At 51.8% G+C, this 70,462-nt stretch overlaps 3 protein-coding genes and 1 long non-coding RNA gene across 5 annotated transcripts in view; 2 read left to right on the forward strand and 2 right to left on the reverse strand.

Moving 5' to 3' along the window:
* Positions 1-23,611: 23,611 nt before the first annotated feature.
* LOC113621788 (uncharacterized) lies at positions 23,612-32,213 on the reverse strand. Its single transcript, XR_003433310.1, has 2 exons — positions 30,190-32,213; positions 23,612-27,558 (listed from the first exon to the last, which is right to left on the reverse strand). It is a non-coding gene; the product is annotated as an uncharacterized LOC113621788 (long non-coding RNA).
* Positions 32,214-32,332: 119 nt separating this feature from the next.
* POU3F1 (POU class 3 homeobox 1) lies at positions 32,333-35,290 on the forward strand. The gene has a single exon (XM_027109027.1). It carries the CDS (start codon positions 32,401-32,403, stop codon positions 33,742-33,744), a length of 1,344 nt encoding a protein of 447 aa, XP_026964828.1. The 5' UTR covers positions 32,333-32,400; the 3' UTR covers positions 33,745-35,290.
* A 17,334-nt stretch (positions 35,291-52,624) lies between these two features.
* Positions 52,625-63,958, reverse strand: UTP11 (UTP11 small subunit processome component). Its single transcript, XM_027109032.1, has 8 exons — positions 63,802-63,958; positions 59,199-59,260; positions 57,878-57,980; positions 57,258-57,371; positions 56,662-56,755; positions 56,435-56,565; positions 54,140-54,250; positions 52,625-53,409 (listed from the first exon to the last, which is right to left on the reverse strand). The coding sequence occupies exons 1-8, from the start codon at positions 63,862-63,864 to the stop codon at positions 53,326-53,328; spliced, it is 762 nt and encodes a 253-aa protein (XP_026964833.1). The 5' UTR covers positions 63,865-63,958; the 3' UTR covers positions 52,625-53,325.
* A 5,399-nt stretch (positions 63,959-69,357) lies between these two features.
* The window catches only part of FHL3 (four and a half LIM domains 3), a 7,502-nt gene continuing 6,397 nt past the window's right edge, over positions 69,358-70,462 (forward strand). Inside the window, exon 1 of one of the 2 annotated variants that reach the window (XM_027109030.1) lies at positions 69,358-69,547. The gene's annotated coding sequence lies outside the window, so the exon portion shown is untranslated. The remainder of the gene's footprint in view (positions 69,548-70,462) is intronic. The other variant, XM_027109031.1, reaches the window with a different exon arrangement.

The following is a 70,462-nucleotide window of genomic DNA, read 5'->3' on the forward strand; positions in this document are numbered from 1 at the left end:
GAAGGAGCACACTGGCCTGCTACCGAATCTCCGCATGACAGTGCGTAAGTGAGTTTGCCAAGTGTCTTCTAGTTCTAAGAATATAAATTCCCACCCAGGTGGCAGTCCTGTAATCTAACCAACATACTCATAGCCTTAGGCGCGGCTCTACCAGGGAACGGGGAGGTGGCCAGTCTTGGCAGACCCTCAGCTCCAGGACACGGCTGATGCTGGATTTCCGACGCTTCCTGGGTCTGATCAGTCCCGCAGGTCCATCACCACCCGGCGCAGCTGGGAACAGAGCAGCAAGCCCAGGGTAGGGGTCCAGCCTGCATGGAGGCCCTGTTCCCCAGGCCTGTTTGGTGCTTATTCAGCCTGAGTTATTCTCTGAAGGGGGCATGGCTTCTGCAGGATGATAATGCAGTGTGGCATCCCATTAGCCAGCACCTGCCCTCCCTGCCCACCTTCCTCCCACAGCCCTCACGCACATCAATGTTTAACTGAATTGCCAATGTCGTAGTGCCAGTCACATCTGTTTCAGGGTCTGGGGATGACGTGAGCAGGGCCCGCCAGCCTCCCATGACAGGCGGCACCACCCACACAGGAGCCTTGCCACCCCAGACAAGCCCTGCTGCCCAGGCACGGCTCTAGATCGGCACATTCGGATCCCCCAGGTTTGCACATTTAAAAAGAAATTGAAGGAAAAGTCTACTTGTAGGACAGAAAAGGGCGGGAGGAGAGCATGTGGCGAGGGGATTCCACAGGGACAGAGTGGGAAGGGAACCTGGGGAGGGGCGCTCTGGCAGTGACCAAGGCAGGGCTTGCCAGCTGACGTCTTCCAGCCGTAGACCCCCTAGGCTCCAAGGGCAGCCCGTGCAAGGTTAATAATTTACTTATGCTCTCTTTCCCACTGGTGTCCCAACCAAAGCCATCCAACCAGGGAGTCCAAGAGGAGAGCATCCACAGGGAGTCGGAACTCTAAGGCTGAAAGGGAAGTCAGCCTAAAGAGACAGACTTAAACTAGGTCAATCCAGTTCAGGCTGGTCCCAACTGGCTGCAACTCGATCTAACTGATTCCAGCTGGCTCGAATCAAACCAGACTTGTTGGGGCCAGCTCAGAATGTGTGGAGCTGGCCAAGACTGGATGAAGCTGAATCAAACTTGTTGGGACCTGCTCAACCCACTGGAGCCATTGGAAGGCCAACAATACAACACCTGTCCTTCATGCTAGCCTTTGCCGGGTATATCTTTATCTATCCCTTCCTCTTAAAACTTTCTGGATCCTTTTGTTTTCAGTATGTATTTTGTAAACAATTTTTTAGTCCACATCACATCACATTCGAAGGATACGTAACACCTACGTCATCCCTGCCGCTAAGGTGATTACATGGGTAAGTGCAAGAGCTGTCAACTACCTGGGTTCAGGTCCCCACACCTGGCTGGGAGATCTTGAGTTAAGTTACCTAATCTTGCTTACTCGTATCTGTAAAAAAAAAGTCATCTCATTATAGGACTTGCCTCACAGAGGATAGTTTTGAAAATTGAGACTATGTATATATATTAGCAATATGCCTGGCACATAATAACCACTTAATACATTTTATTCCTATACTATTATTATTCCTTGGCTCTCACATCATATAACACAGCCTCAGATGACCAGGACTCAGACTCCTGCACTACCTCTTCCTTAGTGTGTGAACCTGAATAATTCACTTAACTTCTTTTTTTTTTTTTTTTTGCGGTACGCGGGCCTCTCACTGTTGTGGCCTCTCCCGTTGTGGAGCACAGGCTCCGTACGCGCAGGCTCAGCGGCCATGGCTCACGGGCCCAGCCGCTCCACGGCATGTGGGATCTTCCCAGACCGGGGCACGAACCCGCGTCCCCCGCATCGGCAGGCAGACTCTCAACCACTGCGCCACCAGGGAAGCCCCACTTAACTTCTTTTATGCCTCAATTTTCCCAGCTGAAAATGAGGGTACTAATGCCTGCCCCAAGGGTTGTTTTGAGGATTAAATAAAATGAACCACATAAAGACTTAGCACCATGCCTGGGACATGGTAAACAGTATTCCATACATGTTAGCTATGATTATATTAATGACTAACACTTAAATAATGTTAATTCTGTGCTAAATGTTTTATGTATATGAGCTCAATTAATCTCATGACAACGCTGAGAGGTAAGTGCTACTATTATTCCCATTTTCAGGAGAAGAAACTGAGGCTCAGAACATATTACAGTGCCTGGTGATTCTGAAGTATTTTAGGGAGGAAAGGAAATTGTACATTTGTCGATGTGGAGGGCAGTGAGCAGAGGACAAGTCTTAGGAGGCAGGCAGTGATTAAAACGAGGTTGGGCTTTGAAGGCAAGCAAACCTGGACTCAAGTCCCCAGCTCAAACACTCTCTAGGCCTCAGTTTCCTCATCTATCAAATGGGAATAACAATCCTTATCTCATGGAATTGTGAGGATTAAATGAGATATCAAGTATAGCTTGGACAGAGTAGGTGCTCGAAAAATGTAAGCTTCCTCTCTTTTCTTCCTCCCAAGGACATTAGGCGTTCAAAGTGGTGTGCATCTACTATTCACAATAGCCAAGACATGGAAACAACCTAAATGTCCATTAACAGAGGAATGGATAAAGAAGATGTGGTACATATATACAATGGAATACTACCCAGCCACAAAAAATAACTAAATAATGCCATTTGCAACAACATGCATGCAACTGGAGATTATCATACTAAGTGAAGTAAGTCAGAAAGAGAAAGACAAATACCATACGATATCACTTATATGTGGAATCTAAAATACGGCACAAATGAACTTATCTACAAAACAGAAACAGACTCACTGACATAGAGAACTGACCTATGGCTGCCAAGGGGGCGAGGGGAGGGATGGACTGGGAGTTTGGAGTTAGTAGATGCAAACTACTACATATAGAATGGATAAACAACAAGGTCCTACTATACAGCACAGAGAAACATATTCAGTATCCTGGGATAAGCCGTAAGGGAAAAGAATATAAAAAAGAATGTATATATGTGTATAACTGAGTCACTTTGCTGTACAGCAGAAATTAACATAACATTGTAAATCAACTATACTTCAATAAAAAAGAAAAATGAAAACACACAGTGGTGTGCGTCTGCACAGTGACATTTATCTGGAGTGATCTTTGGAGGACATCTGCTTATGTGTACTGTCCATCTCTAATGTGGCATCTGTGCAGAGGCCACACTGCCCCCCACCCCGCACACTGAACACCTGCCAGCAGAGTGACATGGTTCCTCACTCTCCCATCTCCTTGCCCAGGTTTCTGCTGGAATCAAGCAGAGTTGTACTGGAGGAACCAGCCAGACAGATGTAACAAGCTGCACCTCAGACCAAACGTATCTGTTGAGTGAATACCAGTGAGGAAGGGGAGGGATGCGTGGGGGTATGAGTATCCTTGGAGGTATGCTACCGTAGGGCTGGGTCCAGGATGTCTGGCCCTGAACCCAGCAGGGCATACTTGATCCTGCATCTATGAAATCTTCCCCCTGTGACCACCTTGGGCTGAGCCCCTTCCTGGATAATCCCCCTCTCTGCTCCCCACCTGGACAGACGGGGCAACAGTATCTCCTGATCCTGCTGATGAGGAGGACGACAGTAATGATGATGATTTATAATACCATGTGCCAGACTTTATAAGATATATTATTACATCCTCAATTATTACAAGCCCCATTCTGAGAGACTGGGATTTCTATCTCTATTTGACTAAAATCCTTACAGGTTAAGTAACCAACCAAGGGGACACAGCTGGTCAGCAAGGGAGTTAGAGATTTGAGTCCACACTGCGTCATTCCACAGAGGGTATTTTCCGCCTCCATCTTGATGGACTCAGAAGTTCCTTTTCCCACTCCCTTCCTTTTGCAAAGGTTAATGCCCTCTGTGTGGTAGACTGGGCCCTGGGCGAGATATAAAGAAGAAAACATGCTCAGTAACCTCAGGGAGCTCAAAGTGAATAAATCAGAATCACCGCAAGGTCTGACTGAGGAGGGATGGGCTTCACATGAGGTATCAGTCACTACATCGGTAATGGAATGGGCTTGGAGCCCAACGTGAGTATGCAGCACGACGGGCCTGTTAGTGGGGTTTGCTAGGCTGTGCTACAGTAACAGCAACCACTACAGCAGAAATGTCAGTGACTTAACACATGCAAGTTTATTTCTGCTCATGCAAAGTCCACTGTGGGCCCAGCATCTCTTCATGTCCGCTCCCTCTCCAGTGGTGACTCAAGGATCCAGGCTTCCTGTGTCCAATACCATCTGGAACACATGGCTTCCAAGTCACCATGGCCAGGAAAAAGAAATGTCACTCACTGGCTCTTAAATGTTTCATTCCAGAGTGTCACATATAACTTCAACTCACAGACCACTGACCAGATTGGTCACGTGGCCCTGCACGGACACAAGGAAGTTGGGAAATATGGGGAGGACGTGAATTCAGTAAGAAGTAAATGTCTCTGCCATAGAGGGAAGTTATTCATCCAGGTGGGCTGCATCATTAAAGGTCTAATATCCAACCTGAAGGAGCTGATGGTTCTATTCAGCAATACCACTCTCGAACTGTAACTAGAGTGCCGTTCTCCAATTTTAGGCGTTGTATTTTCAGAGCCTCCCAGACACATGGGATTCCCAATAAGAGAAGAGACCAAGTTGAAAAGGGGATTTGGAGTCTACTCTGTGAGTAAGAGTTGAAAAGATGTTTGGCCTGGAAGAGGTTAGGCCTCTGATTTCTAATTTCAGATTCCTTAAGGACCGTCATGGGACAAAAAGAAGGAAACTGCTCTGTGGAGCTCCTTGATGCAAAGCCCAGACCAATGGCAGTTACACAGACAATTCCAAGGGGGACAGTCAGAGCGGGGCACTTTTGAAAAGACTGCCGCAGGAGAGAGTGAATTCCCTGTTGCAGAAATATGCAAGCAGAGTCCAGAAAACCATTTGGTTTGGATGCTGTGGAAGAATTCAGGTATTTGAAGGAGTTGAAATAAACATACAATAGGAGTCCTTACAGATAGAGTTCAGACAGCAGAGGTAGAGAACACAGCTCATTCAGACTCAGCTTGGTGTCATGAGGCATCAGGAAGGACGCCAGCCCTTAGAGCCCCTATTAGGTTAGGCTAGACTTCGCCACAGTAACAGCAACAACAACAAAAAGCAAAAGTTTCATGGTTTAACAAATACAGGTTTATTTCTCTGGGGCAGGATGGACTGTCCAGACCTGTCCTCCCTGGGCTCCTTCTCCCCACTGCTTCTCCGGTAAGAAGCTCTGCCGTCTGGGTGCCTCCCACTCTCAGGGACACTTATGAAGGACACCCAACGCGAAAACAAATAAAAGGAAATCACCGCATCAGAGCTATAAGTAATAATCAATAATTCAAAGCCTTGATAAAGTCTTGCTGGAGAGCGCTTCAGAGAGAAGGCACGGGCTGAGTTTCATGGTTAATTCAATGTCAATTAGCTGATTGCTAACTTCCCTCCAGCGAAATCGCATGCAGTGCAGGGGAGAGAAATCAAACGTGCTCTGGCTTTAACAAGTCTGGTGTTTCAATCCTTCATCTCTGGCCGCAGGCTCAGAACCAGTGCCAACAGACATTCCTTCACAGCTTTATCAACTATTTCTGCATGTCACTGTTTTCTCAGCTGCCCTTAACTGTCCCAGGACTATCTCTGAGAACCATGGCTACTTGAAATCCAAAGTCACGAGACCAGCTTTCTGCTTCCTGGAAGGTATAGGACCCACAGCTCCTGAAACTCAGTTTCCCCCTGATGATCTCTTCCTCCAAGGGATACTGTGATCAGTCAATGGGACAAAGCGTGTAAAGTGAACAGCAGAGAGATTGGTATACAGTAGGTGCTCAATTTGGGTAGTTTCTTCTGCCCTTGCAAATCCTTAGATGGCTACTTTGCTTGCCTTCAAGCCCCTGTAGAGGCCACGCCTCCTTCAGCACCATGGCCAGAGTCTCTGCCCAGAGGCTGAAGATGGGAGAAGAGGATTGGGAAGAGGAGATGCTGCTGGGCTCAGAGCTGGGGGTTAAGTGTGGAAATCAGTGTGAAGGGATCCTGAGGACCAACGAAGCCCACTGCTTCCCTTTGCATAGGAGGAAACAGGCCGGAGAGGGCAAAGGACTTCACCAGAATCACAAAGATGCTGGGTCTCCAAGCTCATCATCTCCGTATCTCATGCTGTCCCACAGGAGGAGAGGTTGGGATTCTGGGTCCCCTTCTCCTTCCTGGGAACCCCTAGGGTGTTCAAGACACAAGAGGAGAGTTACTGGTGTAGAGGGAGACCTCAGGAAGAGGCTGCCTGGAGGAATAGATGGCTGCAGGAGACCTGGGCTCTCCCTGGGGGTTCAGCCCTAGTCCAGAGTCCCTGGAAAGTGTCCTTTGCTATCTCTCCTCCCCACTGTTCTGAGCTGGGGCTTGAGTCAATCATTCACATGCCTAGCACAGTGCACAGCAGTAGGAGGGTGGGGAGAGGCTCCCTACACACATGCAGCACCTTCTCTTGGCAGGCAGACACACACATCTCTCACAAGTGTGTAGCATGATGTGATGGCTAATTTTCTGTGTCAACTTGACTGGGCTAAGGGGTGCCCAGATAGCTGGGAAAACATTATTTCTAGGTATGTCTCCGAGGGCGTTTCCAGAAGAGATTAGCATCTGAATCGGTAGACAAAGTAAAGAGGATCACCCTCACCAAGGTGGGGAGGCAACTCCCAATCCTGAATAGAACAGAAAGGCAGAGGAAGGGTGAATTCTTTCCCCGCTTAAGCTGAGACATCCATCTTCTCTTGCCCTCAGACATCAGTGCTTCTACTTCCCAGGCCTTCAGACTTGGCCTGGGACTTAACACCAATGGCTCTCCCAGTTCTCAGGCCTCCAGGTTTGAACTAGAACTACACCACTGGCTTTCCTGGGCCTCCAGCTTGCAGATGGCAGATGGTGGAACTTCTCAACCTCCACAGTCATGTGGGCCAATCTCTCATAATAAATCTCTCTCTCTCTCTCTCTCTGTATATACAGATATAGATATAGATATAGACATAGACGTAGACATAGATATACCTGTATCTATCCTATCGTCCTGTTTTTCTGGAGAACCCTGACCAATAAACACACCCATAGCTTGTGGACTGTGCCCGGGTGTGCAATGACCACAGATATTTTGTCTTGTGCAAGACTGAGGATGTTCCTTCCATGACCCGCTGGTCCCCTCCCCTTTCCCTGGGAGTTGAGGAAGGCAATTCTCTCCAGTCTCCTCTATCACAGGCCACTCTTGGGCTGAAGACTGACGCTGGGCCCAGCAAGCTGACTTGTGAGCCCTCCTCATTAGAGATCTGTACGGTGTTTGTTTTTAAAAGAAGAGTGACGAACTACAATTTCTGGTCTCTGTTAGGCAGTGTAGCTTGACAGTGAAAACCTACGATCATAGACACGTGGGTTTGAATCCCAGCTCCACCACGTCCTAGCCATGAGACACTGAAAAAGCTATTTAACCTCTCAGAGCCCCGGTTTCTTCATTTATAAAATGAGCATAATGATAGTACCACACTTATAAATAGTTGAGGGGATTAAATGAGACAACTCGTGCAAGTGCTTCACACGGTGCCCAGTACAGAATAAGTGCTTCATAAATAGCAGTGATCTTCCTTCAGTAAAAGTTTCTTTTGGAAAAATTCCAAGCCTCAAGGGCATCCCAGAAGTCTGTCCACAGCAGAATGAAAGTACTCAAGGGTATCCTGGGCCCCTCAGACCTCCCACCCCAGACAGTGTGAGGCTCAGTCTGGGGCAGGCGGTCAGGGATTCCCTCCCCACTGCCTCTCTCCTGGACAGCATCTTTCGCAGAGGCAGTGTTTCTCCGTGCCTACAGCGTGCACCAGGCATCCGGTCCTCCACGGCACCAGTCCTTGCTGCCCTGCAATATCACCACCTCCTCCCCTTGCATCGTCAGCCCTAGAGGAGGTAAGGGCTTCAGACTACTGCCAGCCTCAAGGGCCTCAGCATCTCCTGTCGCTTCCTAAACCCCAGCCATGCCTTGCAAGCAGCCCGTCCACTGCAGTCTCTGTGTGTAAAGCATCTGAGGTGAATTCTGTGTCCTGCCAGGACCCTAACCAAACACTCCTCAACCCACCCAAACAAAGGGGATGCTCTTTGGCATTCTTGGTGTCTCTCACCTTCTCTCTCCTACAAGTTCTCCTGAACACAGCGGGGGAAACACTGAGATTGCTTCTGTCACTTTCCTTAGTGGAGACCACCCCAGGGTGCTGGGGGTGGGGGAGGGGTACCTGCTGTTACACACACACACACACAGAACCAACAGCCCCTCTCATCTTCCTCACAGGTCGGGGAGAACTCAGGACAGGTTGGAGCTCAGCATCAGAAGAGCAGGTTGTAGCACCCCTTTGCCACAAAGAAGCTAAGGAATTTGATAACCTCTATTTCCTCCCATATAACATAAAGAAACTCACCCTTCTTCCCAAGCTGTTAGAGGATCTGGTGGGTTGAGGGATGCGGATGTGGTCTGTAAACTATAACCATGACATAGGGGTGAGAAATTATTACTGAGTTCCCACAGGAGCCTCCAGGGCTCCTGCCCACTCCAAGCTGCAAGGCACGTCGGAGAAAGGATGGCAGGCCTACAGGACAGCCAACATCTGGTGCCCAGGGCTGCTCCCTGCCCCACGAACAAGGAGGGGCCGCTTCTTTCCCAAGGACATCAATATCCCAAGTGATATTGACATTGAGGTTGGAGCAGGAACTGGGCTGAAAATGGGAATGAGGCAGTGACTGAAATTCGAGCTGGGGTTAGAGTTAGGATGGGGGCTCAGGCTGGGGTTGGTGGTAAAGTTGGGGTTGAGGTCTGGTATTGAGGCTGAGGTCAGGTTGGATCTGTGTTTGAGTTGGGGCTGAGATTGAAGCTGATTTCAAGATGGATGTAGGGCTGAGGTTAAGACTACATCATGCGGTTGAGGCTACGATGGGCTAGAGTTGAGGCTGAGGTTAGAGCTGCGAAGGGGGTTGAGCTTGGGGTTGAGGTTGGCGTTGGAGATGGGTTAGAGGTTGAGGCCGGGGTTGGACTCTGAGTTGGGTCTGGGACTGAAGGCAGAAGGCGGGTGGAAGCTGAGTCTTCCCTGAGTTGGGGTTTGGGCGTGAGGTTCTGGAACCCTCCCTGCCCGTGCAGACCCCACTAGGCTTTGGGAAACTAACTAACCTGCCCAGTGGAGGTGTTGACATAGCGACATCTCCTCCTTTGCCTCTCTGGGGTGACTTTATCCGTTCATCTATTATTTCATTCATCCATTCAGTAACAAATTTATTGCTCACCTATTATATGCTGAATACTGTACCCAATGCTGGAAATGCACACCAAGCAGATGTGGCTACCTCCATCGAGCTTATGTTTTAAAAGGGAGGAAAGCCAATAACCCAACAGTCACAGAACTGAAAGCCTAATTACAGGAGTGCAAAGGGCTGTGAATGAAAGGCCCAGGGAGCCATGTGATAGCACAGCAGATGAAGGGTCATGGAAGGCCACTGGATGTGATGAAAGCTCCCAAAGTGGTTCAGAGTTCATATGGGGGAAACAGATAACAGAGGGATTGACTCCAGCTAGAAACCAAGGAATGCTTCCTAGAAGTGGTGGCACTGTGCTAAGTTCTCCGTAGTCTCCTCCACCCCTGAAGCTGGGAGGCAGCGGGTGCAATGGATTTGGAGTCAGATAAATCTGACTGGGCCCTAACCAGACTATCAAGGTAGAAACCAGCTGAGCTGTGTACCTTGCGCAAGTAACTTACCCTCTCTGAGCCTCCATCCCATTCTTTAAGATGGAGATGGTAATTCCTACTTTGTGGGGCTTATGTGAGGATTCACGATGAGGTGTGTAAGGATCCTGGCATACATGAAGTGCTCAGTTCATGTTAGCGCCTCTCCCTTCTCCAGGGCGAGGGGAAGAGCAGGAGGTTGCCACAAGTAGCCGACACCCCGCAGGCGACCGCTTGGGGTCCAGGTCTTCAGGATCCAGCTGTCACCCCTGCAGGCCCAGGCACGATTTTTCCCTGGAGTTCACACTCCCCAGAAGGGAGGCATGATTTACACAGCCATCGGGACAACTCCAAATTGGACTAAAACCTAATGACTGGAAACGAGACGAGTAATGAAATTCTACGCAGAAAATTTACAGGGGAGATTTATTAGGTGGGTTTTATTTACGATGCTGAGCACTTAGGGCTATGGGGTGGGCTGTGGCATTGGACAAATAAATTCAGTCCACACACTCCCAACCCAGATCTCACCTGCCCTGGCACTACCTCCACTCAGTCATCCTAGACTCTGGATAGGTAGGAGACCCCTGCGGCATCTCCTGTGCCCACTGAACTCACAACACCACCCCCCGCCAGGCTTTGCCTTCTTCGCCACCTCATCCCTGTATTTCCAGCCTCTCCAGACCATGCATTTCTCCCTATCTTTGGGAAGACAGCTGTATCGCCCTTGGGCTGGCTTTGCCTGGAGGCTGGACCTCAGGAACACAGAGGGCAGTGGCTGGAAAGCAAGAGCGCCAGGAATGGCCAGTCCAGTGGTTAGCATCTAATGAACCTGACCTTGGAATAAGTGTTCCCTGAGGCAGAAAAGGAAGCCGAAACCCGAAGAGAAGGATGGTGCTATTCCAGAACAGCAGTGCCCTTAGGCAGGACCTTCTTGTGGTCAGAACAAGGGAGCTGCTGGTAGGAGCCTGGAAGGGAAATCCAGGCAATTCTGTGCTGCACCAGGGTCTCCAAGAAGCCAAGGACCTAGACAAGGGCTGCAAGACTGTTTTTAGCTACAGAAAGTGGAGCCCCCTCCTGCTCCCTCACCGCAGAGCTGTCCCTCTCCCAGGACATAGGGATCGGCTACTGGCCCTCATTGTGCTCTGCATGCCTCCTCCCCCATCACTCTCACTTGTCCCTTCTTTCTTCCACCTACTTCTTTTGGCTCCAATAACTCTTTGACCTATTTTTTTCCTTCAGTCACCTCATTCCAAGCACACTGACTTCTTTGTTGTTGCTCAAACATTGCCCAGCAAGTTCCTGCCTCAGGACCTTTGCACTGCCTGGAATGCTCTACCCCCAGTGAACAGCATGGCTTGCTCCCTCACTTCCTTAAAAGTCACCTTCTCAGAAAAGTCGGACAGGTTCCTGACCCATCAAAATGTCAACCTCCCCCTGGACTCTTCCTATCCCCCTTCTCTGCTTTATTTTTTCTCCTTAGCCTGCATCACTAAATACTTTATATTTTATTTCCTTATCTTGTTTATCGTATGTCTCCCCCACTAGAACATAAGCTCCAAGAGAACAAAGGTTTTGTTTTGTTTTGTTTTGTTTTTCTGTTTTGCTCGCCACTGTAATCCACAGCTCCGTGCACAGGGTCTGGCAGATGGAAGGCACTAGAACAAACTTTGCTGGCTGATGGAGCCTGGTCTCAAATAACCACACTGCCCCTTAGGGAGCAGCATACATAGCAGTATGTACCATGTGCCAGGCACTGTGTCAGAGGCTCCCGTGATCACCTCCGTGAGGGGCTCATTCAGCAAATGACCTCAGTACTTGCTTCTGTGCCAGGTACTGGGGCACCAGATGAATCAGACCCAGGCTCTGCACTCCAGTAGCTTCCAGCGTGGGGGGCAGGAAAGACCCAGACTCGGGAAGAGTAGTTTTGTGTGTTCAGTGCACAGGCCCTGGGAGACGGATGAAAAGGACGTCAGCCAGGGAAGCCTGGAGTGCCAGCGCAGCGAGAAAGATTCCAGCAGGGGGCACCCTACAAGCGGCCCTCGCAGCCACGCAGAGGTAACATAGGAACCAGCAGCACAGGCCACGGGCCAGGTGTGGGTTCCAGCTTTGTCATGTACCCACCTCAGATGTTCCTCAGCCGCTCTGTGCCTCAGTTATTTACCTCATCCGTAAAATGGAAATAACATAGTGCCTACCCTCAATTTAAACAGCATCATCAGGGCTTCCCTGGTGGCGCAGTGGTTAAGAATCCGCCTGCCAATGCAAGGAACACGGGTTCGAGCCCTGATCCAGGAAGATCCCACATGCCGCAGAACAACTAAGCCTGTGCGCCACAACTACTGAGCCTGCGCTCTGGAGCCCACGAGCCACAACTACTGAGCCCACGTGCCACATCTACTGCAGCCCGCACACGTGGAGCCCATGCTCTGCAACAAGAGAAGCCATCACACTGAGAAGCCCTCACACCACAACAAAGAGTAGCCTGCGCTTGCCACAACTAGAGAAAGCCTGCACACAGCAACGAAGACCCAACACAGCCAAAAATAAATAAATAAATTTATTTATTTTTAAAAATAAATAAACAAATTTATTTATTTAAAAAAATAAATAGGGCTTCCCTGGTGACACAGCGATTAAGGATCTGCCTGCCAATGCAGAGGACACAGGTTCAAGCCCTGGCCCAAGAAGACCCCACACGCCGCAGGGCAACTAAGCCCGTGCACCACAACTACTGAGCCTGTGATCTGGAGCCCGCGGGCCACAGCTACGGGGCCCGCATGCCACAACTACTGAAGCCCGTGCGCCTAGAGCCCATGCTCCACAACAAGAGAAGCCACAATGAGAAGCCCGCGTACTGCAACAAAGAGTAGCCCCTGCTCACCGCAACTAGAGAAAACCCGCGCACAGCAACAAAGACCCAACACAGCCAAAAATTAAAAAATAAATAAATTTAAAAATAAATTTTAAAAAATAAATAAAATAAAAAGCACCATCAAAATTTATATTTACAGAATATAAATACAGAATACCCGCCCTCCCTACTCAGCCATAAAAAATGAATGAAATCTTGCCATTTTCAGCAACATGGATGGACTTGGAGGGTATTATGCTGAGCGAAATAAGTCAGACAGAGAAAGACAAATACCATATGATATCACTTATATGTGGAATCTAAAAAATACAACGAACTAGTGAATATGACAAAAAAGAAGCAGACTCACAGATACAGAGAACAAACTAGTGGTTACCAGTGGGGAGAGGGAAGGGGGACAGGGCAATATAGGGGTAGGGGATTAAGAGGTACAAACTATTATGTATTAAATAAGCTACAAGGATATACTGTACAACACAGGGAAGATAGCCAATATTTTATAATAACTATAAACGAAGCATAACTTTTAAAAATTGTGAATCACTATATTGTACACCTACAACTTATATAATATTATACATCAACTATACTTCAATAAATTAAAAAAAGAAAAAATATATATAGTGCCTACTCACTGGATAGCTGTGAAGATGAAATGAAGTGAATTTGCAAAGCTCTTCACACAGACGGAGAACATAATGAATAAGCACACTGTAAACGTTAGCCATTATTATTACTGCTTTTATTTATTGTTATTGAAAATTAACAGGCAAAGGGGAAGAGAAAAGAATTCCAAGGAGCAGGCTGGGCAGTGGCTAAAGGCAGAAGTACAGGCATGTTCAAGGTTAGAGCAGAGCCTTCCATACCCATCGCAGAGCTGTGCTTAGTAAATGTCTAACAACTGGCTCTGGGGGTGGGGAACCCTGATTTGCAGCATTTGCCGATTTCTGTGGGGTAAATACTCCCACCTCATTTCAAACTACCTATGTGACGTCACTGAATGAGAAGTTGAAAGAGAAGCACAGTTGGCACCTGCAGGCCCATATGCATGATCTCCAGCCTGCAGCTTGGCTCAGAGGATATGGCTTCTACCCACCCCGATCCTTGACAGGGCTGGCTCTGTCTGTCCCCTGTCCTTGGCCCTCAAGTTGGGCTCTAGAAGGGAAAAGGCTAGGCATGGGGTGGGGGCCAGGGAGAGACCTGCTAGGACGTGGCCTGAGGTCCATGTGTGGCCAGACCTCAGAGATCCTTGTCCCTGGGAATCTTGGGAGCCAATGTCTCACACCCACCCACACATACACACACACACCCACACATACACAAACACACACACACACACACACACACATTTACACACCACTGAATTCTCAGCCCTGAGCCCTGGGGCCACTTGGGTATGGGTATCTCTGCCTCTAGGGAGGCCAAGGTGATTTGAGCCCTTGGTATCCTAGGTGAAGTGAGGGACAGGGCCCTTCCCAGAGGCACATGTTCCAACCTCCCACATGAATTCCCTTCAGAGGCCCTGGTCCCCTCCTGCCGGTTCAGATGGGGGAAGTTCTAGAAACCAACTGCAGAGACTTGGGGCTGGGCCAGCCCCCGCAGATCGGCTCTACTGGTGGGGAGGGGCCCTCAAAGCTCCAGGGTTTGCCACCTTGCTCCCTCCCTCCCACCCACCCTCCCCAGCAGGTTATCAGCGTGAAAACAGGAAGGCTGGCAGTGCTATTAATAATACATGAAGCTGCTCTGCCCTGATCAGGCAGGCAGAAGCACAGAGGCAGCTCCAGCCCCAGGGAGGGAGAAAGCCAGGCTGCTGGGGGCCTACCTGGCTGAGTGGCGGGCAGGAGTGGAGGGGGGCCCTCTCTTCCTTCTCCCATTTGTTTTGTGCATAGCCAACACTCAAGGCCAGGTGCCGGTACTCCCTCTAGTTTGCTGAATGTCACTTCCCTCCTTAGCTGCTGCCTGGGTCTGACAGAAGCAGCAACCAACACAGAAAATCTTCTAGCCTGGGATGCAGGAGACCTGGCCATACAGGGCCAAGGAACAACCCAATCTTTGGTGATCAAACAGATGTGGGTCTGAACCCCAGCCCAGGCCCACCTACTGTGTGACTTCAGACAAATCACTTTACCTCTCTGAACCTCTGATTCTTCATCTGCAAAATCAGAGACTACAAAGGAAAGAGAGGGAATAACAAAAGAACAGATGTGAAACCGCTGGCCTACAGCAGTCGTTCAATAAATGGTAGCAGGGTATTATCACTTCTATGAGTCTGAACGTGGGCAAGCTTCTTCCTTCCCTGGGCCTCAGGCTTGCCATCTATAAAATAAGGGTGTTGAACCAGGTGATCTTGAAGAGCCTTCCAAGTGCCAGTCGGATATCCATGACTACAGGGTGAGAAATCCCAGACTAGAGATGGGCTCTCAGAAGCCCCCAAGACACCCTACCCCACTGGGAGTCCCCTGCCTGGAAATGCTGTCCTGCCCCCAGAATGCACATGCACTAAGATGCAGGGTGCCTGTGTGGTTTGGTCCTCTCTGCCTCAGTTCCCCTAGTTTTGATGTAGGGACATAATCCCATGGTGGCTCCCTGAGGAAGGCGTCAGCAGAGCGCAGGTCCAGGAGGAGAGAGGAAAGAGCAAGAGTGTCCCAGGGAGGGAGAAGGAGCCTTGACTCTGGGTCATCAACGGAGAATCACGACAGGCCCAGAGCCCAGGGGCTCTCCAATCCTTTCTACCTCACTTATGCATTCATTCATTCATTCATTCCACAAATACTTACAGAGCCCCCTGGAGACTTTGGTAGCAGCCCTCTGTTTGGTTCCCTTCTGCCTCCTGTTTCTCCCTCTGAGGTTCCTTTACCAGCTCCTTTTCCCCACCCAGCCCTCTAAATGAAGGGTCCCCAGTTCTGTTCTTGGTACTTTCCTCCTCTCATGCTACACACTCCCCTGGGCCTCCTCCCATTCCCACAGATTTATCTGTCTCTATGCCAATAACCCCAAACCTCCTTCCCTGGAGTGAATTGCCCTTGAGCTCCAGAGCCATGGACTCAACTGCCCCCAGGGCATCTCCATGTTGAAGCCTCACGGGCACCTCAAACTCAACCAGGCCCAAGTCCAACTCACCACCTGCCCAGGCCCTCCGTGATCTGGTCCCTCTGACTGTTCCACTTCCACCTCCTCTGAGCCCTACAGTTTCCAGGGTTCTTCTCTCTCCCTTCTGCTGTCTTCTCAAACGTAAGTTCTATGAGGCTGTGTTAGGCAGAGAGCGTCTCTGCCCGAGCCCTGGGAAGACCACACTCCTACTACCCCCTAGTTATCCCGTTCCCCTCCACCTCCATCCGAGGGCCTTCCTTGGACTGGGGAGTCTGGATGCACGGGGGAAAGAGGGACCAACTGGCAGCTGAGTGCCTGTGCATGGAAGTCTCCAGGACTCAGAAAATCAGAGATGCCAGAAAAACAAAGTCTGCTTCCTCTCCACAGCCAGATCCCCTCTCCCCAAGGAGACGCCTGTGTTTCCCTTGTGATGGGACCAAAAGGAAGGAAAGAGGCTGAGACAGTACCTGCAGTGGGCAGAGCGTGGGCCTCAGCCCTGAGCTATTCCCTGCTCTGTCCCTGCCTAGCTGTGTGGCCTTGAGCACAATTTCATCTTTCTGGATCTCAGTTTTGTCAGCTGTAAATTTCAATCACTTGACCAATATTCATCGACCATCTAGTCTACTCCAGGCCCCGTTCTAAGCACAGGAATGTTTTGGTAAGTAAGACAGACCAAGTCTGTCAGACCAAGTCAGACCAAGCTTTACGAAGCTTACATTCAAACTGGAGAAACAAACAATCAAAATGTAAACAATCAAATAGGTACTATAATGCTGCACAAGGATAAATGCTCTGCCCAAGACATTAGAGAAGAACTGGGAGGCAGATGTTTTAGCCAGGGTAGACAGAAAAGGCCAGTCTGGGAGGAGAAGTTTGAGAAGAAATCTAAATCAAACGAGGGAATGAGCGTGTGAAGAGGTGGGGAAATCACTCCTAGCAGAGGGAACAGCAAGTGCAAAGGTCCTGAGGCGGGAATGAGCTTAACAAGTTTAAGGAATTACAGGGTGGCTGGTATGGCCAGTGCAGCTGGAACAAGGGAACAAGGGAGAGGATGGCAGGAGGGAAGATCTGCAAGAAAGCAAGAGGGTAGGTCATGCAGGGCCTTGAAAGCCATCATAAGGCTTTCAGCCTGTATGAGATGGGAGCATTTAAAGGGTTGTGAGCAGAGGAGGGACACGATCCAATGAAGATTTTAAAAGATCTCTCTGGCTGCTGTGGAAGAATGGACTGTGCCGCAGCATTGTCCAATGGAAATATGACGGAAGGCACATATAAAATTTTAACATTTCTAATGGCCACATAAAAAGTAAAGAAACAGGTGAAATTAATTTTAATAACACCTTTTACTTCATCCAATATATTATCAATATGACATCTATGTTGAAAATTTCTTAGAGATGTTTTACATTCTCTTTTTCATACCAAGTCTTCAAAATGCAGTGTGTATTTTACGCTTGCAGCTCACCTCAATCCGGACGAGTCGCTTTTTAAGTGCCCACTAGCTGCGTGTGGTTACGGTATTGGGCAGCCCCGCTGTAGCGGGGCAGGAGTGAAAACAGCAAGCAGGTAAGAGGCATTGCCAGGTGCGGAACAGCAGGACCGAGAGTTGGGTGGAGATGAAGAAGAGGAAGAAAACAAGGATGTGGGGGAGGGGAGCTGAGCTGAGCCCAGGTGGTGCCCAACGGTTGGAGGTCAGATTCCCTGGAAATGCTCTGAGACTATGAGATCTGCATAAAGGAGGTTTAAGGGAGAAGACTCTTAGGACAACAGCAAGAGAAGGAAGCGGCACTGGGCAAAGGGAGAAACGGATGTGCAATGCAGTCACAGCCAGTCTCACACGGAGCTCCGGAGCTGGAACAGCCCTTCCAAGGGTCCCAAGTTGCGGCAAGGGGACCTGGCCTTTGCCCACCCCCGCCAACTGATCAGCCATAGGAGGCAGGCTGCCCCCAGGGAGGGGGCTAACTTTGGACAAGGTGCCCCCTTCCACCAAAGGCAGTTCCCAGAAGTGGATTCATCTGGAAGCCATCAGCAGCCCACACTCCTACACCACAGCCAGGCAGCCGGGGGACAGGAGAAAGGGGACCACTTCTTCCTCCCGGGGAAGAGGACCAATAATGCACGGTAGCAGGAGGGTCCAGCACAGGCCAGCCACGTCCATCGAGAGCCTCTGAGCAGAGCTGGGGAAGCCTCAGTCACTGGAGGGACTCAGGCCCAGCTGGGGGCTCCGTCTCCAAGCCCCTCACTCTGTGGGACCCATCTCACAGCCAGTCCTCAGGTTCCAGTTCCAGCTTTGTGGCTCCCCTCCCCCTGCTGCTCCCCACAACGGGGCACATCCCTGCCCCCATCCTTCGGAGGACTCCAAGCCCATCTCAGCCAGGCTATTGTGAGGCTTGAATGAGCTTAAGCAAGTGGAAAAGTTTTGTTCACTGTGGGGTGCTAGCCACATAGGAGGGGGTTGTTATTAAGCTCCACACTTCCTGCCTCTGGAAGAGCTAATCCCCCTGGGCCCACCGCTTTCTCCTCTTGCCCTGGACTCCCTCCCCCCACCCTCTTCTTCAGGGCCTTTGAATCTTTCTTCTCTCACCCGATTCTGTCTTTCTGAGTCTCAGTCTCTCTCTCCCTCTCCCTCTCTCTCTGAAGCCCCATCTCTATAACCCTCTGCCTCTCCGTGTCTTTGTCTTGATTTGGGTCTTTGTCTACGGCCCCTCCTCCTGCAGTTTCACCTCCTACCAGGGCAGCTCAGAGCTGCCCCACAGGTCTGGCCTGGGCCGGGAGGAGGGCAGGATGGGAGCGCAGGGAGAGTGGCCTGGACTCTCAGGACCCAAAGCAGCAGCTCAGTTCAGCGCTCGCCCACCCACTCCTCTGAGCCCTCACGAGGCTCCTCCACCTGCCAGCGTGACAGCCAGCCCCTGACCCGGTTCCCGCCTCGGGTCCCAGCCTGCTTGTTTATTACAGCAGTGTGGAGAGGCTCCGTAGCCACACAACTTTACCGCTCCAAAAGCTTGGTGCTGGCAAGGGGCCATCAGCCCCTGCAGCAGCACAGGCAGGCTGCCAGGAGGTGAGTCCCTTCCCCTGCAGCAGCATGGCATCCTCCAGGCTGGGTCACAGTGAGGGTCACAGGCCCAGCCCAGCAGGGGTGGGAGCAGCATGCAAGATTCCCCACGACCCTGGTCCCCCAGGGCGCCCAGGCCAGGCAGCTGCTAACCACCCCACAGCCAAGACAGAGCCCTTCCTCTTGTCTCTATAGGGGGATTGGGGCCCCGAGTTCTCAAGGAACCTCTCTAAGAACCCGGTAGGGAGAGGAAATATATAAACAGAAGGGTCACAAAAGTATAAACACTGACCAGCTCTCCAACATACGCACTCAGTAAGCATAACTGAACTAGTGGCTGTGTTAGGCATTCAGTCAGTGGATGGATGGATGGATGGATGGATGAAGTGGGTGGCTGAATGGATGGGTGATGGATGGATGGGGCGGGGGTGGATGGATAGGTGGATGGATGGGTAGGTGGATGGATGGATAGATGGATGGGTGGATGGGAAAACAGACGGAGTCATGATTTCCAGGTTAGCATAGCCCATCAGAACAAGATCTTCCTTTTCCTTTGTCCCATCCAGAAAACCTCTTTACCAGGTTTCTTTATTCACCGAAGACTGAAGCACCAGACTCCTCCCTTGGCCTCTGCATTTTGAGCAACTTTTCTATTTCTTCTTCTCTGTACCTTTTCCTGCAGGAGAGGTTGAGGAGCCCAGGTCACAGGCACAGGTGGGTGGTCAAGAACTGAGAAACCCACCCTGGCTGAGGCCTGTGTGTTCACCATCTTAAGGAAAGGACAGAGGGAGCCAGGCCAGGCCAGGTGAGCACCGCCCTCCATCAGAGTTAGTTAAGCACAGGGAGTGTTTCAGGACAGTCCCATCAGAAAACAAGTGTGGAAGGGGAAAATCTACAGCTTTCATTTGGGGAAAAACAATCAATTGAAACACCTGCCCTGACAGAGAGATTAATTTCGCTTTTCCAAAAGTGTGTTGTGAGCAACCATACTTCCAGGAGATGCTTCCCAAAGGAAGAGCCCTGGGGAAAACTAAGTATGGGAAACACTATATGTTAAATGTATCTTATGACCATTCACAACACATATTAGCATAAAAGTTTGTAATGGGGCTTCCCTGGTGGCGCAGTGGATGAGAGTCCGCCTGCCGATGCAGGAGACACGGGTTCGTGCCCCGGTCCGGGAAGATCCCACATGCCGCGGAGCGGCTGGGCCCGTGAGCCATGGCCGCTGAGCCTGCGCGTCCGGAGCCTGTGCTCCGCAACGGGAAAGGCCACAACAGTGAGAGGCCCGCGTACGGCAAAAAAAAAAAAAGTTTGTAGTAAAGAAAAAAAAAAGAGAAAGACAAATACCATATGATATCACTTAGATGTGGAATCTAAAACATGGCACAAATGAACCTATCTATGAAACAGAGACAAACTCACAGACATAGAGAACACACTTATGGTTACCAAGGGGGCGGGGGGGGGGGAGGAGAGATGAACTGGGAGTTTGGGATTAGTAGATGCAAACTATTACATATAGAATGGATAAACAACAAGGTCCTACTGTATAGCACAGGGAACTATATTCAGTATCCTGGGAAACCATAATGGAAAAGAATAGAAAAAAGAATGTATATATGTGTATAACTGAGTCACTTTGCTGACACCAGAAATGAACACAACATTGTAAATCAACTATATTTCAATAAATAAATAAAGATATATCTTTAGGGAAAAAAAAGAAAACAAGTACGGAACTTTCTTTTCTCCCTTCCAAGAGCCTCGGCTCCGAGTCGCACCTTGGCTCCCTGAGCAGAGTCCAGAAGGCAGGGCTTAGCTATGCAGGGAGCTGCTGGGAGGCCAGGAGCTAAGCGGTGGAGGGTATACAGAGAAGATGTGACTGGGAGCCCCGGGGAGAGAAAGTTCTGAGGCAGGCCTGGTTGAACGGGATTAATGTGGGCACCCCACCCTCTACTGGGTGGCTTCCAGGAGGCTCAGGGCCTGATCCTGGGCAGGGCCCAGGCAGGACATGTAAGACTCCAGAGCCGTGATTTTCTCAGGACCACCCTGCCTCACCCATTGTGGGGATCCTGCCCTTTCTGAGTGGCAGACACTCGTGACTGTGGTGACTGGGAGACGGGAAGAAGCTGAAGGAATAAGAGGAAGCCCAACTGTCTCCCCAGGATTCCTTGTGTTGTTGTAAAAATTAAATGAAATAATATATTAAAGTACTTAGAAATATAGTAGGCGCTCAGTAAGTGTTAGCCATCAGCACTTAGGATAGTGCCTTGCACAAAGTGGGCACTAAATAGTTGTTGAATTGATGTACGAATGAATGAATGAATCCTGCCCCCACTTAGCTCCTCTACCTCAAACACCAGAAGATACAAGTGAATTCTGTCTCCGTAACTACTGAGGAAGATGTACACATTAAGCCCATTCTAACCCGAGGGCCTTTGCACTTGCTATTCCCCCTGCCAGGAGTGATTTCCCTCATATCCTCACATGAGGGTTCCCTCCCTCACTCGATTCATCTCTGCCACTGAAAATGAGAACGGGCCCTGACCACTGCCTGCTAATAGAGCTCCCAAAGTTGTCTCTCCTTTCCCAGTCAAGGACCCTCACCAAGTACATACAGACACACACACACAAATCCAGGCAATTCTAACTAGACAACTTCAGTGTCCCCACCCTACCCAGAGTTAGGCCTAGAGTAGACAGGGGCTCTGGCCTGGCAGGTGGCCCCTCCCATATGCTGATGGCCATTAGTGCCCATGCATGACAAGGGCTCACCCAACCCACAGAGGAGGTCATGCTCTGTCCCCAACCACCCCCCTCCCAACCAACCTTGGCAAGAACCACGGTACCATGCAAACAGTAGAGTCTACTGGACCGTGATTTAAGATCCTAGCTCTAAAAAAAAAAAGATCCTAGCTCTATCACTTAAGGGAAAAAAAAAAATTTTATTGAGCACTTACTGTGTGCCAGCCACTGTGCTACCCTCCCTACACACTTGAGCTCAACTAACCCTCACAACAATTAAGCAAGGTAGGTGTGATCCTTATTTTATACCTGGCTGAAGCAGAATAAACTGGCCAAGTGCTCAGGCTGTAGAATGAAACAGAGCTGGGTTCAAATCTGAGCTCCGCCACTCACAGTGTGACCTTGGGCAAGTCACTGCAGCTCTCTGAGTCTCTGCTTCCTCCTCTGTAATGAGGAGATAAGACAGCCACTGCCTTTGATCCTGCTGACAATCAAAGGAGATAATGGATAAAAGTGCCTGCAACCTTCAATCAAGGTCGGGGCCCTGCCCTTCCTGCCTTATCTCACCGGCTTCCCTGCCAAGGTTTGCAGGCTGGGACTGGTCTTCCCGATGGTGCCAGGCACAGGGCTGGGCACAGCTGGCACACACAGACTATTCCTACTAATTAGCAGATTCTCCCAAGGCCTTGATTGCAGAGAGCACTCCCTGTCCCAGAGCATCCAAGCAGGGGATCCCCACCCTGGGCAGCACCAGGGGGAACACCTCTGGAGGGAGGGCCCTTCCTGCCTCCGAGCCTCCTTGTTTTAGAAGCCCTCACCAGGCTAGACCAGGTGTCCTAATCTGAACCCCAGATCCTGTCCTTGGGCTCCTAGGGCCTGAGTTCCTACCTAGAAAGCCTGACTGGCACCCTGGCTTGTCTAGAGACCCACAAGTCACGCACCCCAGTGCCTGACCCTGCCCCAGCCCCTTAGCTGTACCCTGCCTTATGCGGACAAACAGCCTCCACTCATACCAGCTGCCCAAATCACCCATTCCAGAATCCCAAGCTCCAGTCTGCCCACTCAACCCCCCAGCTGCCATCCACCTCTCCACAGCTGTCACTGTCACCCCATCCAGCAGCCCCCCACGCATGCACACTCAGAGCCTGCAGCCGGTCCACACTAACCGTGCCCTCTGCAGGGCCCTGAAGCCTGGCAGAAAAATCACCGAGGCGCTTTGACATTAATCAAAGACATTCATAAATAAATATGTGTAAATCATATGCAAACCAAGGTAGGAATTTACATCTTTCACTGCTGAGTCAGCATCTCCAGGCACCAGGGATGCTGCCTGCAGCTCAGGAGGTTTGGCACAAGAGCCCTCCCCTCTAGCGGTCCCCTGAATGATCCTAGATGTCTCATCTGAGATTCTCGAACTTTCAAGCTGGAAGCATCAACCCCTGTTTATTGATTGCCTAGTACATGCCAGGCATTATACATACTATGGGCATTCAGTGAGATAATATGCAAAGTACTTAGAATGGTACCTGGCACCTACCTAGCAAGCACCCAATATACGTGGGCTATTATCATTAATATCTCTCAGTTTCTTCATTTGTAAAATGAGAATCAGAGTTGCACCTAATTCATAGTGTTTTGGTGAGGATGCAATGTGGAAACCCAGGTAGAAGCACTTAGCACAATTCTTGCACACAGTAAGCGCTCAATAAATCTTAGCCATTTTATTAAATAGTGTGTGCCCATGCAAACAAGTTCTGGAAAGATATAGCCAATAGGAGTAGTTAAGAGAGGGGAGGAAGAGAGATGAACAGAGGACTTCCACTTTCTGTTTCAGATATTTCTGAGGCAAAGAATTTGACAAATGAGCTTGTATGGCTTTCAGCAGCAGCAAGAACAAGAAAGCTATTTCTATGTGGTGGAATAAAAGCCACCAAGGCAGAGACCATGCCCTGGGAGCCTCCACTTCTCAGCCACCTCCTCACCGTTCTGCACCCCTCCCTACTCAGCCTCTGTCCCCAGATGCTCTCCTCAGAACCTGGCCAGGGAGAGCAGTTTGCTCTGGGCACGGTGTTTATATTAACAACACCTTATGTGACTTTTCCTCTCTGGCAGGACCAGTAAGTCCAGGAACTCTGAAACTTCTCCAACAAGCTAGGCCAGGTCTCCATTCTCCCACCTGCCCTCAGGGAATGGGCCTGGACCCAGGTAAAGGTCTTCTTTCTTAGATGTGGTCCCATCCCCGGAGCCCACAGAGAGGCCATTAGGTCTGGATTCGTCACTGCTCTCCGAGCATCACTTCTCTTTCCTGCTCCTGTCAGGAGCATATGTACCAAATCTTTGGATCCTATATGTCTTCATCCTGGTTGCAGACAGAGAATGAAATGAGATGGAAATGAGATGACAGAGGTACAGCCATGTGATCATCCAACAGGCCTTTCTTACTGGTACCACCGTAGACCAGGAATTGGGCTGGGTGCTGGGGAGACAAAGATGAACCAGAGCCAGCTACCCCCAGGAGCGCACAGTCCCATGGGAGAGACAGATATACAAAGGGCAATGACAGTGCAGGCCCACAAATGCTAACACGGAGGTGGTCTTCACAATACATTGTGGAAGCAGGGCAGAGGTCGTGGCTAAGTCTAGAGAAGGAGTAAAAAAAATTCCCAGAGTGGGTAACCCTTGAACTAGGACTTGAAGGATGTGATGGGAGGATGGGGGTGGAGGGGTGTGGGAGAGAAAGACATTCCAAGGAGAGGGAGCTGAGTGCACAAAGGTAGGGAATCATTAGGTCCCAGTGTGTTTGTGGGAAAGAAGCTCCGTGCTGCTGGTTCAGAGCAGAGGCAGGGGCAGGACCAGAGGGGATTTTGGGCCTGATAATATATACAATTGGGAGCAAGGGAAGGCTTCTCAGGAGGCAAGTGACATGTCCGAGTTGTATCTTGGGGGAGCACTCTGATTTGATTCAACGAAGGGACGGGAGGAAGGAAGAACGGTCCTAGACCAGTCTTAGATTTTATAACCTATCCACTCCCTTATTCTTTTAACTTCGCTTTCCTGGAGTCCCTGGGATGTAGGCTTTGGCTGTCCCTTGAGGTGTCCAGAGCAAGCAGGCCAATGGGCCTACAGAAGGAGGTAAACTGAGGCACTCTACAGAAGAGCCCTTCCCTGGTAGAAATGAGAGCAGGGACGTGGGTCTGGCATGTACTCTGTTCTCAGCCACAAACCAAAGCTGAGACTCGAGGGTGATTTTATCTGCCATGACAAGTCCACCCCCAGGCTCAGACAGGTATTGTTCTGGGCTCAGCAGACAACCCCAGGTCGGACAGATGTCCAGAGCTCAAACAGACATTGCCCCCAGGCCAGGAAGATGTTGCACCAGGCCCAGACAGATGCCATGCCAGGTTCAGACACATGTCCTGGGCCCAGACAAAAGCTGTCCTGGGGCCAGATAATATTCTGGGCTCAGCCAGGTGTCCCAGCCTCAAACAGATGTTGTCTCCAGCCCAGACAGATGCTACCCTAAGCTCAGACAGATGTCTGACACCAGAGATATATAAAGATGCTAAGAGGTCCCTGGGAAAATATAATTCCTAAATCCTCCTTTGCCACTTCCGCCCTCCACCTGCTACTCTCAAGAAAGCCGAGGAATGCCAGCATTGAGCCCAGTCAACTCTCTCCTGACCCTCCCAACTTGTAACAGCCAAAGAGCTATATCATTCTGTCTTTCCCTCGACTCCAGGCTAGCCTGCTGCACAGAGGGGAGGGGGAGGCACATACAGTTGGGGGATGAATGAGGTACATGAACAGAAGTACAGGGCATCTGCGCCATCTGTGGCGTGGTAGGTAGTGGTGCCCAGGCTACCCAAGCTGACTCTGTATGGAGAAAGGGGACTAGGGGGATCAAAGCTGATGCAAAGACCAGGCCCACTTAGTCTTACCTCAAACCCCACCCTCTGGAACTGGAGGGGAGAAGTCCTGTGACCTCATCTGCATACTCATGTACCTTGACCAATACCCCAGGAATGTCATTACTGGGTCATTTGAAAATAATTGTTGCTCCAAAGCTGGGCTGCACTAAACTAGGGAGAAAGACGGGATTGGGAGGCCGGCCTGGTGTGGACATTAAGTGGGAGTGAATCCCATTCATCAGCTTGGTCCTAGCTGGAAGAATGACCTTCTTTCCCCAAGAGCCGCCATAGGGACGTCATGGACCAGAAAGGAAAAAGAGCTTTCCCATCACCGCCACACAGCTCCCATCAGAAACTAGAGTTGTGTGTACTGCAGCTTTGCAGAAGTTGGGGTTCAGAACCCTGGGTTTTCCCGGTCCATGGGTGGAGGAGGGACAGCCACTAGACCTGGGGTGGCAGAGTGAGAGGCGTTACCGTGAGAGCCTGGCCTCCCCATCTCCCCATCTGCCATAAGGGGCCTCAGGCTAGTCTCTTCCAGAGGGGAGTTCCAAGAGACAGCAGCTCATGAATATGTAAATAATCCATGAGCCATGCCCCCGCCCACAGGTGAAGTTGGGACCTCCCTCCAGCTCTGCCTACTCCCCCTCCAGAGCTTCCTGGAGGCTGAGGAAGGTGAGGTGTGGTCTTTAAAACCACTCTTAAAGGGAAGCACTGTCTGATACGATTACAAACACTAATGCACACATATTAACCAAGCACAAGCACCCAAACACAAGCGCTGAAATCCTTCTGGGCATCTGTAAAGTACGAACAGGAATTCACGCAAGCAAGCTACAAGCACACCAAGCCCCCAACACACTATTGAAAACACTGATGCACACAAACACAAGGGAACCCCCCTCCCTCCCTTCCCCCCTACCTGAGCTGTCTACCCCCCACCCTCGGTCGGGCCAGAGTCAACACCAGGCCCAGGAAGGCACCTCCCTCGTCTAACAATGGTGACAAGAACTTAAATCATCACTGCTGCTCCCACCCCACCCTGTGGTGTTGAATTTTGCAGCCATCCAGATAAAAAGTGTGTTTAAAAAAAAAGAGAGAGAGAGAAACTCAAACCCAGCCCCAGCCTTTCAGAGTGATTAATCCCCGCTAATGATTTACCGATTTGCAGAGAGCGTGTTCTGCATAACCGGATCGTGGGCATTAGCACCAGCTCAGAGGCTGCCATTCTGCTAAAAATGAAAGTAAATTTCAAGAGCAATTGACCACCCCTAATCTGAATATTCTACTGATGCACTGGGAGGATCCCCACACCACACATAGACCTAGGGGGCCGAGGCAGGCGCAAAAATACAAGGGAAGGTTCATCCCTAAGAGATATTCCACCTTTCATCCTTCCTTCCCTTCCCCAAGTCTGAGAGATAGAGAACCTTAAATTAAATGAGACTGCTTCTTTCTCCTCTGCCAAAGGCAGCCATGCCTCTCCTACCTCTCTGCTCTTCTATGCTAGGCTCTTTTGAGCACTGGAAGGACAAAAGAGGTAGGACACCTAGAATGGCTGAGCTTAGAGGGAGAGAGGTGGGGGGGACTGAGAGCTCAGAATAGTGATCACATCCCTTGTGGGAGAGCTCTCTGGATGGTGGTGAGCGCTATGAATCTGTCTAGCTGGTACCAACCTGCACAGAGGGAGTGGATGCGCCTACCCAGGCTGGAATCTGCAGCAGCCAGGACCCTGACAGACTCTTCCAGTCAAAAACACGTTCCAGCCCGGAACAAGCAGGTTATGGGCGTGGTCACTCCTGACACCGCTCAGCAAGAACTGGTTGGGGGAACAGGCAGGTTCTGTTCCTACTCACACAGCCTCTTACTCACCCCTAGCAGCCAGGGAGGAAAACCAAGCCATGCTTCCCCTTTCCGAGTTTCCATCGGGGCAGTGATCTCATCCCGCCTTCACAAGAACCCAGCAGAGACCATCCTGCCCAGCTTACAGATGAGAACACTGAGGCTCACAGAGGTCAGGAGGCTGAGACTGGTCCAGTATCATCCAGCAGGCCTGAGTCTGAGTCAAGATGGAAGCCAGGACCCTTGACACTCTGAAAACACAGGATCTGGGGCATAAAAAGACTGGCAGAAGGGAAAGGAAGTGGGCTGAGTGCTGCCCGCATCCCGCCCCCCTTCCAGCCCAGCCTGCCTCAGACAAAGACTTCAAGCCCACGCACACAGGAGGGCATCCTAGGACACAAGCTCCTCTAGCAGCCCTCCCCACGGGCCCGATCTCTCCTCTCTTTAGCTCCGCTCAGCACTCCTGACTTGCGAGGAATCCAGGTGGAGTGTCTTGGAGCCCGTCTTCCCGCAACACTGAAAAAGCCTTGGGTCTGTGGCTGCATCTCCTCTCAGTGCTGCCCTGGACTCCAAGGACCCACTGCCCCACACACAAGACACAGCAGCAGGGGCCCAGAGTCCAAGGCGGGAAAGCAGCCAGAACCAGCTGCCTCCTCTTCCTCCCAAATCTCGTTCAGTGAGCCACTGTGTAGGCTCGCCTGTCTGGGATGTGCGTCTGGAATATTACAGTGCATGTGTGGCTGCGGTGCAGCTGATGGCGAGTGTGGTCAGACTCTAGAGGCTGCATCTGAACTTCTCAGGCGGGAGTGTGAATGTAGATGGCAGGGGTTTGTGTCTGTGACTTGAGACTTTGCACAGAGAATGTGGGGCTTGTGTAGCTGCAGTTCAGCCCCACAGAGCCTCCCCCTGCAGCCCCTCCAGCTCAGAGATCCCCCACAGCGAGGGCCCCATCTGCCGGAGGCTCGGTGGCCTGTGTCAAATGAGCAGGCGCGGTCACACTCCAGAGCCTGGAGGAGGTCTTGCCACTCTGGGAAAGCCCGGGCAGCTCCTGGCCCGGGGGCAGTCTGGGCAGGGGCCCCTGCTGGGGAGGGAGGCCGGGGAGCCTCTGAGACTGGCGGCGGCCTGGCTGGGAGCTGTCCTCCGCAGACAAGGAGAGTGAAAAAAAATATATGACAAGAAAGGGCTTTCCTGCTTCCTTCGAATGAGTGGGGCCACTGACTCGCATGGACTAAACTCAGGGCTGGGTACAGCCCCTTCCTCTGCTTTCTGATCCGCTGTGCAGATGGGTTAGTTCCTACAGGATGTAGGTGTCTGTGTGATGTGTGGGGTGGGCCTCTTTGTATCTGTGCACTGGGTGGGAGAGTGTGTGCTCATGTTTGTGAACACACGAGGGTGTGCCCATCTGTGTGAACTGGCGTGCCAGCTGAGAGCCTCCATGCTTGTCACCCGAAGGGCCTGCAGGTCCCCTCTATGTCTATGTTGCTGAAGGAATGCCTACTTGAGCCGACTACAGCCTCTGCATGGGTTCTGTGAATGTTCCTGTTGAGACACATGCCTGTATTTATCATTGTGTGTTGATTTGTGTGACTCTGAATATCCAACCTAATGATGGGAGTCCATGTGTTTCTATTACGCATCTGAATGTTTGTCTCCAGGCTAAATTTCATGCGTGTATCTGCGGGCTATGCATTTGTGTGTGTGTGTGTGAATGCACATCTGTTCATATGCCTAAACCATTCTGTGTCTGCATTGGTCAGCTGGCTGTCTGACTTCCGTGTTCTGGGTTTTCTCTGTGGTCTATGAGGGTAGGGCTCCTGGAGAGAGGAGATGCTCTGTAACAGGTGTCTCTGCCAATGGCCATGTCATAGCCCCCAGTGTCCCACCCAGAATCTCTAGGGGCAAGAGCAAAGGAGATGTCGAGACTTCCTAGGGGAAACTTAACTCTCAAATATAAGAAAATTGTGACTCAAGACCAAACCCATATTATTGTAGGAGATCTAAAACTTCCAAAGCAGAGAAAGGAAAGTTATCCTTTCGTAGTTCACACTGTTGTTCACCCCAGAGCAGCATCTCATATTAAAAGGGGGCATCTAAATTACATGCTTTGTTTCATCCTTGCAGCTTCAGAGCAAACCTGAGAAGCAGGCATTACTGTCCCCATTTTAAGATAAAGAAACTGAGGCTCCAACAGGCAAAGCAAAGGGCAAGGGTACTGAAGGGGGTAATGGGATTGGGACTGAGATTTGCCAGCTGACAAGCTGGCAACCTAGGAGCCTGGCTTTGCCGCAGCCACCCCTCAATTCAGCACAGACCTGGGGAACTCAGCTTCAAGAGTGCCAGCTGACCAGACAGCTCTCTCTGTGAGCTCTCTCTGCTGTGACGGCCAAAGCCGCTGCCTCCACACCCTTCCCATCCCACAGCCACAGGGAGGATGACGGGGAGTGGGACCTCCACACATTCTCGGCCCTCGGACGAGCCTCAGTTCCCTCAGCTGTGCAATGGGAGAACAATCCCAGCGCTCACTCTCGGGGCTGAGAGCGGCAGGTAACGTGATGAATGAAAAGCATTTGGTAAAGCACCCATTGCTCGTGATGACCGTTCCAAACACCACCTGTCCACTGTCCAGACATTTCCCTTCCTCTGACAGAAACTGAGACAGGTTCATAGACTCACAGACCATCAGAGCTGGAAGGGAGTTTACCAGAGAGGTCACCTGACCCAAACCTCCAGAACGCTACTCTACAGATGAGCAAGCTGAGATTGAGTTAGAGAAGGGGAGTAACCTGTTCTTTCACTGGGCACTAACAATAGAAACAACGAGAGTGAAAAGTCCTTTCTGAGCCCTTTTCACTCACGTTGTCTTGTACCACCCTCTAACTTACCTTAGTGAGACAGGTGTGCTACTTATGGTACTGTTATTCCCAATTTACAGGTAGAAGAACCAAGCCCTAGAAGACTGGGCCAGAGTTATTCTTGCCCAGGAAGACAGTAGCAGGTCCAGGTTGGAAGCCCAAGCTTCAATGTCACGCAGGTCTGGTTAGGGCTGGCGTGAGAGGGGACTTCACTACAGGATTCCCAGCCGTGGTCCTACCTCCTGAGCCTGGGAGAGAGACCAGGAAGGCGAGTGGACCAGGAAGTCCTGGGCTGCCTCAAGGTGACCACTTCCTGGGCCAGAGTCCAGGAAAGCCCAGGATCCCTAGCTAGGTTCAGACACAGGGCTCCATCACAGCTCTTGCAGTGGGAGTGGTACCTAAGGACTCTGCTCAGGACAGCGGCCAGTGGCCACCCCATCCCTTGGGGGTTAGCCAGAGGCTGGTCCTAGGGCGTTTAGGGCCTGGATGAGCACAGTCTGTGCCCAAGGATGACCCTTGTCACTGTCGACTCTGCCCCAGTCACCCCCGCTGCGGCTGCCCCCTGAGCCCCCCCATCACCCTTCTTCACATACTGAGGCTTTATTCCACAGTCCTGACTTGCCAGTAGGGCCCTAGCTGGGCCCCCAGCTCGGTCCTCCAATCTGGGACCCCCGGGGCTCTGGAATCTATGAATCCATTGGAGGCAAGATCAGGGATAGAAAAGAGGTGAACTGGCAGCTGGAAGACTCCCCGAGAGCCAAGCCTCAGCGTGGGGAAGACGTGGAGGCTACAGCTCATTCCACTCATCCTCCAGCCAGCATGGCACAGAAGAGCTGATGCTGGGGCCCAAGTCCACTCAGGATCCTTCGGGGAGTCCTCAAAGACCTGGGGGATGAGTAGGTAAGCCACTGCATGCCGCACCTTTCCAACAAGACCTCTTCAGTCCCAGTTCCCTTTTCAGCAGCCCCAGGCAAGTGGGTTAAACTCCAGCCCAGGGCTCCCTGCAAGGCTGGACAGCTCCCAGCCTGCACGCCGGATTTCTGAGGCACCAGCGCCCTTCCCCATGTCCACGCCACTCCTCACCTAGAGCAAGTTTCCCCGGGGCGTGACCCCGCCATGACCCAGGCCAATGAGCCGGGCAGGCAGGAAGGAGAAGGAGCGAGGCGGCGGCGTGGGTCAGATACCCGTGGGCCCAGTGTGTCCACCATTCCTGTCGGCGGTGCTTTCCCGGAGCCACGGTCTCCACCTCGAGATCCTCTCACTCAGGAACCTTGGAATCGGCCTGGTTACAGGAGCTCCCGTCTCCCCACAGCATCGCTGCCGCCGGCCGTTCCGGCCCCGAGCCACCCGCGAGGTACTCACCTGGGCCGCGGCGCCCGGGAGGAGAGCCCGTGAGAGGCGTGAAGTCGGGGCCAGTCCGACTCTGCCCGCGCCCGACGGTCTCTCAGGGCGGCGGAGGTCGACGGAGTTGCGCTGGGCGTACTAGAGGGTGAAGAGGGAAAACGAGACGGGCCAGGGAGGAGCGCAGAGGAGAGCTCCGTGCCCGCTGGAAGTCGCGGGAGGCGAGGCGGGCGAGGTGAGCAGCCGCGCCGCAACCGAGCCGGGGACCCGCGCCGCCTGCCGCTCGCAGCCGCCGAGACCCGCGGGAATCCCGGCCCGCCGGCAGCGGCACGGCGGAAGGAGGAGCGCGGGGCTGAGCTGCTTCTCGGAACCCGAGCGCCTCCCGGAGCCCGCCATCCCCGCCACCGCCTCTGGCCACAGGGGCGGGTGACCGGCGAGAATTCTGCTAGCTTGGAGCGTGGGACCCGCTGGGCTCGGAGTCTCCAGCGCCGGGGGAAAGTGGGGCCCACGCAGCCAGGACGAGAGGGGGTGCGGTCCCAGTGCCACCCCCGCGCCACTCCCCACGTGGCGGCCGCGCCCCCGGGGCGTGAGCGTATACGCGGAAGGTAGGGGGGCTGTGAATGAAGCCCCAGCGGCCAATCAGCATGGTCGGCGCGCGGGACCCCAGGAGTGAGGCCCAATGGCGAGCTCTGGGCGGCCGGGCCGAGAGGCAGGCGGGCAGGGGGGGCGGGGGCCGGGACCGGGGGGCGGGAGGCGGCTCCGCTGGCAGCCAATGGGCGGCGGGTGGGGTGGGGCTCCGGAGCGCTGAGCTGGTCGGGCTTTAAGCCGGCGGAGCGCGGCGGCGGGGCCCGCAGACGGAGCGGAGCGGCGGCAGCGGCGCGGCGCGGGACGCGGGGCGGCATGGCCACCACCGCGCAGTACTTGCCGCGGGGCCCCGGCGGCGGAGCCGGGGGCACGGGACCGCTTATGCATCCGGATGCCGCGGCGGCAGCGGCAGCGGCGGCGGCAGCCGAGCGGCTGCACGCGGGGGCCGCGTACCGCGAAGTGCAGAAGCTGATGCACCACGAGTGGCTGGGCGCGGGCGCGGGCCACCCCGTGGGCCTAGCGCACCCGCAGTGGCTACCCACGGGAGGAGGCGGCGGCGGCGACTGGGCAGGCGGCCCGCACCTGGAACACGGCAAGGCGGGCGGCGGCAGCGCCGGCCGAGCCGACGACGGTGGCGGCGGCGGCGGTTTCCACGCGCGCCTGGTGCACCAGGGGGCGGCCCACGCGGGCGCGGCATGGGCGCAGGGCGGCACGGCACACCACTTGGGCCCGGCCATGTCGCCGTCGCCGGGGGCCGGCGGGGGCCACCAGCCCCAACCGCTCGGGCTGTACGCGCAGGCGGCCTACCCGGGGGGCGGCGGCAGCGGCCTGGCCGGAATGCTGGCGGCGGGCGGCGGCGGCGCGGGGCCGGGCCTGCACCACGCGCTGCACGAGGACGGCCACGAGGCTCAGCTGGAGCCGTCGCCTCCGCCGCACCTGGGCGCCCACGGACACGCACACGGACATGCACACGCCAGCGGCCTGCACGCGGCAGCGGCGCACCTGCACCCGGGCGCGGGCGGCGGTGGCTCGTCGGTGGGCGAGCACTCGGACGAGGACGCGCCCAGCTCGGACGACCTGGAGCAGTTCGCCAAGCAGTTCAAGCAGCGGCGCATCAAGCTGGGCTTCACGCAGGCCGACGTGGGGCTGGCGCTGGGCACGCTGTACGGTAACGTGTTCTCGCAGACCACCATCTGCCGCTTCGAGGCCCTGCAGCTGAGCTTCAAGAACATGTGCAAGCTCAAGCCGCTGCTCAACAAGTGGCTGGAGGAGACCGACTCGTCCAGTGGCAGCCCCACCAACATGGACAAGATCGCGGCGCAGGGCCGCAAGCGCAAGAAGCGCACGTCCATCGAGGTGGGGGTCAAAGGCGCGCTCGAGAGCCACTTTCTCAAGTGCCCCAAGCCCTCGGCGCATGAGATCACAGGCTTGGCCGACAGCCTGCAGCTGGAGAAGGAGGTGGTGCGCGTCTGGTTCTGCAACCGGCGGCAGAAGGAGAAGCGCATGACCCCGGCGGCCGGCGCCGGCCACCCGCCCATGGACGACGTGTACGCGCCCGGCGAGCTGGGGCCGGGCGGGGGCGGTGCGTCGCCGCCCTCGGCGCCCCCGCCGGCCGCGCTGCACCACCACCACCACACACTGCCCGGCTCCGTGCAGTGACCCCGCGGGCCGGGCCCCCCGCCGGTGCGCGGCGAGGCGCCGCGCGGCCTGAACTCTTTTTGTTCGGTTGCTTTGGATTTTACAAAAAGCCCAGAAACTTTCGAATAAAACCAAACACCCGGACGACCCTCTCCTGCGAGCGGCGAAGACGGCCGATAGGCTGCGTCGTCCGAGCCCCGAGAGAGAGGAGCGAAGATCCGGAACTCACCCCGGGCATCCTGCCCGCCGCCTGCTCCCTGCCCCCAACCCCTCGACGACCCCCGCCCCTGCCCCCCCGGGCTGTTCGGGGCCGGATCCCGGCAGCGGCCTCCCCACAGCGACAGGTAACGCGGTACGGGGTTAGGGATTACCCGGGAGAGAGGACGGAGAGAGGAGAGTTCCCCATCCCTCTCCCCGGCGCGGATTCCCGAGCCTGAGTGTCGAGGGTGGGGGACTGTCACTTTATTCGCTCCACGCCTCTTCTCTCTCATAAGGATGCGCCCCATCCCCCTTACCTTTCCTCCGGGCTTGGTTTTTTACAGTTTTTATTTATTCACGGAGCCTCTCGGCTCCTGGGGTCCTTCTAACTCCGCCCGCGCCCTTAATTTAAATCGCTGTATACTGTATTTATCGGGGCCCCGGAGGGGAGGCCGCGAGAGCCGCGTCTGTGTATAAAAGCAGGAAATAGCCAAAGCTTTAATCTAGCCTAATTTATTTTTTCCCCTTACCTTCCCCTACCCTACCCCAAAAAAGCAAAATAAAACAAAAAACAGACAAAAAAGAAAAACTAACAACAAAAAAAAATTCGAGTGTTCATTTTTCGTTTCGTTTTATCCGAGCTCCGGCTCGGTTCCCGGCCACGCTGGAGGGGTCTGCGCTCCCACGCACACGCAGATGGGAAGGGGCTTCTGCCCGGCTGTAGACCGACCACCGCACAGCAGGGCCCCCACTCCCCGCGGGGCCCTGACCTCCCGGCCACAAACAAACGAAACTTGGAAAAGTTGGAGATATTTTTTAACCAGCTGTAGAAATAAGCCGTTCCCTGAGAACCTTCTGCCTGAGTCCCTGCAGCTTCCGTCCGCTCCCTTTCAGCCCCCTGGGATGCGGGATGCTGGCGGAGGCCTGCAGAGAAATTCCCCAAATTTGGGGTGAGGTGGGAACCATGTAAATATGTGAGATATGTACACACTGGCGGGGAGAAAGAAACATTTTGTGCTTGGTTTTTATTTTTGGTTTTCCGGGTTGCCCTCCCTCCCCATACTAAAGGATTTTGTACACCCACTAATCCGAAAAAGATATTTTAATATGATTTCCAGATTTCTGATCCATCTCTATTTATTTTCTGGATGTGTTTGGAGCTTCCCCCTTCTCCATTTCTGGTTCTGTTTGTTACCGTTTGAATTTAAATTTTGTTATTTTATTTTTATTATTTTTTGGAACAATGTTTTGGTGCATTCTCTTTGTATCTTTATTGCAAAAAAATAATAATAATGTAGACTGGGAAGTTCCCTTTATATTTATGTTATAGTAAATATTTTATTACTCACATAAACATGTACCCCAGGGCTGTGTCCTGTCCTCTTTACTGCTAGGGCTGGGTTGGTTTGTGGGTGATGGGATGGGATACCCCGACTCACCTCCCCCAAAGTTCTGGCCTCACTCTCTTGGAGGAAGGTGACCACACAGACCTTCTTCCAGGCCAGTATCGGTGCTGCTTGTTACTTGGGCAATGGTTGAGCCCCTGCCTCAGATGAGTGAGGTTAGGGAAGATGAAGCTACCTCATGTCCCCCACCCCACCCCATAAACAGACTATCCTGGGACCAGACCAGGGCCTAAGACACTGCAGACACCACACCGAATTTGGATCGGCCATTCCTCAGGCACAACTCAACTGCTCTTCTGGGCCAAGGAAGAAGCCTGCCTCTCTCGACCTGGACCACCAGCCGGGCATCTTTGTATTCCCCACCTCTGACTTTGCACTCCCCAGGTGGGATCCAGGCCAACTTCATCATTCTGGGTCTTGGGGCAGTTGGAAGCCGAGTCAGGCCCCACCAGCCCACCCCAGCTGGCTTTCCACCTGCAAACAAACAGCACCCAAACCTGCCTGGATCCACTGGGAGTTCTAACAGATTAGACAGGGGTCCTGGGGGAGTTGAATGGCCTGGGCAGGGACCCCCGCCAGTTTGCGTGGGCAAAGCTGGTCCTACTTCTATGCAAACAAATGACCTGCCCCAACTTCTCTTGGGGAGGAGTGCGGGCAAGAAGAGCTGTGCCACCAGAAAGCCCAGGCATCGCCTCTCCAGGGATGGGTCCCCAAGGGAACCCCCGCTCCCCAGGGAGTGATGCTCCTGCCTGTAGGAGGACTCCCGGGCTGTGCAGTCATGACCTGGGGAGGGAAGCAGACATTCTCAGACATCCCCCTGTCAAGCCTTAAACACAGCCTGCCCCCCTCCCCAGAGTCAGGATGGTGGAGGCATCTCTGGGTTTCAGGGCCAAAGCCACAGACTATCTGTGTCCCAGTCAAGCTCTTTCTCCTTTAGAGCAACTCATCTTAAAAATACTAATCAAACGGCTCTTCCTGTTTCCTCCGTAGATGCAGTTCTTTTCCCTTCTCAGGAGAAACCACATGAGGTTTCTGTCACTTCGTGGAGACAAAGCTTGAAGGCATAAGCTGGGGAGAAAGTTGTGTCCCTAGTGAGGGTATGTGTGTGGCCCCCTCCCACTAGGGAAGTTGTCCAAGCCCAGGCCTGTGAGAGGCCTTGGCTCCAGCCAACAATATCTTGGGCGCCCAGAGAGGTGCTCCCAGACCCCGAAGTTGGCTGTCTCAGGCGGGCTGGGGCCTCAGGATGACTTGTTCGATGCTGAAGGTTCCAGGTGACACCCTGGGCTCTGCCCCTCAATCTCAGGGTAGAGTTGTCTCTGCAGAGGCCACCAACCAGAGGCCACCATGGTTTTCAAAGGCTCAGCCTCTCGCAGCTCCTTTTTTTTTTTTTTTTTCTCCCTCCTTAAGTCCAGCCTAGTTAGTGATTAGCCCTGCAGTTGGCACCCGTGTCCCAGCCATTCCATTCCCCAAACCGGCAGGCCACGGAGCCTCCCCGGGCTTCTTACAAAGGAGGCTGGAAACTTTACCTGCCAGTTGGGTGACACCACGACCGACCAGGAGCCGCTGGTCACCCCACCTAGGCCTCTCATTTCCTGCTCCACTAACTACGGAACTTCGAAGTAGTCCCACACTTCCCCACACTCCCTCCTTGTTTCGTCCTTCCTGGATTTGTCCCAGCCTCGGGGCCCTGAAATGGAAGCGAATGTAGCTCAGAACTCCCTGCCGCCTGAGCCGCAGCAGGATTGGAGGTTGGAAAGGGCGGCCAGGGAGACGGGGGCCCTTCCCCGGCCTCTGCCTGCAGCTGACACCCATGGATTGGTTGATTGATTTCCTAATTGTCTGCTTAACCCCGTCTAAGAGGGTGGATTTATTATTTAAGCAAGTCAACTCAAAAACAGCAAAACAATGTGGCCCCCAAGATCTAGCAGCAGCTGAGGAGTAGAACAAAAAGATGAAAAAAAAGTGGGAAAGGGGACGGAAGAAAATATTCCACTTGGCGAGTATTTTGCCTAATGAGACACCAGCCTGGGACAGCTACCCGGTAACCCAACCCTTGGTCACAGAAGGCCTCTGGGAGCTCCTTCCCCTAGTCGCCAGCCTGGAATGATGGTAGGAACCACAACACATCTTACTGTATGAGAAAGAAACCATAGGAAATATGGAGAAATATCTTTCCCTGGAGTCTTACTCCCTGGATAAAGTAAGAGTTTAGGAATGGCAGTCGGCTGTGAGCCTGACCGCGGCTTCTTCCCTCCCATGTGTATGTGGATCCACCTGCTCACTCCTGAGAGCTTGAAACTTCCTTTCGTTCAAGAGAGCCAGCTGTCCCTAGCATTGACCTCCCACGAAGCCCAAGCTTTCCCTAACAGATTTGGGATTTTCTCATCCCATCTCCCTCCCCTTCTCACTGGAACAAAATTATTTTCTAAGATCACGCAACCACAGATTCTGGTAGCTAGAGAGAGCATCCCTCTCCCCGTGTGAGCCTCTCTGTGTCAGTGTACAAACGTGTGCATGTGCCACTGTGCCTGCAAATAGCTGCTCCCAGACATAGGAGGGGTGAAAGAAAGTCCATGCTACATTGCCGATGCTTTGAGCTGGGACAACATTTGCAGGGTGGGGGGTGGCTAAAATGGGAAGAAGGAAGGTGGCCACTGTGGTCGCCTGTGATCATCAAGGCGCACCTGGATGGTGCCCGGCCCTGAACTTCAAGGACGCCTGTATTCCCCACCACCACGTGCCCCAGGAAGTTGCACTGGCATCAATGTTGCATAGCTTAGGACCTGTGCAATCATCCCTTGACCCCAAGACTCAACTGGGTGTCCACAGGACTAGCTGACCCCCACCACAACTGCCCACTTAGGGCTCTTTAGAATTGAGCCTCCTCTGGAGAGGCTCTGGGCCGACAACGTGGAAGGTCAAGCCTCTAGTGACACACCCAGGCCCAGGCTTTCCCCAGCAGGGCTGGAGCTCCTGAAAAGAGACCCACCTGAGCAGGGGGAGGAACGAGAGGAGGCTGGTTACTTGGTCTTGTGGCTGCCCCCGAGCTTAGGGAAGGGGATTCGCCTGGAGCCTCTGGCTTAGTGACTGGAAGCCAGAGGAGCCGTCAATCCTGTCCCTGCTCCGCATATGTGAGGGCCTTGGAGTTAGTGTTTGGCCCTCCATTCTGGGCTCCCCTTGCCGCGTGGGAGGCCTCCGTGTGGGAGGACTGCCCTCTATTGGTCCCTGAGCTGGGACATGGCGGCAGTCACCAGGGCCACCTCACAGCTGAGCATACCCCCAAATCAGCATCAAGCTGGCTACTCTACAGCGGGTGCCGGGTAGAGCAGAGGCAACTTTCACCTCCAATGGAAGCGGTCCTGTTTCACACGCACAGGCTTGCCCGTGACCCTTCCTTCCCCATCTACTGCCCCACCTGCTTCCACAGCCATTCTTGGAAATTCTCCATCACAGCTACCTCCTCTGTCTCTGCCCCACTCACACCTATCGCTACCACTCCTCCTCTCAACCAGCTAAAACCCTGATGCACACTCTGCCAGCTTGCTCACTCACATGTGCTGACACTCCCGGGCACACCCGTGCCACCGTCTGGCCAGCTTCGCGGCCTTTGACACCGAGCTCTCCAGAGTCTCTGGGTACCTGCACCTGTGCTATTTGATTTGCCACACGCAGCATCGTTTCCATCCCTTGGCGGGGTCCCCTCCTCTCAGGATTTTCAAGCACTCACCCCACTTTCCAAACACATCCCTGCCCATCATTGTTCCCAGCTCCTCCCAGATCTCGCCTGCTCCCTTCAGATAATTAAAGTTAGGCTGTGTGTTTGTATGTATGTGTGATCTTATTTTTTAAACACACACCCCCACACATACATATGCGTGTATATATACAAACACACACAGCAATTAGAACTATCCATTCCTGCCATCGTCCCTCCTGTGCTAAAAACATGTCCCCACATCGCCACACCATGAACCCAGCATCATGTAGTCACGGGCTCCTGATCTCTCTCTCTCTCTCTCTCTCTCTCTCTCTCTCTCTCACACACACACACACACACACACACACACACGCACACACACACACTTTCACACACCCACCCCCAGCTCCCTCCCTGGTGTTTCTCCAGGGGCATGACCTACCTCCCACCCACCTCCAGGGCACCTGAATGGGCTCCCCTCAGAACCAAGAACCAGGAGGATTCTGCCTCAACGGCCCCCCACGCGCACACCCGCAGTGGACATGTCTCTGGCTGAGCCTGACCAGGGTGGGTCTGGGTATTATTAGGCTGCAGAGACAGCGCGGAGGCATATGGTCTCGTACACAAGAAATAATGTTCATGTTAAATCAGACCTCATGCATAATGCATGGTGCCTCATCTCACATTATTTTGGGTGTTCGTCAAAATCAGTGTTCTTTCTTGTGAGGGCTCCTGAAAGGAAGGGGAAAGGGCGTTTGCTAATTGCACCCGCAGCCTGGACCAGGGAGCCAAATGTGCCCTGGGAGCCTCCCTCTGGCCCCACAAGTGGGTCTCATCCCTCTGTCCCCTCTGTCTTTCCACATGGAAGGAGGGGCTGACTTGGGTTTGGAGCAGGCGTGAGGCCCCATGTTATTTTTATTTCTTTTCTCTCGGCTCTCTTGTCCCCGGAGGGTTCTGGGGAATAGCAGTGGCTTGTCGTCCGCACACCCGATTCATTTGCCGTTTTATGAACTCCCCTTTGATTCATTGCCTCCCTAAGTCAATGATTCACTCCTGATGGCTTTTCAGAAATCCTTCTTCAAAGGCTCCAGATTATTCAGCTCTTAGCAGGAGCAGACTGTGACCCTGCACTGCTATGGCCCTCCCTGCTTACGGTTGGAAATTGTCACTATCCTTGCCTTTCCCCAGGGCTGGCCAGCCTGGAGAGGAGGAAGTGCTCCCTCCATGCAGAAGCTGCTAGAGTTGACCTCAGCAGCTCATGGACAGACCTGGCCCTCTGCCAAAGCCCCTTCCTGCCACTGTGGGTTACCTGCCTTTTCCCATTGTAATCAAAATCCCTGGGGATGCTCTCCATGTCTCAGGAGAGGCAGAGAGCAGAATAGTGAAGCAGAGGGGCTGTGGGACCAGATAGATCTGGGTACAAATCCTGGCTCCACCTCTTATCAGCTGTGTGACTTTAGGCCAGCTCCTTACCCTTTCTGTGCCTCAGTTTTCTGATACGGTGACAATGGCAGCCCCTACATCATAGAGCTATTTTGAGGATTAAGGGACATGAGGTACACAAGAGTGCTCAGCATAAGTAGGTGATGGATGACTGAAAGCTGTTTTACTGTGGGGCCTGGGTAGGGCATTGTACAAAAGCAAGGGAACAGGGAAGAAAACCAAAAGGTAATGAACTTTTGCACGGATCCCACTCCGCCCAAGGCACTCTGACATAATACTTATCTGTGCACTGACTTTGTACTTTATTTTCTTTACCTCACATTAACTATTCCTATTTTGCAGATGAGGAAACTGCTACCCAGAGAGTTTGAGTGACCTAACCAAGGCAGCAAGACTAGTTAATTATAAAGCCTGGAATAAAACCCATTTTATCTGACACAAAGGTCCATGTTATTTTTATACTCCCTGCTGGGGTGAACAGCAGTGTCCAGTGCTTGGGGCATGCGCCCAAAGCGGAGGGGCTTCTAGAACTCAGGATTGGGCCAGGGAGAGAAGTAGGGACCAAGGGTATTAGAGCTAATTAGATCTGCCCCCTTCTCCACCACCGTGCAATCAGGTAAATCCCATGAGGCTCAGGGAAGCTGGATGAATCACCAAGGTCAGGAAGCCTTCCTGATGTGTCGATTCAGAGCACTGCGCACTGAGAAGCTACATATAGTGGCTAAGAATGCGGACCCTGGCATCTGCCCAGGCTTCCATCCTGGCCTCACCACCTCCTACCCATGGGACCTTGGGCACGCTACGTATGCTTTCCATACCGCAGTTTCCTCATCTGTCAAAAGAAGACAATGACAGTACCTGCCCGGTAGGATTGCTGTGAGGATTAGATGAGAGATGATATACATAAACACTTAGAAGAGAGCCTGGCATAGTGTAAGTGCACATTAAATATTAGCTATAAAATCAACTTTATAGGTACAATATATATTATTGTATAATTGCTGGGGCTGACGCAGTGCAGAAAAATAATGCCTAGTGCTTTTTCTACCCCCAGAATTATTTTTCTTCATTCTCAAAACCATTCTGGGAAGAAAAGTTCAAGCTCTCCATTCCCAGTCCACAGATGAGGAAACGGAGGCCCAAGGATTTTGAGGGACTTGCCCAAAATGACACAGAAAATTAGGCAGGTGCAACCTCCTAGTCTGTTCCCCACATCTGACTCTTTGTGGCAACCCCATGCCCCCAGTAATGTGCTCTGAGCCTCTTCTAAGTACTAAGGCTCTGTGCTGGGTTCTGGGGAGACAGCACCCAGAGGGTCAGGGAAGGCCCCACAGACAATGGTACCATTAAGCTAGGTCATGAAGAATGCATGAGGGGTTGCCTCTGGGCCTCCTAGCTCAGGGCCTGATCCCAAGGAGATAAAACCACTCGGCCCCAATACCCTCAGACCCCACAAGTTCCCCCTTCCTGAGCCTTCATGCCTCTTCCTGCCCTGCTCAGGACCCTTCCACACACCCACTTTGATCCCAACACAGAAGATTCAACTCAGGGTCAAGGCCCCTAGACCCCGCGAAGCCACCCACCATGACACTAATCTAACTATAGATTCCTTCACGTCCCAACTCCTGCTTATACTGCAACCCTGCCCAGAGGCTGACCACCAAACCATGCCACAGGGCATCCCAGCCTAAAAGGCAGGGGCCAGGTACCTGGCTCCAGGCCTCACTCTACTGTTTATCTTTAGTATGACCCAAGTTGGGTCATTTGCCATCTCTGGACCTCAATATATGAAATGGGCATTCCCTCGTTTACCTACATCCGTCCTACGTCCATCCATTCGTCCATTCACCAACCACCCATGCACCCATGCAACCATCCATTCACCCGTCTACCCACCCAACCTCTCATCCGTTCATCCATGTACCTCTTCAACCACCCACCCATGCAATTACCCAACCACTCACAATCCATCCACTCATCCCATCATACAATTCAACAGGCCCTATGTTGAGAAGCAGGAACAGACCAGTCCCCCTGTCTTTAAAACGCTCCTGGGTTAGCCTCTTCCCTTTCCTACCTCTCAGTCATGTAGAGTGGGCATGTGAGAGCCCAAGGGAGATCATTGTTTGGGAGGAAACAATGAAATCTACTGTTACATCTATGAATCTTTTGTGTCAGAGCACTGGGAACCTCCATGCCCCACTCCTTTCTTCAGGGCCGTACAGAAGATGTAGTCAGTATAGCCTCTGCATGGCCCAAGGACTCCCCTTAGCTCTAAATTCTCATTCCAGGGATGCCAGGTATTGACCTAAACTAGAGAAATTACAAAGCAAGTGAGGGAGAGAAATGCGCTTGTGGATATAACTTCTGCCAAGGCTGAAGATCACCACTGGAGCTCAGTTTTTCTACCAGAAATGGCAGCAGTATCTCAGCACCAGAGAGATGTGGGGAAATGTTCTGGACCCAGGCCAGTCCCCACCTAGCTGTGTGACCTTGGGTAAGTCCCTGCTATTCTCTGGACCCCGATTTCCTGACCAGTGCAGTATGGGGGGTGGTCTATGGGTCCTCCCAGCTCTGAGGTGGTCCCTCTCCATCCTCACTTCCCTTCCAGCCTGGGTGGGCCTGCCCCTCTGACAATGGGGCCTCTCTGACCAGCCCACACATGAGGAGGAGTACGAGATGACGTGGCTGGTGTCCACAGCCCTGAGTCCTCTGGCTGTCCAACCCCGCCCTCTCCTGACACAAACAACCCTCAGTCACCTCCCCCTCCCACCCCCCAGAATCTGGGCATAGCTGGGGCTTGCTATGCCCTGGTCACCCCATGAATCACCCCTCTATGGTCCCCGGGGGAGTGGTCCAGGGAGCATCCTACGCCCCATGCGGGGTGAGGGCCAGAATTGCGGCCCTCAAGCAGGCAGTGTCCACAGGAACAATGGAGGCCTGTAGCTGGCAGCCGGAATGCAGCCATTGTCCTGCCCTGGCCCCCAACCCCAAGGCCTCAGGTCCCCAGGCCGGGCAGGCTGGCGTGGGTCGGTGCATCAGGCACTCGTGTGCTGCTTCCCCTCTTTGGGCAGGCGAGCGGGTGGGCCGCCGGGCCAGAGCCCACCTCCACACCCCAGCTCACAAAGGATCCCATGCACAGGGGGAGGAGAAGCGAGACAGGACCCAAGGAAGCCAAGCCGTCCTCGGACCCACCCATCCCTAGGGTACCTGGAGCAGACTCAGAGAAGGGGCCTCGCAGCTCCAAGACCCAAGCTATACATCACAGTGGGGAGGGGGACCACATTAGAATAATGCAGGATTAGAGTGGGGTTGCTATAGCGACGTATTAGGGCAATACATCTAGGGAGCCCGGCCCCTTGGTGATGTATGACTCTGCTCAGCTGAGGGGAGCAGGGGGAGGGGACATTCCCGCCCCTCCTAGGGGAAAGCAGACACCAAACATGCTCTTCATTGGGGGAGAACATCTGCCTTGGACTCCAAAAATAGGCTTCTCAGACTCCTGTCAAGACTGAGAGAGAGGCCCCGCCAATCCAATCTCCAACAACCCCACTGGGGTCCAGGCTCAACTCAGCTTCAACTCATCCCAACTCCAGCCTCTGCCTCAGCCTCTGTCTCAGCCTCTGTGCCCCACGCCAACCTCAGCCCCAGCCTCCATCCCAGGCCCTCCAGGCTCTCTCCTTTCTGCTTCAGTGCTAAGGACCATTCCCATACTAGCTCCCCAGCATCCAGTGGGGTCAGTAGGACTATATAAGGGTGGGGGAGGGGCAAAGGAGGAGGGAGGGAGGGAGGAGTGCCCAGAAATACCCATCAACCAAACCATCAAAAGTGTTAATTTGAGAGAAGCCTGGAGAAAAAGGCTGAGGGCACCCATGCTGTCCCCTTCTCACCCACAGCCCTCCCCAAGGCAGCATTGGGGCACCCCACCCCCACCTTATCCCAGATCTGGGAATTTAACTTCGTTCTGTATATACTCCCAGGGCCACCGCTGGGGTATTAGGGTGGACTAGCCCTAGAGTGAAACTTGGACGACGCTCCCAACAAAGGAGACCATGCTAATATATTTTCATGTGATATTTGTAATATTGTGTGACAAAGTCAGACCATGAGATCCCTTTCCAAGTGTTATATCAAGTTATTTGTACTGCTTGCCCCATCTCAGAGCACCCCCCCCCCCCCCGCCATGCTCAACCCTCTGGGGACTTCGGGAAAAGATTCTCTTGAAATAACCTGCTTGGCTATATCCACCTTGATGAGAAGAGGCAGGACAGATAACCGCCTTCAAGAATCACAGGAGCGAGGGAGGGATAAATTAGGAGGTTGGGATTAACATAGACACACTACTGTACATAAAATAGATAATCAACAAGGACCTGCTGTATAGCACAGGGAACTCTACTCAATAATCTGTAATAACCTATATGGGAAAAGAATCTGAAAAAGAATAGATATATGAATATATGTATAACTAAATCACTTTGTTGCACACCTGAAACTAACACAACATTGTAAATCAACTATACTCCAAAATAAAATTTGAAATTTTTTTAGAAAAGAAAATGCTTTAGGACCTTTCCTAGCTTCTCAAAAAAACAAAAACAAAACCAAAAAAAAAACAGTCATAAGTGCGAGTATAACCCTATCCCCCTCTCTGTATCTTGACTTTCCATCTGTGTTCACATGACTGCGTATTACTCTCATTTTGTGTGTGCCTCCTCACTGAACGGTATTTTTTAGTTAATTCAATCGATTACAATAATTACACAACGCCCCCCAAATTCTTCCTTTTTCCTTTGGAAAGTAACGCTCTGGCCCTGTGCCGGGGAGCGGGGGCGGGGGGGCCGCGGGTGTCTCCAGCCCCAACTGGAAGGTGCTGACCTCGACATCCCCAGCTCCCCCAGAGGAGGGCATATGTCGTAAGACAAGGCAGGGTAGGAGGCGTTGCCTTCTGTGTGCACAGTCATGCGCCACCTGTGCCCATGAACACATGTGGGTAAATACACACACACACACACACACACACACACACACACACACACACACATGCATACACTTTGGCCCTACCCTGGTGTTATCTCTGCAATGGAAGAAACTTCATCCATTATTAGAAAGAATCCATGAAGGGGGTTTCTTGTCTCACTGTCCTTCGTCCTCTGGGAGCCTCCTTGCTCACACTCACATAGACATACATGCTCACATGCCATATACGCACACACAGAGCAGTGCGAAGAGGAAGGGAAGAGAAAGGCCAAAAGAAGAAGGTAGGTGAAGACAGTGCATGTGCCCAGAGGGCAGCTCCTGGGATGGGGGCGGCAGGGTGCCTGGGGTGCACTGAGTGGGAGGGAAGCTTCGTGGCTTCCTCTCTTCCCCAGCCAGCGACCAAAGGTCAGCCCAGGCGGCTCAGCCACGTGCGGTCCACCCACCCACATCGGGTCATGTGAGACCAGGACCAAAGCCTCATCAACACGCCATTGTCCTCCAGAGCCCAGCCTTGTGCTGGAGGGAGCAAGCCCCCTCCAGCCCAAGAGCAGTCAGTGCCCCTCCAGAACCTGTGGTCCCCTCCTGAGGGGACCCTCTCAGCCCCCACCTTAAGGACAGCTGCCTGATGCTCAGGCTAATGCTATCCTCTTTGGGACCTTCCGTCCCCTTCTGAGAAATGGGAAGGAATCAGCTTTCCACTTGCACTGAGAATGCTGGGGTGGGAGTAGTGAGTGAGCAGGGGGAGGAAAGGCCCTCTTTCTCATATGCCCTCCGAGGGGTGCATATACCACCCCATGCCACCCCCCTCCCCGCCCATTCCCCACATACTGTGGAGGGGAGAGAGAGTAAAGCAGAGAGGGCCCAAGAGTTGCCCTGAAGGTCATCTTGCACGTCAGCACAGGGATGGGCCCCAGAGCCCCTTGCGCCCTGGCTCCTAGCCTGGACCACAACACAGGCTCCATTGACTCCTGGGCACCCTCTTTCCCAAGATGCACGCAAAGCTGTGGGCTCGTGGTTCCGGCCCACGGGCCCCTGAGTCCCACAAGGCTCAATGGGGCCTAGCCCCACAGGACTCACCCAGGAAAAGAGGCCAGAGCTGGCTGGCTGGACGGTGTGGGTGGAGGCTGCTGCCAAGGGGCTGGCAGGAGAGAGGGAGACGGCAGGGATGGACACTGCACCTACCCAGAATCTCCTCGATCCAGGCTATTGGCCCCCATGGCCAACCCCTAGGCCCTGCCCTACCCAGTCCGGAGTGGAGTCAAAGATCCCCAGTGCCTCCTCTACCCACCCCTAATCCCTGCTGACTCCTTGTGAAAACAGGGACCTCTGCCCCAACGCTGAGACTAAACCTAGGGCAAATCCACCCTGGCCCACCCTCTGTCTCCTATAAGGGAAGTCAGGTGGAGAAGGATGGTTGTGTCTGCAGGAGGGGGATCAGAGGAAAGCTGGGCTCCTGTAAGGGGAGGGCTGCCCCAGCAGGATGACAGAGAGATGATTAAACCCACAGAGAAGATTGATAAGAGAGCTAAACAGCTGCAGCTCTGCAAGGTGGGCTGGGGACAATTCTCATCTTGTCCTGGCGGCACTCTAGGGGGGCTGGGCCAGCCTGGCTGAGCTCGTGACCGACACATGCTCACCCGGCAGAGGTTGGGGCGGGGGAGGGCTGCTCCCACCTTCTTCCCCCACCCCCAGGCCTCTGATGGTGACTTCCAGAGCCCAGCCCTCACTCCTGCCGGCCCGGAGCTCGGCCCCCACTCCACACCCCCCTGTACTTAGGCAGCGCATCCCTTCTCATAGGTGCCCCCTTCACCCACAGCATCTCTGCCACAGCTCTCACTCTCGTTATTATTAGATGTGATTTACAGCGGAAACGCTGAGTCAGACAAACCAAGACTCCCCAGGCAGAGGCAGTGGGAGAGGAGAGTCCAGGGGAGGTGGCCCTCTTGAGGCAGCGTTCTCGGAAGAACGTGAGGAGATGGGGGTCCGGGATGAGCTGGAGGGTCATCTCTCCTGTTTCTCCTGTTTGTTCCAGGCCCCGGATCCTCACCTGGGTCTCTTGGACATTCAGACCCCTTTTCGGATCCCCACCCAGGTTTTCAGCCTCTGATCTTCCTCAACAAGTTGGAAGAGAATAACCCAGGGATTCAGAAGTCTTGACATCAAGGTGGTTCTGCTGGGCCATTTCCTCATACCAGGGCTCGCGGTCCAAAGATGGAGAGAGGCAGGAAAAGTGCATTGCTGGGGTCCCATCCCCCCACTCTGCAGCAGAAAACACAGTCACTGTGCGCTCGTGTGGGCGTCCGAAGGCACCAGGACACGTGGGGCACAGTTCCTGCTCCCACCTTGCGCTGAAGAGCTCTGGCGGGCAGGTCCGTCTCTGCTCCCTAGGTCTCTGACTCCCTGGCAGGGAGGAACTGGGCATTGTTGCCAAAAATAAACGTTCGCTCTCCCGCTCCCTGGCTCCCGGCTCCCACTCATTAGGATGCGTGGCGTTTGGCTGCGGTCCCACACCTTGCAGCTCATTATAAATATGCAGTCGCTGCTGGCGCTACCCCAATCATCTCTGCAATCAGAGCTTTTAATTAGGTTAATTAAATTGTATCAAATCTCGCAGGGACGCAGTTCACTGATGCTGATGAGGCAGCCAAAACAGACCCCAGCTCCTCTGCTAATGAAGGCCGCTGCCTGCCTGCGTGGCGAGGGAGCCCGAGCGCATAATAAACAGGCGCACCCTGTGGGAGGAGCTGCTGCCCAGGCCCTGAGCTCTGGGGACCTGGCAGGGAGGGGGGTCTGCCTCCAGCCCACCAGGCTCCAGCTGCAGCAGAGACTCCCGCCCCGGCTGACCTTCGCCTTCACTATAGAACTAACCGGGGCAGCTTCTGGAGCCCAGACAGGTGGGCAGGGTCGGGGCTCTGAGCACCTGCCACCCTTACACGGCAAACTTAGGTGTGCCCCCAAGGTTCACTGGCTCCATCTGGGGTTTCCACTTTCCCTCTCCCGCAGCATGGCCCGACCAGGCCAGGACCCCATCCCCTACACACACACACACACACACACAGCCAGACTGAGACTACAAGGCTCATCCAGCCACTGCTGGTCTAGTCTCCATCTGCCATAGAGGCCATCTGCCCCTGTCGGGGTGGGCGTGGTCTATAATGCTACCAGGCAGTAGCAGGAGGCGGTGGCACCCCTCAGTCTCCACGTGCCAGATGGACCCTGCATCTCCCCACCTACCACTCCACCTCAAGAGCCCTCTCTGAGGGAGGGACACTTGCCCTCTGACCCTCTGGGATCAAATTAGCTAGAGATGCAAGACGGTCCCTCATTCCCTAGCCCCTGCCGGTCCTGAGACGGCTGTCCCAGTCCCCTGGCAATCCACAGCTGGCCACGGGGGGCCACAGGCTCCAGAGCTAGAGAGGGCCCTGCAAAGCTCCTCCCGTCCTTACGCAGGAAGGGAAGTGCTGCCACCTCCAAAGGGACTGTCCCCAACGCTCTGCTCAGCCTGGCTCCAACCCCCTCCTCTCAACCCCTCTGTCACTGGCCTCAGTGTCGCTGAGCAGCTGAGGAGAGAAGATGGGGAAATTTTCAGTGCTCTCGGGACATGTTGTTTCTGCTGTAGAAGCTGGTTTTTTGGCTTGGAAAGGTTTTTTTTTTCCACCCAGTAATGTGAAAACATGAAACCTGAAACCAACCCCCCGACATTTGCCACTGCAGAGAGAAGACTTCGGGGGAACTAGGAGAGAGCTGTAAATGAGTCAGGCTGATTCAGGGCAGGGGGGGCTGCCCAGCTGCCTCCGGGGCACCAGAGTTTCATTAACACTTATGGTCTGGGCTTGACCGTCAGGTGACACACGACAGGAGGAGAGGAAAGGACTTCCTTCCCACCCTCAACCCCAAACACAGCAGTCCCCAGATAAACTCCTCTTGCCGAGAAACAGCTAGGTCCTTGGCTCTGACTTGCACCAGCCACTACTACCACCCTCGCAGCACCACTGCCCCGACACCAGCCAGTCTGCTCCCCTTGCACAAGAAAGGAAACGGCCATGGCCATTACCAGGGCCATCGAGGGATGCAGCCAAGACTGGGTAGGGAGAACTAGAAACCAACTCCAGTTAGGAGAGATACAGATTAGACAGCACTTCCCCAAAGTAATGATGCATTCAGGAATAAGGAACAGGGAGATTCCTTACAGGGAGTCTGAAGAAGCAGGAGAGATTTTTTTCCCCTTGACTGGAGAAGTTAGGAAAGGAGGGCAAGCAGAAGCATGAACTGGGCAGCCTCCTGAACCTCCTAACTCTACTCGCTGGACTTGGGAAAGGAGGCTCTGCCTCTCGGCGTTGCGTAGCTGCTCTGGGCTCCTTCCCTACACTTTCTGCTGAGACAGACCCAAGGGAGCTGGGCGGGAGCCCTGCCAGCAGGGAGGCCCCATGACCTGGCTGGCAAAAGAGAGCGCACCCTCTGACCCCAGGAAGTAGCTGCACAAGAAACCTGCTGACACAGCCCCAGGATGGCATCTCAGGTCCCCCATCTCCTCTGCTCACCTGGGGCTTCGGCCCACCCTTCCCCAACACGCCATGCACGAGGCGGCTCTGTGAACCGACGCTGGGAGAACTTGAGGCGGAAGGGAGGCCGGCACCATTCACCCACTCGCCTGTCTCAAGTCCCAACAGGCCCCAGCCTCACCGGCCTCCACAGGTAGGCAGGGCGAGTCTGCATCTGCTGGCTGCCTCCCCTGCTGGAGGCCGTGCAGCTCTTAATTGTTCGCTGCCCCACAGACAGCAGCGTGGCGAGACAGCAAGCCGTCAACAGACACTCAGAACTGCACGTGGGGAGACCCCACCATGTCTCAGTGGAACCACCCTCTGGACGACTTGGGACTCCAACACAGGCTTCCTCCACGGTCCTCACTAGAAACGTGAAGGGAAAGCCCTTTCCTGCCCCGTCCTTTGGGGCCACACTTATCTCATGCTAGGGGAGCAGGGATGGAGAAAATCTTTTTTCACAAGAGTTCTACCATGTGGCATTAAATCCAATAAACAAGTGCATACGAAGCACCTGTGGAGTACTGGGCACTTTCAACAGCAGCACCCTGAGAGCTCACCCCAGCGAAGGGGCAGCAGCTCCACCTACTGGGCCCTTTCCCACCCTGTCGCCAGCAATCAGTTCAGTAAAAGATTTTATTCAAAAATAAGGGCTTCCCTGGTGGCACAGTGGCTAAGAATCTGCCCGCCAATGCAGGGGACACAGGTTCGAGCCCTGGTCCGGGAAGATCCCACATGCCGCGGAGCAGCTAAGCCCACGCGCCGCCAACTACCGAGCCTGCACCCTAGAGCCAGTGAGCCACAGCTACTGAACCCACACGCCTACAGCCCGTGCTCCGCAACAAGACAAGCCACCGCAATGAGAAGCCCGCGCACCACAACGAAGAGTAGCCCCCGATCACCAAAACTAGAGAAAGCCCATGCTCGGCAACAAAGACCCAATGCAGCCAAAAATAAATAAATAAAATTAATTAATTAAAAAATATATATACAGTAAGGCCTAACACTCCCCTGCTTCAATCAGAAGGGCCCTAACAGGTGGCAGTGGCCTAAGCCAGGCTGGTTGGGTCTCTGCTGGAGAGACCTGGGGCTTCCATGTCACCCGTGGAGCTGCTGCCTTGGACACTTGGATCGTACAAACCTGAACGACACGTGTCCTGCCAAGAAAAACGTTCTCCACCTCTGCAAGCCGCCACATTCCGCCAGCACAGCCACAGCAGGGCGCCACCAAGAGCCCAAAGCAGCCCTGGCCCCGGAGGGGTGGATGCGGAAGAAACAACAGTCTCTTTCCCAAGCAAGGAGCCAGAAGTCTGAGGTTCCAATGGGCACTAAAACGTCAAAGCCCTTGGCCTATTTTCAGGACCCACGAGGCTGGAGCCTCTTAGGTTAAACACAGGGGCAGCCAATCTCTTCCCTTAGAATCCTCGGGCCTCGGAGACAGCCTTCGGTTTAAGAGCAGCTCAGGACCCCTAGCTTTATTCCCTTACAGTGAGTGCTCTGATCACTTCTACCCTGGAACTTTGTACTCAGAGAAGATGGACCTTCCTGCTCCATTTGGCCTGTACGCCTACATAGCATTTGAGGACTTGTGGGTGTGTAATCTGCGTACGTGAAACTCCAGTGGTGTGTTCGTGCACACACCTGTGTTTATGAAGCCTTGTGCATCTACTCCCCTGAGAGCCTAGAAAGTGTGTGCACCTTTGTGTGGGCGTGCGCTTCACCAGAAGGCCTGTAGGTATACCTCCACCCTCCTCCCACCTTCCTCCCCGGCGGGGGCAAGGCAGCCACAGCAGCAGCAGCACGCAAGCTGTTCTGTCCCAGGAACAGACTGCTGCTGGATCTGTTTGCTCCTCTGTCCAACGCCCACGGGATGAGTCCCTTTCCTGACTCAGGTCTCAAGTCTCCAGATGCCTCTGTCATAAGACGATCAGCATTTACTTAGCACAGCACCTTCCCAGACTGGGAAGCACTACCTTCCTGAAGGCAAAAGCTGCTAGCTTCTAGTCCCCTGGCCCTTCTTCCTGCTTTCCAGGGCTCCCAGATCTGAATCCCACTGAGTACACCCTTAGGGAACAGGCTTTCATTTCAGGCTTTGTATAAGAACATAATAGTCACAGGAATTTATTAAGCTCTAGTAACTTTTCTTTTTAAATACCTGCAGAAGGGTGCTCTCCCCCCTCCAGGGGGTGAGGTGTAAGCGAGCCTCCCAGAATCCTGCTCCTCACACATCTGCTGTAAGCACGCTCAGCCCTGTCCTGACTGGCCTCGGCCTACCATCCCTGTGTGGGCAAGTAAGGGAAGGGTGAGACTCTGGGAGGTCCATGTGTCTGCCGCACACACACTGGGATATCTATTTCTAGGGTGAAGGCCTGTACCAAGCCATTTATAGCCTTGGAATCAAGAGCTGGCCAGGAGGGCAGGAACGGAGAGCCACGTCTGTTCTGATCTGAGCTTCATCAATAAAGAAGAGGTGCCCCTGTGAGCTCTTGATTCCAAGGGTTTCTATCTGCAGCTGTAAAGTGTAAAAGAAAAAAAGTCCTTCCTGGCTAACTTATGCAGCCACCGGAATATCCAATAAATTAAGAATGAATGGGGGTAAAATCAGGCTATCCACTGGTTAAAACATTATGCAAGCATTAGAAATATTTACTTTAATTTTTACTATGAGCATATATTACTTTTAAAAATTTAATGATGTAACAAAATGGAAAAGAGCTAATGATTTAACAGTAAGTGAAAAAAGTAGGCCATAAAGGTGTTTAATTACAACTACAAAACACAAAGACCAGTGCCAACCTCTACAAAGTGGAGGAACTCAACCAGAATGCTCTTGATAGTCGTTCACCTCCATTTCCCTAACCTCCCAGCATAGTTAAGCATGCAACAGCTATCTGTCGTTCTTGAATAAGTATTGGGATTAGAGATGAACTCACGTGTTTTCCAAATTTGCTATATCAAAGATTATGTAACTTTTATAACGAAAAAACATGAAAGTATATAAAAATAAGACTGATTTCAGGGAATTCCTTGGTGGTCCAGTGACTGGGACCTGGCGCTTTCACTGCCTTGGGCCTGGGTTTGATCCCTGGTCGGGGACCTGGGACCCTGCAGGCTTCGCGCAGCGGCCAAAAAAAAAAGACTGATTTCAACAATTCAACAACCCACAAACAATTTAGACGGGGGAAGGGGCGTTAACACTGTTCACATCAAATGTCTGATCTATAATAAATTATGGTTATAAACAGGAAAACCAAGTCACTTAGAAGAGTGCAATCTGAAGTTACTGGAAAAAAACATAAACTCTTCCACGTGGAATGACAGGCTTATCTTTAACACTTCAACGTTTTCGACGACTCTCAAATTTGTAAATAGCTGGGGAGTTGACTGTTTCTTTCTTCACCTTCACCTTCTGAGTTTTATCCTACAAAAGAGTAAAAAGTTACCAGTAAATAGTAGGAGAGGTCTGTGTAAAACAGCAAGTTTAATAAACTACCTATTAGAAAGCCCCTAATTCAGCCCTTCTCAATGTTCAAGAGAGACAAAGCCCTTTGTCCTAAGGCATCCCCGACGCGACGAGTCAAGTTCTCCCCTGGGCATCTATAATGAGGCTGGCTGTGCAGAAGTTCTTGTGAAAATTGAGAAGAAAGGTACTTAACTCATTATCTTGTAGGGCTTCTTCTCTTACGGAACCCCAGTTGAGAAAGGCAGACCAAAATGATCCGCAAAGCTGAAAATCTTGACATTTAGAGGAATGATAATATGAAAGGGGCATCTTATATTCCTTAGCTCTGCTATTTAACTACACAATGTTGTCTATTTTTAAACACCAGTGAGTGACACGCACTGTTTTATTAACCTGTTTAAATGTTACAGATAGCTGCTCATAAGCTATAAAGTTCATATGCCACCCGATCCTACCCTTTGCTGTTCCAAAGCACTGACTAATAAGCAAGCCCCTTATTACCTTCTTAATCAAGGAACATTTCAACACTGTCAGAGTAACAGACACTGGCTCAAACCACTGCCCCTGAGGAGCAGACATTTTCACTGGGGTTGGTTTACACACAGCTGAAATCCAGTCTCAGTTTAGAACTTTACAAGGAAAAAAATAAAATAAAATAAAATGAAGGCCTAAGGCTCTCTCTTCTCACCAGAAGATCTTTGCGAGTCTGAATTTTCTGTGCAATAACAAACAATTTCTTCTCGCGCTCAATCCGCTGTGTCAGGCAGTTATACTGCTTTTGCCTCTCTTTCGCTATTTGCTGCAGAAGAAACACACATTTTCAGTAAAACAATTAACAGGGTAAAAATGAGTAAGAGGGCTTCCCTGGTGGCGCAGCGGTTGAGAGTCTGCCTGCCGATGCAGGGGACACGGGTTCGTGCCCCGGTCTGGGAGGATCCCACATGCCGCGGAGCGGCTGGGCCCGTGAGCCATGGCCGCTGAGCCTGCGCGTCCGGAGCCTGTGCTCCGCAATGGGAGAGGCCACAACGGGTGAGAGGCCCGCGTACCGCAAAAAAAAAAAAAAAAAAAAATGAGTAAGAAACTGTTTCTTAATCCACTTGGGCCCAAACGCATAAATGGTTTCATCAATTCCCTCCTTACCCCAGAATCAACGTAACAAGAGACTCTGAAGTTGGCCATTTTAGGAACACCACATTCCAGAGCTCCATGGAAACTTGGAGCCTTGCCCGTGGACACAAGGCTCACCTGGAGCAGAATCAGGACTGCGCCTCGAGTCTCACAGATCCCAGGAATCTTTCCACTACTACACTGAGCTGTCTGAGCGTCCCGGTTACCTAACGTGCAGGAATGAACCAGTGCTGGAAACCCTACACAATGAGTAGAGAAGCAGAGAAGGGCCACCGGGCAGTGTGCTGGTGTCAGAACCGCGGAACTCAGAGAGCAGAAGGACTCTGTCAGTGGAAGCTGACCTGAAAATTCTCACTGCTGATGACCCCTCGAAGACCAACGGTCCTTCAATGTGGGGGGATCACAGACCTCTGAGAAACTGATGAAAGCTTTGGATTCTTTCTTGACATAAATGTATATATGTATTCGTACAAATTCATACAAACGTATATACCCAGTCACACAAAATTTCAAGGTGGGAAGAAGGTGTTCATAGACTTCCTAAAGCCCATTCATGGATTGCTCACCCCCTCCAAGTTACAGACTAAAAATTCCCTTGCAAGCCACCCACCAGCAGTCTCTTAATAAAAATAATTTTGCTTTAAACAAGACAGTCAAAAGAAACACCACCACTAGACAAAAAGGGCAATCCAAACCTTCCCAACTTCTCAAAAGGTAAGATGGTGAACTATTCTACACAGGACTTTGGAACACCAATCTCTTTAGGGACTACTGCAATACTTGAGAAGTGTCGGCGACACAGCTAATTGAAAATACAACTACGTGACAAAGAGGGTTATCACTAGAACACCAGTCAGCCGGCTCCCCGGCTGGAAGTGTTATCTACACAGAGGGGAATATTACTGGGCCTTGGATTTAAACAATTCACCAATTCTAGCGTAGTCTCACAGCAGTGGTTTCAGACAGCTTTTGTTTTCACTTTATTGCACAGACTGTTGATTTATGGGATTACCCAATATAATCAAACTAATTAGGGGTATTTATATTACTAAAGCAAGTTTAGCTGCCTCTGAGCTGGAGAAGCTGCTGTGAAATTAAACAAAGCTGATGCAGTGTAAATGATTCAAATCCAAACAGAACAGCTGTCTGCTTGAAACACACTGACAGCATTTTTTTAAACGAATCAGTCAGAAGTGAGAGTGCAACTCCAGAAGACTTGGAGAAAAAGCATGTCTTCTCACAAACCCAGTTACAGTGATGGAAAGCACCGTACGGACAAGTCAATACAAAAGTTGGGGTACAAATGCAGAACATGAAAGACCTTTTGATATGCATATTCACTGTTAAAGGTGTAATATCAAAGTATACCAAACCCCTTCATCTTCAGTGTCCCCTCCTTTCTCTGCCTTTTAAAACTGTTGGCACCTGTTACAAGCATTGAAAGCACAAAGCCCAGGGTCAGAGGTAGGATTCAAATGCAGACCTAGGGAATTCCCTGGTGGTCCAATGGTTAGGACTCGGTGCTTTGCCGGGGCTCGGGTTCAATCCGTGGTCAGGAAACTAAGATCCCGCAAGCCTCGCAGCATGGCCAAAAAAAACCACAAAAAAAACCCCAAACAAATGCAGACCTAAAGGCCAGAAAGTAAGCTCCTGACCACTATGCTACACGTCCTCTAATCTTAGAAACTAAGGAACCCTTCTCCACTTCCGTTCCCATCACCAAATCCTCCTTCCACTTCTCTAAGAGAACTTAGTAAGTTTTCCAAAAATAATCATCTTAAATGCAGTAGGGAGAAAAAAAAAAAGAACCTAGATTCCCATAAACTCAGACCTGAAGAAAAATGGAGAAAATTACCTTAAGCCGAGTCTGATTGTTAACTCCTTTCACTTTCTCCTTCTGCAAGGTCTCTATCGTAGGTCTGTTAAAGACTCTGTCGACTAGTTCTGGAGCTGTTCGCAGGTGAGTTGCAATATCAAACTGTTCGACTAAAAGTCAAGACAATCCTTAAGGCGCTGTCTCTGACACCAAACAACACAGACCAATATGCTAGACTGTCCCAGAAACTTTCAAACATTTCATACCTTCCTTTTTGGTGTCAAAAAAAAACACATGCTTCTTCTGTTGCTTCCCCTGGAAATCCAGCAGATGGAGCTCTGATTTTAGTCTTTCAATTTTCTAGGATACAGAATATGGTCTCATTTTATATTGGGTTCTTCTAGGGTATCAGAAATGAATTTGCACAAGTTTAGACCATTCCACATCATTATCACCAGGCAGCAAAGAATCTGCTTCATTCTTTTAAGAGAAAGGACCACTAACATTTATCAAGCACCAACCACAGGTCAGGTAGGGGGCTAGCTAGGCACTACACAAAACTCATTTAATCCTTACAACAATCTTATGCGATAGAAATGTGGAAACAGCCCCAGGGAAGTTAATTTGCCCATAATCATGGGACTAATGAATGGCAGAGCCAGAGTTTAAACCTAAGTCTGTCTCAAACTTGACCTCTTTCCACTCCACCATGCTGACTATACTTTTAAACCATTATCATAATTAAGTGTACTTTAAGATTGGAAATGCCAGAAGAAATCAACTTACAGCTCGAGATCAATGGATTTCTATTTCTATTCTTAACCAACAAAAACATATCAGAATAAAGAGTTTTAGTTGTTACCTTAGCTTCTGCAACCCTTTTCATTTCTACATATTTGACATCCTGAGTTCTCATTAGTTTCAGCTGTTCTGGAGTTACTTCTTCCTTAGTCTCCTTAATAACATGAACTCCATCCTAAAATCCAAATTTAAAAGATACGTTTCCTATTAGATTAAAATCATTAATAAGTTGTTGGCATAGTTCGTGGCTGGAACAAAGACAACCAAAGGCAACATACAACAGCAACACAATGCACCAGGCCCCCAAGACACACATTCAATTCAGCACCTCCAATCACCCTCTCAGAATAGCTCCAGGCATCAGACAACTGCAAACACATGCTGCTCATGAAGGGGCAGCTTTGCCTTTTGCATAATGACCAGGAGCACCTGAACAACTGGAGAAGAGCTAAATAAAAGCCCAGGGTCCTAGCTATCCATCTCCTCCCTCATCCTTATTTTCCTTGTTGAGTTGGAGCTCAAAACACCAACTGAGGGACTGCCCTGGTAGTCCAGTGGTTAAGACTCTGTGCTTCCACTGCACGGGGCATCGGTTCAATCCCTGGTTAGGGTACTAAGATCCCACATGCCATACGGCATTGCAGGGGGAAAAAAAACCCAACTGATCCATTAGGCACCCACCTGGAGTTTAACCCGAGTCATTTTATAGTAGAATTCATCTGGATTTTTTTCAAGAGCCTTCTTCCGGAGAGCTCTAAGGTATTTTTGCTTTTTCTGGTAGTCACTGAAAAGCAGGTTAAACAACGTTCATGGCAAAAAAGAAAAAAAAAAACCACAACAAGCAAACTTTACAAGCATCTAATGATACATAAAAAATGAAACTCAAAAAAGCCAAAGGAGTGACTACATTCGACCCACACTCCAATGTCACACTCCAGTGTCAGATGTTGAGCTCATCTCTTTGTGGGTCCTCTCCTATCCCTGTTCTATCTGGAATTAACAGTCCCCATTTCATATAAGTTTTACTGCCATCTACATCATTACAGGGAGAGACCCAACAAAGCACAGATTACAACTCCTCAGACGGGGTTCTGATGCAAGCTTGGGCACCGAGTGATCAAATAAGATTCAGAAACTACACGCTGTAGTATAGCATAGTGACTAGAATCGTGGACTCTGGAGCCAGGCTGTCTGGGTTCAAATCTTGGCTCCACCACTTCTGGCTGAGTAATCTTGGATAAATTAGTTAACCATTCTGTATCCCAACTTAATCTGTGAAATGGGTGTGATAATAATAGCATCCCCAAAGACTGCTGGAATAAATGCATGTAAAAATGGTAACTCTCTTAGAACACTGCCTGGCCTAATGACAGCACTCAGTTATTATTATTTGCCTGAAAAACTCTGGAACCCAGAGCAATCCACTTAATCCATCACCAGCTGCTCCGGGGGCATAAAAAGGACCTCAGCTGACATGCATGGCTAACAAATAACTATAAAATGTTTTGTAAATAAAGTGCTAAGGAAGAAGAATAGGGATGATTGTTTTATAAAATGTTTTCGAAGTTCATTATCACCCACACTCAGTCCCATGAATCCATCTTTCACATGTCTTCATTCCACACCACACATGGTGATGTAAGAGACTCCAACAACTGGAATGTTAGATTCTATCTTGAACTTCAAGAAAAGGGAGAGAAAAGAGATTCAGCTTTTAGCTCAAACACCAAGGCAGAAGCAAACCAAAGCCACTCTGAGAAAACGATCTGGAGCAACATAATAAAAAAAATTCTCAATGCAACTACAGTTAAATAAATAATGCTCTGCCTAAACAAAGAGAGAAGTTTAGGGTCGCAGAAAAGTATCTGACAGGCTGCCAGAGCTTTGGCCATTTTATCAATGGCAGGAAATATCCCCGGCTGGACACTCAGGCAATTCAGCTGTAGTACAGGGAGGCTGTAAGCTTTTCTGGCAGCACGGCTCCCAGAAAGACTGTACTCACTCTGCACGAAGTTTGTAATCTTTCTTTTTCTCCAGCAGGCCCAGATGTTTTCGAAAGCTGGGCTAGAAGACAAAAGGGAAAAAAAGTGCTTAGTTTCCTCAGCAAACACATACCCGAATCAACAGTACACCTGACAGGAACAAGAATCTCTGGAGCGTTCAGTAAATCCATGTCCTGGCAGCCAATGTGCTATCCTGTTCCCTCCCCTCCCCCAAATGGGCACTGACCAAGGATGAGAGGCCAATACAGGCGCCAGAGAGGTCACAAGTGCTGCCGTAGTAGGCTTCTTGGCCTATTAAGGACAGAGAAAGGCAACAATGACTCGGCACTAAGAAAGCAGTTGCCAGTTGTACTAAAATTACTACAGACTTAATCCAAGGGTTTATAAAATACTATGAAGGGAAAACATAGTAACAGGGAAGCAACTGTGGTTAAGAGAGCTAAATTTAGAGTCTGAAGAACTGGGTTCAAATCCAAGCTTTACCTCTTAACAGTCTGTGACTCTGGGCACTTCACTTAACATCTCTGAGCTCCTGTTTCCTAGCTATAAAATAAGAACAATAAGATCTACCTCTCACGACTATCCTGAGGATTTAATGAGCCTCTGTAAGTGGTAGCTGCCCGCACACAGCCTGGCACATAGCTGGTGTCCAGCATATGTGTACTGTTATTATTCTAATTTCGGTACTAAGCATGAGAGAAAACCAAGTATGACAGAAAATACTTTCTCTGATACAGAACTTGGATACCATGAAGGTACAAGGATTAAATCTTGGTATTATCTTTCTACAAACTATCACTACTTGAGCACTTAACCTACGGCAAGGTCAGTGCTAGATGCTTTTGCCTACATCATCATAATAGGCCACATTTATTAAGAATTACCATTACATTTTAGGAAAATGTGAAAATATAAAATTAAAAGAAAGAAAAGAAAATCACTATAAAGAATTTGTATGGGGACTTCCTGGTGGTGCAGCGGTTAAGAATCTGCCTGCTGGGCTTCCCTGGTGGCGCAGTGGTTGAGAGTCCACCTGCCGATGCAGGGGACACGGGTTCGTGCCCTGGTCTGGGAAGATCCCACATGCCGCGGAGCGGCTGGGCCCGTGAGCCATGGCCACTGAGCCTGCGCGTCTGGAGCCTGTGCTCCGCAACGGGAGAGGCCGCAACAGTGAGAGGCCCACGTACCGCAAAAAAAAAAAAAGAATCCGCCTGCCAATGCAGGGGACACGGGTTCGATCCCTGGTCCGGGAAGATCCCACGTGCCGCAGAGCAACTAAGCCCATGCGCCACAACTACTGAGCCTGTGCTCTAGAGCCCGCGAGCCATGACTACTGAGCCCTTGTGACTAGAGCCCGTGCTCCGCAACAAGAGAATCCACCACAATGAGAAGCCCCCGCATCGCAACAAAGAGTAGCCCTCACTCACTGCAACTAGAGAAAGCCTGCGCCCAGCAATGAAGACTCTACACTTCCAAAATTTTTTTTAAATTAAAAGAATTTGTACGTACTTTTACTTTGCTTTGTAAAATCTAGGAGTTTTGACATTCCCAGAAGGTAAAAAAAAATTCCTGTTCTCTTGTTAGGATGAGTATGTAACATGAGTAAATAAAATTTTTATCAAGGTGAAAAAAAAAATGAAATACTGTTACAAAGCAATCTGCTATGCTCCTTACACACAATGTCATTTATCCCCAAACAATCATGGAAAGTGGATAAAGCAGGCACTACTGTTACCCCAATTTTCCAAAAAGGGAATGAGGTTTAGAGAACAACTTGCCCAAGAACATAGACAGAACAAGTGGCAAAGCTTGAACAAGACCTATTCTATCTGGGGCCACAGTCTGATCTTCCCCACCCTCCTACACTGCATCCTCTTCCACTTTGAATATTCTCGATGTTTGAGGCAGTACATAAACTTCTCTACTGTTTAAACTTGTATAATAACTTGAGTGGAATTTTTTAAATTTATTTCTTTATTTACTTGTTGGATGCATTGGGTCTTCGTCGCTACACGCAGACTTTCTCTAGCTGCGGCGAGCGGGGGCTACTCTTCGTTGTGGCGTGTGGGCTTCTCATTGCAGTGGCTTCTCTTGTTGTGGAGCATGAGCTCTAGGTGCGTGGGCTTCAGTAGTTGTGGCACACAGGCTCAGTAGTAGTGGCTCGTGGGCTCTAGAGTGCAGGCTTCAGTAGTTGTGGCACACGGGCTTAGTTACTCCATGGCATGTGGGATCTTCCTGGACCAGGGCTCGAACCCATGTCCCCTGCCTTGGCAGGCGGATTCTTAACCACTGCACCACCAGGGAAGTCCTTGGGTGGGATTTTTAACAGTCTCCTCTCTCATCCTCTACCTTGAAGTGATGCAAGAAATAACTCAATATTTAAAATAATACCCAAGCCCTCTCTTGATCATTATTATTTTAATTATAGCAGACAAAGAGAAGTTGACAGAGAATAGAGAAAGAAAACTCAAGGGTCAAAAGAGCAACAAAGTGGGCTTCCCTGGCTCTCGTCAATGTGTTTACCAACCTTTCCAGCATGGCCTCCTCCTCACCTCTCCCACAAAGACCCTCTATTCCCACTCAGACATGGCCATGTCATGCTCTTTGCCTCTGTCTTGTCTACGAATCCAAATCAACTACCCACAACTGTGCCTTTGGACACACTATTCAACCTCTTTAAGCATCAGGTTTCTCATTTGTATTGATACAAATGAGGCTAACATCTGCCTCACAGGAATGCTGTAGGATTATACAAGATAATCCTTGTACAGCATGTTGGGCTGTACCTAGCATACAGTCAGTGCTCAAAAAGTGACAGTTATGGGACTTGCCTCCTGGCACAGTGGTTAAGAATCCACCTGCCAATGCAAGGGACATGGGTTCGAGCCCTGGTCTGGGAAGATCCCACGTGCCGCGGAGCAACTAAGCCCGTGTGCCACAACTACTGAGCCTGCGCTCTAGAGCCAGCGAGCCACAACTACTGAAGCCTGTGCGCCTAGAGCCTGTGCTCCGAAACAAGAGACACCACCATAAAGAGAAGCCCGCGCAACACAATGAAGAGTCACCCCCGCTCACCGCAACTAGACAAAGCCCACACTCAGCAACGAAGACCCAACACAGCCAAAAATAAATAAATAAAATAAATTTTTTTTTAAAGTTGACAGTTATTATCATCGCCTTCCAAGTCCAACAAGTTTCACTGTGATGCTTTCTCTCATCATCTCTCCTCTTCCCACTCATGTTCCTTATTGAGCATTTTTGTTTGTTTTTTAATTTGGGGTTTTTTTCCCCCTTTCTTTTTTTTTTCCCCCCTCTCATTGGACATTTTTTTATGCATCTCTGATAAAGTTGCTTCTTTATTCAACTTTTAGTAGCCTCTGGATTCAAAACACTTGGTCTGATCCCTGGCTTTGCTGATTGCCACCTACAGCTGTATGTCTTTGGGCAAATTACTTAACCTATCTGAGCCTCAGCTTCCCCATCTGCAAATGTAAGAAAATAATAGTACCTACTTCCACACACTCTTGAGAGATAAATGAGATAATAAGGGTAAAGCATTTTGCACTTTGTCTGGCTCTGGCACACAGCAAGCACTTCTAGCTGTTATTATTTTTAGACAGATCCACACAGGGCTCCAAACAAGGTGGCAAATTATCGATACACTACTCCCAGCACACCACTGAGCATACAGCAAGTGCACAATAAATGTCTGATAAATGCTATTAAGCAGGAAGACTGAACTGTGGTTGGGAGGCCTTAGTTCCATCCCATCCATCAGTGACACAGCTTTAGACACATCATTCTCTTTCTCTTCCCCATGTGTAAAATGAAATTGCACCAGACATCCCTAAGGGCCTTTCTGGATCAGATATTGTGTGATTCCTGAGAACAGAAGAATAAATTGATTCTGCATATATTAAATGAATTTCCACTCAATCTCTCCACACAGACACACCCTCCACAGAAGTCCTGCAATTGTTTATTCGGTCTGAATTTGGTGTTTGTGACTGGGCAAGTCAATTCTGTTCTTTGGACCTCAGTTTCCTCATCTGTATAATGGGGTTGGAAAACACCAACATTACATGGTGAGACATAAACAAAAAGCCTACGTGGAAGATCTCCATGGATCTCAAAGCCCAGGCATGATGATGATAGCACATTAATTAACTCCAATCTCTTCGGGATCAGCCCGCATACACAGCGGACAGGGCTGAGTATCTTTAGATGTGGATTCCAGTTCCAGCGGGGACACTTATTGGCTGTGTGAACTTTGACCTCAACTTCTCCAGAGAAGATCAAGCACTTTACACACAGTATCTCATTTAACTACTTCAACGAAACCTTGCAAGATAGCTTTGATTACCTCCCAGGAATAGGGACAGCTGTGCTCTCCTAGCTAGAACGACCACCCACTCCTCCCCGAACCGCGAGGGTCCGCCCCAGCCACGCCTGCGTCGTCAGCATATATTTGCATGTATTTACAAGCAACATCTCCGCACAGAAAAGGCGAGGACCCGCAGCTGGGTTGGTGGGGGGTAGGGCCGGGGCGAGAACAGCACATGGGGCCACCGGCCAGCGTTCGTGGGGCCCGTGCGGTCCTACCTGGCTTCGCTCTCTGTGTTCCCGCTGCCGCGACTTAGCCGCTTTCCGAAAAGCCGCCGCCATGTCTGCTCAGTCCTGGAAAAGCTCAATAGACAACGCCGGGTCCGCACCGCCTCGTCCACTGACCCTACCGGATATAGGCCAAGCCGCCAGAGGTTTAGAACCGCCCCCTTCCTTTCTGCAGCCTATCCAGCGCCTGCTTTTCCGGAAATACGTCATCTAGCAAAAGGCGTCCACCCCAGGCTGCTTCTGGGAAGTGTAGTTCTCTAGGTCTAGCCTCGTGACTCTACAACAGCCAGTTCTTATTCGCCAGAGCCTGTCCACGTGTACGGTGAGTTCGCCTTCGTGATCCGCTCCGTTGGCACCTGGGAGCATCGTGGCTGGCACTGTCCTTGGGGTGAGCTGGGCCTGGAGTGTGCGCATGTGCAGTCGACTACAGCTCTGCTCCGTTTGCCGTGTTTATGCGGTGTATTTGTATACACTGCTAGGTATAAGATAGGTAACTACTTTAGAACTGACTGTATAGCACAGGAAACTCTACTCAACGCTCTGTGGTGACCTAAATGGGAAGGAAATTCAAAAAAGAAGGGATATATGTATATGTATAGCTAATTCACCTTGCTGTATAGCAGAAACTAACACAATATTGTAAAACAACTGTACTCCAATTTAAAATAATAATAATTTTTTAACATCTTTATTGGAGTATAATTGCTTTACAATGGTGTGTTAGTTTCTGCTTTATAACAAAGTGAATCAGTTATACATATACATATGTTCCCATATCTCTTCCCTCTTGCGTCTCCCTCCCTCCCATCCTCCCTATCCCACCCCTCCAGGCGGTCACAAAGCACCGAGCCGATATCCCTGTGCCATGCAAAAGCTAGGGGCCCTGTGAATTTTCTAGTGTACCGGAAAGAGCACTCTATAGAGAGACAAGCATCCTTAAAACCATGTCTGGCTCTGCCATGTACTGGCTGTGTGACTTTTGACAGGTCGCTTTGATACCGACCAGTGTTCCTGGCTTTCCCCAATCAATAGAAATTGACTAGAGGCCAGGTAAGAAATTCAGGCAAGGCTTTATTGGGGCCCCTGCAGGTGCAGCAGGGAGCAAAAACAGGTAACAGGTTCCCTTGCTTGCTCCCGGAACTGTGGGCGTGGCAAGCTCGTTCCTTATATGGGGTGAGGGTTGGGGTGTGTCCAGGGGTCAAGCCAGAGGGGTGGCTTAGGTGTGTTCTGCCCACGCCTTTGTGGTGTTGAGTGCAGGGGGCATGCGCAGTACCCTGCTTTTGCTTCCAACACCCGTTTTTTTGCTCCTGACTCTTCAGAAGTGGCAGTTGGGATTTTTTTGGTCTTTTTGTATCTTTTGGTCCAGAATTTGCCCCAATCGCACATGCACGCAGTTACTTGGCTTTAATGAGCATCATTTCTCTCATCCATAAAACAAGGATAATAACAGCACGCACTGCTCTCCTCATAGGGCCGTCAAGGGGCTCATAGTTGAACAGAGGAGTTATATCATGGCATTAGTTGTAAAGTTCTAAGTCCCTCACACCCTCAAGATGTGGCTGACAGAATGAGTGTCAGAGGCAGTACAATGTAATGATTAGAACCATAAACCATGGAGGTGTGTTTGATCCTAACTGTTACCAGCCAAGACAAAGTTAGCTTCACAGAACCTTAGTCTCCCATGTGTAAAATGGAGGTAATAATACTATACCTACAGGATTGTTGTGAGGATTAAATGAAATAATATGTTTAAAGTCCTTAATACTGTGTTCACACATCTGCAAGTTCACTATCAATTAGAGCTATTATTGTGATTATTAGTATTACTAAACCTACCTGTAAGGATTGAGAAAGGGTTGAGCACAGCAGAACATTCCAGAGGCATTTGGCTTCTTTTCCACCACGTGAAGCTAAACTTCAGCAAGTTCTGTAACTGCACCCATTTCTCATGACAGTGCTCATCTCTCCAGCTGAAGACCTCTGGAGAAATCCTCTCCTCAGTCCCTAGAGGTGTGAGTCCAGTAGGCCAGTGGGCGTGTAAAAGCTGAAAGTAGCTGAGATCTGCTATGTGAAAAGTTTTTTCCTGCCCCTGAGTCCGAGCCTTGCCCAACTAAGGCCACATGCATTAGCAAAATTCCGTCTTATTTGTTACTTAACCATTGAAAGACAAGGCCCTTCATGATCTGGCCCATGCCCACATTTCCAGCCTCATCTCAATTAAGAAGCCCAGCCATCAGACTAGGTGGCAGCCCTAGTCGCTCCTGCCACTTCCCCTGAAGAAGGCGTTGAGTGGCAGGGATACCCAGGAGAAGGCAGCTCTGCACATTGGAAGTGGGGGTGGGCCTTCAAGTCAGCCCCAGATTTGAATTGCACATCCACCACCTATCAGCTTGTGATTTAGGGCCACCTTGTCAAACTCTCTGAGCCCCGGGTACTACTCTGTAAAATAGTGATAGTAATAATAACCATCTCATGTGGCTTTTGTAAGAAATGAAGTAATGACTGCCACTTGGCATGGTGCCCTGCGTGTAGTTGGCATTTAAGCACAGATTAATCCTCCCTCTACTCTTCCTCCCCCACACTCTGTAGCAGTCACTCATTTTACCTTCTGCACCCACAGACCCATTGCCAGGCTTGGGGTCACTAGGCAAGTGTTTCTGGGCAATCTGAAAGCGGGTGTCTGCTCAGCTAGGAGGCCTGCACGGGCTGTAGGCAGCCCAATGGGTAAGAGTGAGCAATACACCAGAGAAAGAGGGGAGTTTTCTCACTGGGGGGAGGAGAGCTTGTGGTTACAAGCATCAGAGAGTGATTCAGCACCCAGAGGAAACCATGAGAGTCTTGCCACTCATCAGTCACCCAGGGCCTCCTTTTGTAAATCCTTCCAAGGTGAGAGAACAGCTTGGAGACCCTGAACAAGATAAGGAAGCGGAGTGGGGGGGGGGCCTCCAGGGTGAGGGAAGAGACAACCAGATCCCACTCACCCAAGGCCAGTCAGCCAGCGCTCAGGCTCTGCTTCCAGCCCCGGTCAGACACACCTGTTCCCTGAGAGAGGGGGGAGGACTGATGGGAAACAGGAACAGGGAGTCCATGAGCCTGATCCCTAGACCTGCCTGGGGCACGTCCACGTGGGTCAACGGAAATTAGAGCACGCAGGGAAATGCGAGCCTACTGGGGAGCTGGAAATGGGGAGGGGAAAGGATACAGCCCCTGCCCTACACCAGTCTCCCTCTCTCAGGCTGGGCCAAGTCAAAAGTCTCCTAACTTTTCTGGGCCTCCAGACTCCAAGTCCAAGAAGCAGAATCTTAACACTTGACCAGGAAAGAGAGTGTTGGAGTGGAGGGAGTATCCCACATGTTGAATACCTACTGTGTGCTTTCATCCAGTCCTCGCAAGAATGCTGTGACACAGGGAGTCCCCCCCTCTGAACAGATGACGGACTGAGGCTTCAAGAGGTTAAGTGACTACAGAGGCGATAGAGCCTAATGATTAAGCTCTTTTTTTGGCATAAGGTGCTTTGACATTTGACTGTCTGGATTTGAATCCAGGCTTTTCTATTGTTAGCTGTGTCATCCTTGGCAGGTTACTTACTCTCTCTGTGCCTCCATGTTCTCATCCTTAAATCAAGGATAAAAATACATATTTCACAAAGTTGTTGGAAATCAAGTGCATTAATATATGTAAAGTGCTTAGGCAGGGACTGGTGCAAAGTAAGAACTCAGGAAATATTGGCTCTGATTCAGGCAGCTCATCGGAGATTCAAGCCGTGAGTAAAACCAGAGACCCCAAATCACTTTGCTGTACAGCAGAATTAACACAACATTGTAAATCAACTGTACTTCAGTTAAAAAAAAAAAAAACCCCCCCCCCCCCAACCCTACCTTTGATCCAGCACCTTCCTTACTCACTCATAACTCCTCCCTTTCTGAAGGATGCTCACCTTTGCCCTCCCCTCACCCCAGAGCAAACCCCTTCTTGCCATCTCCTCCAGCCAGGCAGTCTTCCCTGCACTCCCCTGGGCTAGGAGTCTCCTACGCCTGCAAGGCAAATTCCAGAGCAAGGCCCACCCATGGGCTGGCTGTGCCCTCCCTGGGCTCCAGCTAGCATGTGCCTGTGGTCCAATCTGGGGTGTGGGAGTCCAAATGGAAGCAGTGTCCATCATTCATTCATTCATCAGATATTTATTACGTGCCAGACATTGGAGTAGGTACTGAGAATGCAGTGGTGAACCAGAAGTCCGCAGTCCCTGCCCTCATGACACTTAACCGTTTAGGCATCAGGAACAACAATAATAAGGAATTAGTTAATTTTGAAAGGAAACCTGACCTCAAGTGTGACTTGGGACCCAGAAAGGTAGGCGTGTGATTCAGAAGTGGGAGAGGAGGGTACTCAGCAGCCCCAGCCTGGGAGGGAATGAGTCTCTGCTCTGAGAGCTGGGCTGGACCCAGCCTGTGGGATGGGAGAGCCTCTGTGGGCACCTGAATCTCTACTCTAGACTCTGAGGAGGTTATTTCCAGGGTTGGTTTGCTGTCTCTTGTTTTGCTAACAGAACAGCAGAGCCTCCTCCTCCCTCCCCCACCCTTCCAGATCGAGGCTATTTATTCCTAGTGACAAGCCTGAGGATCCCAGGGGCGGTGGCCTCAAGGACCTGGAGGGGCCTTGTGTCCCTGGCAGACGCCAATCCTCCCGCCCGGGCAGGGCACAGGGAGGAAGCCAGAAGATTGGAAACTGTAGAGGTCGGGGAGGACTTCCCTCCACCGCCCCTGCAGCGCCCCATCCTTGCACACTCCTCACACCCCTTCCTGAGAAGCTCAAAAATCATGGGGCCAAGGATTAGGGTCTCCCCTAGGCCTCAAAGGTCAAAACTGTTCCTGGGCACTGTGGAGACCAAGGGAGGATTTCTCTGTCCCACGATGCAGCTGGAGGTGAGGAGGTGGTTACTTCTGTCTTCACCACTCAGGGTTGTGGAATGATGCCCTTTGAAGGTCAAGGCCCTATAGAAGGGGTCCTTAGACTTCACTCCTTGTTTCCAGAGAACACCTTCGTTCCCACTGACAGGGCCGCGACAGCAGGGTCAAAACCACCCCCTCCAACAGGCTGGAATAAGTCCTCTTTTACAAATTTGGGCAGAGTGTGATCCCTGGGGGTAAACTGCGAGGGGGAGGGGACACGAAAAGGGCATGAGGACCCTCTGGGTCCCCAAATGGACCTTGGTCGGCTGCCTCCTGTATCCCTTGCCTGAGACTGAATACAGCTAGCCGCTGGGGACTGGGGTGGGGGGAGGTAAGGAGAGTGGGGAAAGAGAGGGAGGACAGCAAAAGCTGCAGGGAGGGGACAGGGGCGGGGTCCTGGCCGCCCACGAAGGTTGGTAGAGCCAGGTTAGGCCCGGCGGGCCCAGGGGGCTGGGGCAGGCTCCAGCCTTAAAGGGAGGTGGGGGCGGGGTCTGGCCCCCAGCCTCCAGGACGAGGGCCGGGGGCGGGGTCCGCACCCCGCGGGCAGGGGAGGCCGGGGGCGGGGTCCGGGCGGGGCGGGCCCCCGCGCTCACTTCCTCGGGGAGGGCTTGGGGCCGCGCTCCCGCTCGCCCACACAGTCCGTGCGCCGCCGGCAGCCTCGCCGGCAGCTAGCTCGGTCCCGCTCGGCCCGGCCCGCAGGTAGGAGGCGCCGAGGGACGCGGCCCCGGCTGCCCGCCACCCCCCGCCCCACGCGAGCGCCGCGCCCCGCTCTCGCCGCCTGCCTCGAGGTGAGCTCCCCGGCGAGCCCGGCTCCCCATCCCGGCTCCCGGCCCCCGCCCTCTGGCGGGAAAGGAGAGGCGGCCAGCCGGGGGTTAAGGGCAGCCGCGGCCCCCGCCCCCTGTCCCCGCCTGGGTCCGGTCGCGGGCACAGGGAACACGCTAGGAGGCGGTGGCGCGCGGGCGCCGAGCCCCGGGGGTCGCCCCCGGAACCGTACCGCTCCGGGCGCTGCAACGCCAGTTAGGTGGGGCAGGGGGCCAAGTTTGAAGTGGAAAAGCGAGAGTCGAGAGAGACCGGGAGGGTTCGAGAAACCGGCTTCCAGAACGCCCGGTGGAGCAAGAGACCGAGACAAGACAGGAGCGGCGAGCTTAGACAAGGAGGCTGCGGAGATACCCGAAACAGGGACAGAGACTTGGGCGTAGAGTCACCGGGAGGCAGACCCGAGGCGTAGGGTCCGACCCAGGTTTTGTGGAGCGGAGCATTTTAGGAAGAAGCATGCAGTGACCCCAGACGTGCTGTCAGCCCTCTCCAGGGCCTTGGAGGGTTCTGGGCAAATGAGGAGCCCCGAAGCTTAAGCTTCGTTAACCTTGTGGTAAACCAGCCTCTGAGAGGCCTAGAAAGACATCCAGAGACTGGAGACAGACACACTCAGGCATACAGAGATGCTAAGAGATAGAGAAGGGCGGTGGGTAGGGACCAAGACATTCCACCCTTTAGAGACCCTTGAGATGCCAAGACTTGGGCAGACAGTGGTAGAAATCCACAGAGGCTGCCGTGGGGAGATAACCAGTCAGAGACACAGAGACACGGAAACATACAGACAGCTGCTGAAGTGTACAGACACAGACGTGCTGAGTGGAGCAGAGCTAGACGCCAAGAGACAGATGTCATGGAGGGGCAGTGACAGTTTTCAAGACAGACCCCGC

Source organism: Aethalodelphis obliquidens, unplaced genomic scaffold (assembly GCF_003676395.1).
Source record: "Aethalodelphis obliquidens isolate GAN/ISIS:26980383/991018 unplaced genomic scaffold, ASM367639v1 scaffold9, whole genome shotgun sequence".
Taxonomy (NCBI): Eukaryota; Metazoa; Chordata; class Mammalia; order Artiodactyla; family Delphinidae; genus Aethalodelphis; species Aethalodelphis obliquidens.

Coding starts and splice junctions, on each gene's coding strand:
- POU3F1 (XM_027109027.1), top strand. CDS start 32,401: ATGGCCACCACCGCGCAGTACTTGCCGCGGGGCCCCGGCGGCGGAGCC.
- UTP11 (XM_027109032.1), bottom strand. CDS start 63,864: ATGGCGGCGGCTTTTCGGAAAGCGGCTAAGTCGCGGCAGCGGGAACAC. Junction 59,261..63,801: donor AACACAGAGAGCGAAGCCAG/GTAGGACCGCAC, acceptor TTTGTCTTCTAG/CCCAGCTTTCGAAAACATCT. Junction 56,756..57,257: donor AAAGGGTTGCAGAAGCTAAG/GTAACAACTAAA, acceptor TCTGTATCCTAG/AAAATTGAAAGACTAAAATC.